Source organism: Indicator indicator, chromosome 6, assembly GCF_027791375.1.
Source record: "Indicator indicator isolate 239-I01 chromosome 6, UM_Iind_1.1, whole genome shotgun sequence".
In the NCBI taxonomy this organism is placed as follows: Eukaryota; Metazoa; Chordata; class Aves; order Piciformes; family Indicatoridae; genus Indicator; species Indicator indicator.
The window spans coordinates 8,102,904-8,174,992 of record NC_072015.1 but is presented as its reverse complement, the minus strand read 5'-3'; the positions used below and the strand labels follow the sequence as shown (position 1 = coordinate 8,174,992).

Genomic DNA, 72,089 nt, shown 5'->3' with positions numbered 1-72,089 from the left:
GTGTTGCCACATCTCATACTACCCAGCAAGAAAGGAAAGATGCCACCAAAATCTCCATTACCTTTAACAGACAGATTAGAAGTGTTTGGCTTTGCAGAATGTGAGAACTGAGAATGCTCTGCTTTTAGTGGGGTTTCAACTTTTCATCCATGCTTCAGATACTTTCTGCAACTAGTTCTCAGCATTACTGCATCACTTCACTCCAAAATAAAGTGCCTGCCCCATACTGTCTTCAACCAAGCCTGCTCTAACATTTCCTGGGCCTTCAGCAAACACAGAAGCAGCTGATACCAGCAAGGTATCCATTAATTGCCTGCTGGAGCCATGGCTCTTGTCAGACATAGCAGAGCTAACATCACATCTTTCTCTAACTTAATGAACACTGTGCATTGCAAGGGTCAGGAAAACTCTGGACAGACAGTACCTGACATTGAAAGAGAGCTTTAAAATAAAGAAGAAAAAAAAAATCAACATTCTGTTCTTATAGTTGCTCCAGAGTGGGTGAAATTGTAGAGAAAGGACAGCTTTTAAAGGCATAAAGTAGATTTTGGCTTGTTTTCCCCTTTTGTGTTCCAAGCTTTGGATTGGAAAAGGCTGCACTGAGGGTGGGATTTTTTTTTTTCCTGTTAGCTTAGTTGTGCTGCTAGACATATATTTAATCTTTTCCCTTGGTATTCCTGTTATGAGAAGTTGTAGCCAGACTTAGGGAGACATTTATCAATACAGAAATCTCACACACAATTACTACAGCATGGTCTAAAACAAAGAGAGTTCACTTTCCATGACCCTGAGGCGTTGAAAAGGCTCTGCTATTCTTCTCTTATTCCTCTCTCTTGCCCATACTAAGCTATTGGAAATTGGCACCCATCATTTCCTAATGAAGACATGGATTCCTTGCAGGCTTGCAGTGAAAACACATGAGTGTGGCTGAGATGGGAAGGGATCTGTGGAGATCATCTGGTCAAGGCACCCTTCTCGAACAGGGTCACCCAGAGGTAACTGCCCAGGACCACATCCAGAAGACCCTGGAGTATATCTAAAGATGGGGATTATGCACTTACAAGCAATTATTTTCCTCAGTAAATGCATGAAGTGCCTTATTTTACCCAAACAATCCTTCCACAAGAAATAAATCCCACAGATGATGGATAGGTCCCACTGTAAGGGAAGATAAAGCAAGCCTGCAGATATTGCATGGTAGGGAGGGGCATTAGTTTCTCCCATGGCATCAATCAATCCTTTCACAGCTTATGTGAGGAGTAAACAATCCCACTTTCCCTTTCCTCTGCCCTTTATCTTTTTGTCCCTTCACACCGCCACGCTTTGCCTGTAGCATTGAGCCTTCAAAGGGGACTACCAAGACACAGAGATGCTTCTTCTGAGATGCTCATGAATTGCCCATGAACTGCAAATTCAACTATCTAATCATCTTCTCTCATCATGAAAGGCACTAGGGGTGACAAGCATGGAAATTCTAGAGTGGTCAGCTAGGTGGTTTTGTGGACAAAGGAGCAGCTAAACAAGTTTCAGTTCATCTTGCTGCTCCCTGGGGAAATACAACTCTTGTGTATGAATTTAGAAGTAGTTAAATATAGGGTAACCAGACCAGATCTCTTACCAGTCTTCAACAGCTGGGGATTGCTTCAGCCACTGATCCATTTCTGGATTTTGATAACGTATACTTAGTGCAGCTCTGCATATTCTAGTTATCTCCATTTTGGTTTTCTTGGGTTTTTGTTTTGTTTTCGGTTTGTGGGGTTTTTTTTTGTTTGTTTGTTTTTTTTTTTTTCTGTTTGTTTTGTTTTAGTCAAAGCTTACTAACTTTTGGTCTTTGCTGACTTGTGGTGGCCACAAGCTTTGCAAACAGTTCTCCCTTATGTAGGAAACATTCTTCACCATATACACAAAAATATACATTGTGGAAGCTGTCATAGATTGCCCAGAACTTTCTCATTTTCTTGTAATATCCCTGTTCCAGCAGCAGTTGAAATGATTAGGAGCCATCTCTCTGAGCTTCAAGAAGCTAAGAATGAAAGCTCCCGATTTGCTGTGTAAATTTTTTGTAAAAGCATACAGCATCCTGAGTCTTATTCAAGAAGGTGGGTAGGGCAGCAGGAGGCTGAAATATCAAGTTTATTTTGCAGCCTCCTGTTCTCACCTCTAGCAGGAACATGCTGGATAATGGTTGGACTCAAGGATCTTAAAGGTCTTTTCCAACCAAAATGATTCTATAATTCTCATCTTGTCTTGTATTACAGGCTTGTTTATCCCAATGGTTACCATAATTCATTCTTCATTAGAAAGATGGTATGACTTCAGCAGTCCAAATAAATGGGCTAATAATAAATGTACTTCCTTAGGTTATTAACTGAAAATGCTATTAATTAATAAAAAGAAAAAGGCACAATTTGTTCTATCACAGATTGGATAATCAATTTGATTTCATTTTTACTTACAGTCAACTTTCACCAGTGGATTCAATCACAAAGGCTGAAGCAGGGAAGGGACAAAGACCTGTATGAAAACCAGCTGTTGACATCAGAATTTTCTTTAAAAATGAGAGAGATTACTGCATTTCTTTGCCTATTGCTGCCTAATTTGTGGCAAATCACACACACATTCCTACGGATGCAGATGATGGTGTCAGAAGACTCTCATTGTTCTGGAGGTCACACAAAGTCAATGGCAATGGCAGGATCCTGGGTTTCCCTCCAAAAAGATTCTGAGTGGTTTTAGGATTTGTCCTTGTTAGAAATCTAGGGTGAAATTTAATTTTACAAAACTACTTCTAATTAATGTTTTGGCAAAGGTATTGTGTATGTTATCATCCCTACTGTATACATTTGATTGCTGTGTCAGGTTGTTTTCAAGCTTTTTCCACAAACACTGATTGTGCCAAAATGGGAGAATCTCAATGAACTGTGCAGTCTATTGGGTAAAGCAATCCAAGTCCAAAATGCAGCATTACTTTTGTCCTTAACCCTGTAAAATGCTTTGGAAAGTCTGAATAACACAAGTTTCAAATCAGCTCATACCCTAGATGGGCTGGGGCTGTGACACATTGGTATCACATACAACATTTCCCTCCTGCATGATGCCACCCAGCCAAGAGGCACAAGTAAATGAGATGACAGCCATGAGTGCATGGTGAACAAGAAGGGGATGGCAATAAGGGACAGGTACAGAATTTTCCTGCCTCTACCAGGAACAAACATTATCTACAAGCATATCTCAGAGGTGTTAAGATGTTGTACTCCAAGGAAAGGCCAGGATGTCCCATGGAAGGACAATAGTCAGACTACACTAAAACACAGCTTGTCCCATTTGTGCAATGCAGTGAGAGCACTTCAACCACAAATTTAAAAATTCACCTCTTAACCCAACACACATCCATGCCCTGGGTGCAGCACCATACTGTTTGCCTCTTTTTCCTGAGGACTTGCATAAAATCATAGAATTGAAAAAGAGCTTTAAGATCATTCAGTCCAGCTGTTAACCATACACTGCCAGGTGACCACTAAACAATGGCTGTCAGCGTCAAGTCTTTTAAGTCCCTACAGGGATGGTGACTCTGCCACTTTCCTGGGCAGTCTGTCCCAGTGTCCAACCTGAACATACCTTGGAGCAACCTGAGGCTGTTTGTCCTATCACTTGTTACCTTGGAGAAGAGATAAATCCCTCCACCTCACTCTAACTTTCTTTCAGGTAATTTAGAGAGTGAAAAGGTCTCTCCTCAGCCTCAGCCTCCTGTTCTCCAGGCTAAACAATTTCAGTTCCTTCAGCCACTCCATATAAGACTTGTATTCTAGACTCTTCATCAGCTTTGTTACCCCTTTTTGGACATGCTCCAGCACTTCATTGTCCTTGTCGTGAGTAGCCCAAAAGCGAACCAAACATCTGAGGTGTGGCCTCATTGGTGCTGAGTAGAGGAGTACTGTTACTTCCCTTCTCCTCCTGGTCATACTTTTCCTGATACAGGCCAGGATGCTGTTGGGCTTCTTGGTCACCTGAGCACACTGCTGGCTCATAATCAACTGGCTGTTGATCAACACACCCTGGTCCTTTTGCACTGGGAAGCCAACCTTGTAGTGTTTTATGGGGTTATTCCGACGACCCAACTCTTTTGGGGATTTTTCAAAGCTGGGAAAGCGGCTGGCCCGTGCTTGGAGCTGGCCGCTCGTGGGTGGGCTGCTGAGGTGGCGGCACGAGCTAAACCAGGCATCAATGTGCCAACGGTCACTCCCCAAGGAGACCAGAATCACAGAAGCGAACTCCAACATCATCAAGTCCAACTGATCACCCAGCCCTAACTGATCAACCAGACCATGGCACTAAGCGCCTCGCCCAGTCTCAAACACCTCCAGGGACGTCGACCGCACCAGCTCCCTGAGCAGCCCATTCCAATGGGCAATCTCTCCTTCTGTGAAGAACTTCTAAGATCAAGCCTAGACTTGCCCCTGCACAGCTTGAGACTGGGTCTTCTTGTTCTGTTGCTGGTTGCCTGGGAGAAGAGACCAAGCCCCACCAGCTCCAGTGACAGGTAGACTCGCAGCAGAGAAGGGGTCTGGGGCAGAAGGGGCCCTCAGAACACTTGTGGGGGCTTTCTGACGCTGGGCGAGCGGCTAAACCAGGCGGCGAAGCTCCAACGGTCACTGGCCAGGAGACAAGCTCCACAGTGACAGGTGAACCCTCACTGGGGAAGGGGCTTGAGGCCAGAAGGGCGATCAGAACACTGATGGCCGACGGGATCAGCTCCAGTGGCCGGTAAGCCCACCAAAGAGGGGATTTGAGGAAAAATTGCCCGGCAAAAAGCTTTTTGAAATCGGGAAAGCGGCTGGTTTGTGCTGGGGGACCGGCAGCAGGCGGGCGGAGCCAGAGCCGCTGGCGGCAGAGCTAAACCAAGCGTCAGTGCGCCAGCGGTCACCGGCCGGGGGAGCCCAGGCCCTCCCCGTCATGAAAGAAGCCCCTAGGGAACAAACAAGCCGTGAGTGGGCGTCATTCAAGTCGACGATGTTCGTGAAGAGGGATGGGCAGGCAGGGTGCTGAGAGCTCTACCAGTGCAAGAGGTAAGTTCGTTGGTAGTAACTGGTCCCCTCTCCTGGCTTGAGAGGCGAACTCAGCTAGTGATCATGAGTGAAGAGGACCTAGCCGCAGAAAGCAACTGTCAGAAGGAATGTTGGGACCCAGCCCGAGCTCCTGCACAAACGTGTGGCAGTGCAGATCTCTGGTTGCAGGGAATGCCTGAACCTGTCACTCATACTGGAGGGCAGCAGAGACAACGTGTGGTGCATCGAGGTGAATGATCTCAGCCTGGTGGCAAAGTGGAAAGAGATATTGGAAAGGTTAAGGAGTATTGGGGAGTGAAAGAGGGAGTTAGATTGGTGGCGCTATGCCATGCCCTGACACAAAGGCAGCAGATACAGGCTCCACAAGAAGCAGAGGACCCCCTCCTGTTTTGCCACCAAGCAGATGAAACCTGAGGGACAGGGTGCAATGAAAACAGGTCTGTGCTTGGGGAGACAAGATGATGAGACTGACGAAGTACCCTATAAGCAGTCGGGAGAAGCTTTGTGATCCCTGTCTCTTGTTCTGTGGGGGACTTCTCCCAGCTGTGTGCTGGGAATATAATGCAACATAGAGGGAACAGTGCCCTATGTTCTTGGAGTGTGTGGAATATAACTCCCTGATGCAGCTGGTGAAGGATCCAGCTAGAGAAGGTGCCCTCCTGGACCAGCTGCTTGTTAATAGAGATGGACTTATAAGAGATGTAACAGTCAGAAGCTGTCTTTGGTTTAATAATCATGAAATAGTTTTAGATTCTTGGAGAAGTAAAGAAGGGGGTTAGCAGAACTGCCACCTTGGATAGGCAAACTCTGTCCTGGTCAGGACTGGACCATACATTGGCTGGATGACTGGGCCCAGAGAGTGGCAGTGAATGGTGTTAAATCCAGTTGGTGGCTGGTCACTAGTGATCCCAAGGGCTCAGTGCTGGGGCTGCTCCTGTTTAATATCTTTATCAGTCATCTAGACAAGGAGATTGAGAGCACCCTGAGTATGTTTTTAGACAACACAAAGTTCAGTTGGAGTGTTGATCTGCTGGAGGGTAGGAAGGCTCTTCAGGGGGACCTGAGCAGGCTGAATCAATGGGCTGAGGCCAGTTACATGGGCTTTGTCAAGGCTAAGTGCTGAGTCCTGCGCTTGGGCTGCAACAGCCCCGTGCAGTGCTACTGGCTTGGGGCTGAGTGGCTGGAAAACTGCTTAGGAGGAAGGGACTTTCTGGGGTGTTGACAGACAGCTGAACATGAGCCAGCAGCATGCCTGGCTGGCCAAGAAGGACAACAGCATCTGGGCTTGCATCAGGAATAGCATGACCAGGGTGATTGTCCCACTATATTCAGCACTGTTGAGGCCACACCTTGGTTACTGTGTTCAGTTTTGGCACTGCAGTATGAGAGGCATTGAGGTGCCGGAGCAGGTCCAGGAGGGCAACAAAGCTGGTGAAGGGTCTTGAGAATAAGTCTTCTGAAGAGCAGCTGAGGGAGCTGGGGGTGTTTAGTCTGAAGAAAAGGAGGCTGAGGGGAGACCTTCTTGCTCTCTACAACTACCTGAAAGGAAGCTGTAGAGAGGTGGATGTTGGTCTCTCCTCACAAGTCACAACTGATAGGACAAGAGTAAACGGCATCATGATATGCCAGGGAGGCTTAGGTTAGACATTAGGGGAAAACTTCTATACCGGAAAAGTTACCAAACACTGGAACAGGCTGCCCAAGGAAGTGGTTAAATCACCATCACTGGATATATTTAAAAGCCATCTAAATATGGTGCTAAAGGATATGGTGTAGTAGTAGTCTTGGTAGACTTCAGTAATGGTTGTACTTTAGGATCTTGAAGGTCTTTTCCAACCATAGTGATGAAATGATAGAACCTAGTACTTGGCCTTGCTGAACCTTGTGCCATTGGACTCAGCCAGTCCATTCAGCCTGTCCAGAAAATAGTGCTTTCATATTCAACCTCACTGTCATTCACTACTATAACTGACTTGGTTTCACATGCTGATCAATTTCTGCATTTCACTGATGCTCACCTACAGACTCGATGATTTCTTTAATCAGGCCATTGCTTCTTTCTGATTCAGAAAGACCATTTCTAATTGCTAGTTCCACTTGATTAACCATCAGTGTTACATAGTTAAGGCTGGGTTTTAATTCCTGTACATTCAAGATATCAGTGATATTTTTGCTGTCTGGTGAAGTTGGCAGAGCTAGTAGTCATCAGCAGCGTGACAAGGAGAGGCAAGACAAGCTGACCAAAAAAGCCACAGGGATGCAAGTTCTGTAACACAGCAGCAAATGACAGCTTCTGATGCCTTTACAATGGGAGATGGTTTCCCCATAAACATTACCCACTAAATATTCAGTCATACAGCAACAGATATTGCTGAAAAATTAAAAATTATGGGCCTTGGAAGCAAACTCAGAAAAGAACAAACTATTCCTAGGAAATTACATCCTGTGTTCCATCACACTTCTCTGTTTGCAGATTGTCCACCAGCATCTCCCTAATTCTAGACATGCGTTGTCTAACATAAATCATCAAATAGCTTAATTTACATGACAAAAATTATGCAGATAACTTGTGAGCTGACTCCACAAGCATTTAATATTCAAAATTCAAGCTGTGGTGATTAGTCTTGATTGAACACACCAATCAACCAGTGTCTTAGTGTATTTGAATGATTAACTCTGCTTTTTCGGGGGGAAAAACCTCTTAGGTTTATGATGAACTCAATCTGCTTTTTTTGAGATTACTCTGATATTTGCTTGGCTTTTTGCCCCTTTTTTATAATTCCCCAGTACTCTCACCAGTAAACCCAGAAAGTAAACAGAAAAGGTGGATATATTGGATGTATTCCAGAAGATTCTTCTAGAAATTTGGAGTTTACTCTTATGAAAGTTTTCTGCAACAACTTGCTCTGCCCCCTGATTTTTCAGGCAAATAATGAATTAATGATGATGAACAGTGGATAATTTTCTGGCACCGAGTTAGAAGTGCTTTAGACTTTTTTTTCTTCCTCCTGCTGTCTTTCTTGCTCAGGATCAGATCAATGGATGTGCAAGACCATAGACTGGGTGTCTTCCATTTGACTATTTTCAGAGTAACACCTTAAAAGTTTCCTTCTTTTCTCAAGATGAAAAGTACTTTTGAAGTCCATTGTCACTTCAGCATCATTAATGAGATCAAAATGAAGGTTTTCTTACTTCCCCTCCTCTGTGCACACCTGGAAGAATATCAGAGGTTATCTGATATTCTGAATATCTGTCATGTTTCCTCTGGTGGCAGATGTTCTCTTCATCTTTGGATACTGCTGTTATTTACCACACTTATAAGCACAGAGCCAATGAAGAGTGCTCTGGAACAAAAAAAAACTCAACTCCTAGCATACATACATCAGTATAAATATCCTATTACTAGCGGGGTTTGTAATCAACTGTGTTATATTATTACAGGAAAACAAACACACCAACTAAAAGTGAGACAACTGAAGTGGTGAGTATCCAGTAAAAGAAAACTACCCTGGGAATAGCACAAGTTTTCATGGAAAACAGCCTTCCAGCAACATCAGAGAAGCACAAAGTCATGCCAAGATGTCGAGTTTCACTGACGTTTTGATTTTGATAGAACATCAAAAAGTAAGTGCTGCTAATAACAAAAAGGAATCTGATAGTAGTATATAGAGTTTCAGTGTGTTAAAATTAAGTTCAGTAACTTAATTAATTAAAATTAAGTTCACTTAATTTTACTGAACTTTCACTTAATTTACTGAACTTAATTAAAATTAACTTAATTTTACTTAAGTAACTTAATTTTAAACCCACCCTTGCTTCAGTTTTCAGTCAGTCAGGTACATCCACTCAATAGATACAATCCCTATGTATATCAAGAAAAAGACTAGGATGGAAGTTCGCCAGTTTATCTGAAGCATGATGGGAGGGAGGGTTGGGGTCATATTTTTAATTGTGATTATTTTGGTCAAGAATAGCACAATTTCGGGATTTTATTTTGAACTGGAATGAAATTAAACCTGGAAACAACTTTGGAATTGATGTGAATGAGTATCTCCACCCTACATCCAGCTCCTGGTACACTGGCAAGATAAGAGTTGTTCAGAAGCTGCTCACATTCCAGCTCTTTTCTTTGGCTGGCAGGGGAAGTCTAAGGATCTTTTGGGTTTTGCAGCCCTGCCCAAGGGGAAAAGGAGATGCTCAATCTCCTGCTGCCAGCAGTGGAGCAACCTCTGGGCAGGGACTTTGATAATAGAAACCTCAAGAGAGTAGAAAGGGTAGCAGGAAAGTTGGTATGTGGGAGAGAGAAGGGAAAATAAGGCAGCTGCTTCTGGGGATAAGGCAAAGGTGTTCTACCAAGGTTTTTGAAAGAGGGCATTCCCCAGCAGCTATTGCCATTTCTGACTGAAAAAACCACCCAAAGACTTAGGGAAATTCAGCACATGGGTAAATGGCACCGAGAAATACCCAGCTGTCCATCTCCCATTTGTGCTTCAAATGAGGAAACTAACTGAAGCTAAGTTCTGCTCTTCAAATCAGCTGCATCACACATACTTTACATGCATCTTATATGCATCTTGTGGTGTGCCCAGGGGGGCAGGGTGAATGATTCGGTTTACAGAGATACAAAGGCTAGATTTCTTTCTGACAAGAGTAAGGCAAGGTCAGATAAGGTGCAGACTGGCAGAGCTGTGGCTGTTTGTGCTGCAGGGAGATTCAAGGGGTAATCCCAAGTTTCAAAGTAAGCCTTGTCCTACAGACAGGAGCTGTGTTATGGCAAGGAGCCCATCTCACATGCGTTTGCAGGGAAGGAAGAGTCACATCACTCCCCAGGAAAGAGGCATGCCACCAAAATGCAGGCAGGTGGGAGGAGAAGAGGGGGATTGACTGTCTTAAGGCTTCCTACCGAGCACTGTGTTTGTGCAGCACACCTGCAGGTGTGCAAGCTGTGGTCTGCCACAGAGTGCAGCTGTCTGGGAGTCACCAGTGACAAGTTACGGTGTGCAAAGTAGCCATGATTTCAGCCTTCTCTAGCCCCAAAGAAACACCCCCCCAATCACCTTACACAGAAACACACAAGCATAACCAGGACAAGCTGCCCAGCACAAGCCATCATGGATGGGAACCACAACTGCAGCATGGCAGGGATTGGAAGGGACCTATGGAGATCATCTAGTCTAACCACCCTGCTAAAGCAGGGCCACCCAGAGCAGGTTTCACAGGATCACATCCAGGCAGGTTTTAAATGTCTCATAGAAGGAGACTCCAATACCTCTTTGGGCAGTCTGTTCTAGTGTTGTCTCCCCCACAGCAAAGAAGGTTTTCCTCATGTTAGATGAAATGTCCTGTGTCCCAGTTTGTGCCTGTTGCCCCTTGTCCTATCACTGGGTAGCACTGAAAAGTCTGCCCCCATCCTCTTGACCCCCAACCTTTGGATATTGAGAACATCTTCTCTCAGTCTTCTCTTCTCCAGACTAGACAGCCTCAGCTTTCTCAGCTCCTCCTCATAAGAGAGATGCTTCAGTCCCCTCAGCATCTTTGTAGCCCACCTCAGGACTCTCTCCAGTAGTTCCTTGTCTCTCTTGAACTGGGAAGCCCAGAACTGGACCAATACTCCACATGTGGCCTCACTATGGCAAAGTAGAGGAGGAGGAGAACCTCTCTCGACCTGCTGGTCACTCTTCTTAGTGCACCCTAGGATACCATTGGCATTCTTGGCTACGAGGGTGTGTTGCTAGCTCATGGTGAACTTCTTGTGCACCAGAACTCCAAGATTTTTCTCTGCAGAGCTGTTTTTCAGCAGGTTAACCCCCTAATCTGTACTGGTGCATGGGTTACGCCTCCTCAGGTGTAGGACCCTACACATGCCCTTGTTAAACTTCATGAGGTTCTCCACCCAACTCCCCAGCCCTTCGGGGTCTCACTGAATGGCAGCACTGCCTTTTGGTGTGTCAGTTTTGGCTGTATCATCAGCCAGCTTGCTGAGGGTCCACTCTGTCCTTTTATTCAGGTGGTTAATGAAGATGTTGAGCAAGACTGAACCCAGTACTGATCTCCAGGGCACACCACTAGCTACAGACCTCAAACCAGACTCTGCACTGCTGACCACAAGCCTCTGTCATTCAGCCAGTACTCAATCCACCTCAGTGTCCACTCACTTAACTCACACTTCTAAGCTTGCCTGTGAGGATGTTATGTCAGACATGGTCATACTGTGCTAAAGGATGATGCCCAGCAGCAGATGATAAATCCTAAACTATCAATTTGCAAATCCCAGCCAGCCAGACTCTCTCCTGCAGGACAGGGTCATTTCACACACCCAGTGACCAGGTGGCAAAGCTCAGTTTGTGCTAACCTGTATCAGAAAGGAAACAGAACCCAAGACAAAACTGACAGAGCAGAGGGGATGTTCCACATGAGCACGTGCTCACCAAAATGCAGCTGGCTGGAGTTATTTTTAGAGCTGCTTTGACAGGGTCCCTTTAAATTTCACTGGCTTTTGTCAGCTTGTAGCACAGAGCTAATGTTGTTTAAACAGAGAACATTATTTTTGGCCCCTGAATCACAGGACTCACTCTGCAGCCTTTTCATGTAAAGCATTGAGAGGCCTCTATTTGCACCTGGTCATTGCAAAAACGAACAAAAACCCCACCAAAAACCAACCAACCAACAACAAACACAACCAAAAAAACCCTCACAAACACAAAAAACCCAAAGACTTAATCACCAGGTATGGAAATTGGCATCAAACATTTGCAAATTAGGAGTAAGCTATCAAATAGCTTCCTAGGGGCTGTAATCCACACAAATCCCATTGCTGTTAATGAGGGCTTACTGCACTAAATAATGTATTTTCTACACATGCACAGACACACATACAGGGTATATAGCACCTTGCAGCCAAAGGCTGAAGGAGCATCTGGATGGTTTACCCCTGCAGAAGAGCCATGTGGGATTTCCTTGGTGTAGCATTGAGCTCAACCTAACTAGCAGGCAAGCAGGGAGGTCTCCTTGGGATCCCTTGCTGGGACTGTCCTCTGGGAGCCAGTATCCTGGGAGCAGCAGCAGTAATTGCTCAGCTGTGGTTTAAAGGGAGATGCTGGCAGAGGAACTGTGGGAGTGTTACGAGGGAGGATGAAGCACCCAGGGACTCTTAAGCATTGCAGGGAGGGATCGGGGCGGGGGAAGGCAAGGCAGTTTATTTTTCAGCTGTATTCCCCAAGACTTCTGTAAACACATATGCCTTGTGCCTAACTGCCATCAGTGGTGATGGGGATCTTCTGCAGCAGGAGCAACATCCCCAGCCTCGAGCAGGATACCTATAGGAATGCGATTCCCCAGCCAGACTGGACTGTGGGCAGCCCTTCTGCTCTGGAGCATCACCACCATCCGAGTCACCCCTGCTCTCCTCCTCCTGCCCTGGAGCAGCACCGAGTCACAAGCCACCAGGTCTTGGCATCTCAGCCAGCAGACCACAACCTGTGCAACACCTGGGGGAAGCAAAACAAAACCAAGCCACACAGTCCTCTCTGCTCTGACCTGGAGTTCACTGCCCTGAGGATGGAATTATGAGATGGATCATAGTTGCCACACAAGAACACCAACCTTTGGAGGCATCAGCCTCTTCACAGCACCAAGGGTTGGACAAGGGAAAAGCAAAGTCCTAAGGAGGGCACAGCTCTGGAAAACTCAGTCTTCCTACCAAGCTATCACAGTTGTTACTGGCTTTCCTCAGCTAGTGCACATTTAAAGCCACTGCTCTAGAACAGCAGGAAGATCCAAATCTTGACATGTGAAAATGAAAGGAATGCAAATGTTTGGGCTTTTTCACTTGGGTCTGGAGATTCTCTTCTGCTCTAAATAAAAAAAAAAAGAAGGAAAAAAAAAGCACATGGCTTGCATTTCCCAGGTTGAAATCAAACAATGCATTTGCTGTTTGACACTGGGGATTTCCAACCTCTTCCTTCCTCCTGGAGGACCAGCTTCTCAACACTGCTGCTCTCCCCAGCACAGCTGGAGCCCGCGGCAGGGTCTGGGCAAAGGGCAGGGTGTGAGTGGGCTGTCTCCAAAATAGACTCTGCTGTGGCCACGTTTCCTCCTCACTGCCCTTTCTGTGACTAGTCAGGGGCCTTGCCCAGTCCTGTCTAGCCTGATTTTTCTTAAGCAAGGCAAACTGAACTGCAGCTTGTCTGAAAGAGGTAAAGAGAAGACAGTGGGGAAGGGCTGTAACAGAGCCCAAAAAGCCAAAGAGGTTGGGAGGGACAACAAGCAAGATTAAAACAGCAACAATCATTTCCAGATTAAGAATGGTAACTCCTGAGAAATGGTGGCTTGGAGAGGCTCCAGGCAGTTGCAAACTCTCAAAACTTCATATTTCTTTCTAAAAGAAAAAAAGGAAAACAGAAGGAGAAGCCCTGCCTAGCAGTGAACTCTATACCCCAGCAATGCTCCTCTCCTCATGCATTTCAGTCTGATACCATCACTGAGTCAGAAAATCCTTCTGGTAAGAATAGGCCTTGAGGATGATCAAGTCCAGTTATTAACCCAGCACTGCTAGACCTGAGTGCAGAGCCCATGGCAGCAAGTGCAGCATAGCCATGAATTCTGTGGAGTCACTGGGGTGCCACAAAAACTGTTTTTGTGGAAGAAATGAATTTTGGACTATGAGGTCCTGCACTTTAGCTGCTTTGGGGATGGATTGGGGAGTTTGTTTTCTTGTGTTGTTTTGTTTGTTTGTTTTTCATTTCATTAACTGATTACTCCCCACAGTGTTTTCAATAACCTATAGCAATGCCTTGACTTTGTTGTTGGGAAAGAAGATTCTATCTCATGAAGGTGCAAGTCATTTTTGGTGCAGATCACGTCTGCTCAGTATTCTGCATGTTAATTTCACTCTGCTCAAGAAGATCTCCTCTGCAATAGGCTTCCAGCAAAGCAATGCAAAACTGAGCCTTCTTCCAGCTTCAGGACTCAAACCTGCTAGCTGTCCTGGGCAGGAACCCTTTTGGTCCCTTGCAGGACCTCTCCCAACTGATTTCTGCTGTGCTGATGAAAACCATGTCCTGCATTATCCAGCCCTTGCTGCTTCCACAAGTCATAGAATGATAGAATTATTTGAGTTGGAAAGAACCATTAAAGGTCATGTAGTTCAACCTCCTTGCAATGGGCAAGGACATCTTCAGCTGGAACAGGCTGCTTAGAGCCCTATTCAACCCAACCTTGAATGTTTCCAGGGATGAGCATCTACCACTTCTCTGAGCAACGTGTGCTAGTGTTTCACCACCATCATGTTCTGTTTTGCCTGTGGCCAAACACCACTACCCTGTGTTTCCTGGAGGAGACTCAGGCATGTGGCAGGAGGGAAATTCAACAGCAAACCTCAGCTGGATATCTAGGAGAGCAAGGCTGTGCGGTTCTACCTCCCACACAGTCCAGATGCAGCCCAGGTGGCTCTCAAAGTCTTTATTACTGCACTAACAGAGAAGCTTGAAGGAATGCAGCTTTGGACAGTCTGGAAGTCATTATCCCATGATGCTGTCTGTAGAGTAGCTCTGCCCTCTGAAGATGTATACAGCCTACATTTATGCTTTAACAAGTGAAATGGCTCTATTGGAATGTAGCTGCCAGGATACAGGGATTGTTCTTTGGGAAGAATATGTGTTGGGTGAACTAGAACTGTTGTGAACAGCAAAGATGCTCTGGCTTGAGGTTGTATAAAAGTACCTGCAAAGAACCCCAGAGGCCTGAATATTGCTGTTCATGGTGTTGCGCAGTCAGTTCGTGGTGGTGTGCAGTCAGCAACATTCACATGTGATACTCAGTTTTAAAAAAACAGTGTTGCAGTCACATGCCACATCCAAGCTACAACTGGGAGGACTGAACCAGACATTCTGAGCAGACAGGAGACTGATCTGATCACTGGAATTCTCAGCAAAGCCCTTCTCCTAGCAAAGCATCAGCTTAAGTACAAGTACAAAACTTACAAACTTTTTTATAGTAAAATGATTTTTTTTTCTTTCACATATAAAACAAAGCTTCTTCTCCCATTAGGTGTCTTAAAATGATGTTAGTTTCTCAGCTTGGACAAGTTTTTCAGCCAGTGGAAAGGAGGGAGAGAGAAAAGTGTAAGAAAGCAAAGTAAGTGAAACTGGGAACAAGCTTCCTTTTAATGTGGCAGTCTAAGTCTCCCCTCTTTTAGTTTAAAACCATCACCCTTCATCCCATCACAACAGGCCCTGCTAAAAAGACTACCCACATCCTTCTTATAGGCCCCCTGAAGCACTGAATTATTGCAATAAGGTCTCCTGGGATCTGGCTCTTCTCCAGGCTGAACAAACCCAACTGTCTCAGCCTCTCCTCTTAGCAGAGGTGTTCCAGCCCTCTGATCATTTTTTGGGCTTCCTCTGGACCTGCTGCAACAGATTCACCTCCTCCTGTGTTGAGGACTCCAGAGCTGGATGCAGTACTCCAGGGCAGGGGCTTCACCAGAGCAGAGGGGCAGAATCCCCACCTTAACCTGCTGGCCACACTGCTTTTGATACAGCCCAGGATGCAGTTGGTTATCTGGGCTGAGCACACACTGCGGTCTCATGTCCAGCTTTTCATCCAACAGTACCCTCAAGCCCTTCTTTGCAGGGCTGCTCTCAATCCCATCATTCCCCAGCCTGTATTGATAACAAAGATTGCCCCAAGCCAGGTTCAGGACCTTGCACTTGGCCATGTTGAATCTCATGAGGTTCACACAGGCCCACTTGTGGCGTCTGGATTCACTCTTGCTGCATGAGCCCATCAGCAGACCTCAGGAAAGAAACATGGGCTGTGGTTACCCAGGTCTGTGCCAGGGAGAGCTCCTACCAGTGGAATAACACCAAGGGCACAGGCGAGATCTGGGCTCTTAGTATCGGCATGGGATCACCTACTTTTTCCCCTGTGCTTTCTGTGTACATGCTGGGCTGGACTCCAGGGATGAATTTCCCACCCACTGCATAGTTTTTGCAGAGGAGGAAGGGATCAAAGACTCGTTCAACAACATGAAGCTTTCGCTAATGACACAGAGGCTGCTATTTCCTTTTGGCAGCCTAGGGTGCACCCAGAAGTGGCACTAGCACCTCATTAGGTGGCACCAGTGTCCTCTCTGTGCCAGAGTGGCACTGCTGGAGGGCAGCACTACCCAGAACCTCTGCTGCAAGAAAAGCTTCAGGCTTGGCATACCAATGTAACTCTAGCTTTGCTTGCATGAGGCAGGTGCTGCTGGTACCAAGGAAAAACCTCATCCAGGTCCAGGGTCCTTTTGATTGTTTTTCCACTCTTGCTTCCTTTTCCACTCCCCTACCCTCCATTTATTTTCCTGCCTTGATAACCAGCACCACAGAGTCACAAGTCAAACTCCTGCTTGCAGCCACTAGCAGCAGCACCTCTCAGCATCACTGTATGTCAGCATGGGCAATACCATTATTGTGGGACAAAGTCTGGGAAGAAGTGGGACTCCTTGAGCTCATGTCTTTTCACCATGTTCTATCTAATGTACTGGAACTAGTATTATTTTTAAAGAAAGGGCAATGATACTCTCTCTTTTTAAAGTATCTTAACACACAGTAGAGAGCAGCCCTGCAGATCACATTGAGCGTTACAATTAAACAGCAGAAAGCTGCTGCTGAAAGCAAGCAGGCAGCTCTGTCCTGCATGCTGCAGATGAACCCCAGCTCTCTGCCAAACACAAGCAGTTGTTTAGCTGTGTGAGCAGTAAACAGTAGAATTAGCTGATAAGCAGCAGCTTGAATTTGGCAAGCGCAGGGGTTTTTTTTCCACCCCCACTTTTAGGAAGCAAGAAAACTCCAGGCCTTTGAGATGGGAAGCTAACAGCAAACACCAGCTCTCCCACCAGCTGATCCCAGCAACATAAAGGCATACAAACCACCTATGTTTTCACTAAGCAGCTAAAGCATGTGACCAAGAAAATTCAGATCTCTCAAACACATTTAGTATTAATGTGGCACAACTTGCTTTCAGAGAGCAGTGAGAAGGAAGGGGTCAGCACAAGAGTTTGTAGCAGATGGCCTTGTTCCAAACTCAAATTCCTCTTGGATACATCTGAATATCTGACCAATAGCCAAATAAGCATTGCAAAAGCTGGAGGCGCTTCTCCTTGGCACTGAAAACAGCTGTAAGGAAGTGAAACATGGCAGTACACACCATGTAATGGAACTGACAGTGGCAGAAGGAAAGCTAAGGTGGATATTTTCAAGAAGGATGAAAGAAACGTTGAGGATTTGTGGGTTTGCTTTGGATTCCACCCCCCCTGCTCTGAGCTTCACTTCTAAATGGGATATTTGAGGGCTAAACTTTGTTACAGGAGACAGCCTGTCTTGTAAGCAGCATGGCAAAATACGCTGTGAGAAGCCACTACTAAATCAGTCTAGTCCATAAAGAGGCTCTGGGTACAGATGATGCTGCAGGAAGCACAAGGCTTTCCCTAGCATCTCAAAGGCAGAGAGTGAGCTGAAGTCTGTGTCCTGAGGACAGCCTTCAAAGTAAGAAAGCAAAGCTGAGGAGTAGACAGAAAGGTCTCTTAATGCCACTTTCAGGGTGGAGAAGCAGGCAGAGTTTTCTTAGTGTCATGTCCATAGCCTAAGGTTCTGCTACAGCACACACAAATTTCAGGTAGTGCTGTGTGTCAGAACTGGGTACTACCTAGCACATCCATTTTGGGCAATAAGTGCTTTACCACAGCACTTTGGGGAGGTAGGAAAAGCCACCCAGATGGAAAGATCTGTGCAAGTAGAGAACTACAGTGAGCAGGCACATGTGTAAAGGCTAACAAAAAGCTGGGGCAAGTGGACTGACCCCTTCAGAGACATTGGTGTTGGGGAATATGATTATATGGTGGTCAGTTCTGATGATCAGGCTAGGGAATGGAGGGGAGGAAGTAGGCCTCTTCAGCATGAGGAAATGGGGCATCATCTGTACAGAGGTTTGCTCTGAACGTGAATCCCATCCTACCTTGGAATCACAGAATCATTTTGGTTGGAAAAGACCTTTCACATCATCAAGTTCAACTGTTAAACCAGCACTGCCAAATCCATCACTAAACCACATCTTGTCAGCACCATATCTATACCTCCAGGGATGGTGAACCCACCACTTCCATGGGCAGTCTGTTACAGGGCATTACAACCCTTTTGGGGAAAACACTTTCCCCTTATATCCAACCCAAACCCTCCCTAGTACTACTTGAGGCTGTTTCCTCTTGTCCTTTAACTTGTTACTTGGGAGAAGAAACTGACTTCCACCTTGCTATAACCTTTCAGGTAGTTGTACAGAGTGAGGTGGTCTCCTATGAACCTCCTTTTCTTCAGACTAAACAATCCAGTTCCCTGAAACTCTTATCACAAGAGTTGTGCTCTAGACCCTTCACCAGCCACATTACCTTTCTTTAGACATACTCCAGCACCTCAATGTACTTCTTGTAGTGAGTGGCCCAAAGTAGAATACAGCATTTGACAAAGAGGCAAGAAAATTCAGAGATCTTTCCAGGGTGAAGGTGCTGGGTAATAGGGAGTAATTTGCCAGCTCTTGATGGTAGCAGTACTTGGACACTACTGCTAAAACACTGAGCTACCACTGATATCCCCCACAGCTCCTGCTGCATAGTTTAGTTTTGTGTTTGAGGAGAAGAGTGCCATTCAGTTGGTAGACTGGACACTCACCTGCTGACAGTGCCCCATTAAAGCCTGATTGCCAAGGCAATACCCTACCCTGAGGGATGCAAGGCCTATGGGGACTGCAGCTGAGCCTGCATAGTCCTCCCAGTAACTTCTTTTTACAGTCAGGAACCACTGACTGTTCATTACACATCAGGGTCCAGAGCCACAAGCTGGGTCAGACCCTGCTGATATCCTTATGTAAAAGGCACTTACACCATTAACACAATGTTAGGTAGGAAATCCACTTTTGGTCCCCATTGCTAGACAGGCAGTCCAACCAACCCACTGTTGTTTGAATGATACCAAAAGAATGGTGTCAACATTACAATCTTTCTTTTACTCTTGCTTTTAACAGACTGAAACCTTTACTTTGTTCTTCTGTGTCTGGAAAGAAGAAGGATCTGAACAGGGGTTTGGTATGCAAAAAATGCTAGTGTCCTCAAGATGAGGAGATCCTTTTATTTGGCACTGGTCAACTTGCAAGGTCCCCAGGATCTAGCAGGATTTGGGAGGCTCTTAGGATTGATTGTGGCATGTGCTATAATGTGGGTCAGTCACCTGTCAAGATGATACCAGTGGAGGGAAGCAAACCAGCGCCTCTTAAATATCTTTTGCAGAATTACCTCTTTTCCTTCAACATGTTTTAGTTTTTATCTGGACTTCAGGAGAACTGTCATTAATTTGCATTTCAACAGAGACTCTCAGTGTGACCTTTGATGTATTTCACTCCTTTGGGTTTGCACTTCTCCGTGCATAGGTCTGGGATAAGCAGATTCTTCTTCTGCCCAGCATTTGTTGCAGTCTAAATGCTGAGGGTTGTAACAATAGATGTAGGTACTACACTAATATAGGCTAGAGATGGATCTTTATTGCAGTAGCTAATACCCATGTGTAACAATATCTGCTTTTTAAGGTAGATTTGCACATAAACTGCACCATTGCAGCAAGGCTGACCGGTGTGGTCAGTGTTGCCCCGTTTCTGGAATAATTAGTTATGATTATACATAGACCACAAAAATCAAGAGAAATGTACACTAGATGTGCTAATCTTCTGAGCAGCAAGTGATGTACTCTTAGAACCGTAGAGTTATTGCAGTTCAAAGACACGTTTAAGATTGAGTCCAACCATTAACCCAGCACTGCCAGGTCACCACTAAACCATGTGCCTCAGCACCACATCTACACAGCTTTTAAATCCCCTTCTAGGAATGGGAACTCTACTGCTTTCCTGGGGAGCCTGTTCTAGGGTTTGACAAGCCTGTTGGTTAAGAATTCTTTGCTGATAACTAACCTAAACTTTCCCTGCTGCAACCTAAAGCCAGTTTCTCTTGTGCTATTTCTTGTTACTTGGGAGTAAAGCCCAATGCCTACCTGGCTACAACCTGCTTTCAGGTAGTTTTAGAGTCTTAGAGTCATGAAAGAAGAATGACTTCCCTGATCTTCCTACTTTGACACTAGAGAAGGAAATTTCTATCCCATCAGTCCAGCAAGGTGCTCTTTACATCATAAATCTTTATGAAACTCTTCTGTTAAAGAATTATTGTGTTCTGGCCTAGAATTAGCTGAGTTTCAGATGAAGAAACCCCACACAAATCAAAACATTTTTAATGTATAGTATGTTATCAAACACATCTATTTGCAAGATATTCTTGGCTGCCTCTGGAAAGGTCAAAGAAAACAAAAATGCATTTCTTGGCTTGCCCACCACAATTGTCTAGTAGAAAGGAGTCTAATGAGAGCCAGTTGTACCTTGCCTGTCCAAAAGCTAACAAATTCCCTGGTGTTTCTTCCCTAGTGCACTGTGATATAAACTTTGTTTTGCTCCAAGTTTCAGGTTGCTTAGTGCATGGTTGGAGTAGATGATCTCTAGGGTCCCTTCCAACTTAAGCTATTCTATGATGTTTCTAAAGCAGAATCACAGAATGTTAGGGGTTGGAAAGGACCTTGAAAGATCATCTAGTCCAACCCCCCTGCCAGAACAGGATCACCTAGAATAGGTCACACAGGACTGCATCCAGGTAGGTTTTGAATGTCTCCAGTGAAGGAGACTGCACAACGACTCTGGGCAGCCTGTGCCAGTGTTCTGTCACCCTCACAGTGAAAAAGCTTTTCCTTATGTTTATGTGGAACCTCTTATGCAAATAGTCAAATATCAATTTTGTATCTCTGACAGAGAAAGGAAAAGGTAAAATCAAGAAGCAGCACTACATACCTCATCAAAAAGTATGCAAGTTCTTCGAAGCTGTTGAGAATCAATGAAAACCATGGCTTTTATTTCTGAGCAGAATCCACCTTGACAAGAAAAGACACTATAGGGGTTTGGTGATAAGGCAAATAATTGCTCATTTCCACTATGAGTTAGAGATAACGACTTAGGCAAGCATTTCTCCAATCAATTGTTTCCACTGTTAACATACCTACTTTTAGAACTCAAGTTGCTAGCTGAAAAGGCTTTGTTTTGATTCACGTCAGAATTTTCATTCATTTAAAAGTCAGAAATGTCAAATTATTGTTACACAGGAAGTTTTGTTTCTGCATCAGACTGACACTTCGTTTAGCAGCCTGAATAAACATCTAGTTTAAAAGTCAATGAAACACAATGTAGGGGAAGAGACTCTCAAATCTGAGCAAGTGCTTCCAACTACTGAAACCAGTTTCTGCTTGCACACAAGTCAGCACTTTGGGGACTGCAAAATACCTATGGAATTTTAGTATTTTAGAACAATTAAAAAAAAAAAAAAGGCAAACATACCAAGACGAGATAAACCACTTCCTGTCTTCTCCTTAAAAAAAAAAAAAACTTACAATTATCTTACCCAAGATGAAGAGAGAGGCCTATGCAGGAGGCTTCACAAGATCTCTTTCAACTGTATAACTCTCCTTCTTGCCATATGCAGCAGGTAGATACTGCATGACATTGCTCATTGTCAGATTTTTAGTGAAGTATCTCAAGATATTTTCATCAATGTTCATTAGCTACCACTATCACTGATGTGTTGCATTTATTAGCAATTAAAACATTTTTACACTCCTTGTTCACACAACTGTGAGGAAGAGTTGGAAAACTCAGACTCCTAAAATCTACGAAAGCCCAAGACAAAAAAGCAGGGAGAAATAAATCTTGTGAATTACACTAACCACATGATTTGGGGGAGTTTGCCTCAGGATTTGAGAATGCCTGGAGCAGACTATGCCCCAGCTTGCAATTATGTCAATTATGTTTCATTTCATACATCAGGGTTGTCACAGAGTGAATCGTTACTACAAGGATCCTCGGGGACATAGAGCTCAGGCAGCCTAGTGCTACATGCTAAAAATCTCTCTTGGCTGATGCCTATCAGAAAATGCTTGCCCACAGACTCCTGTATAACCCACAACCAAACCAGTACGTAGCAGAAACAGAGTCTGTTGGCTGTGAGCACACTCACATAACATACAGAGGGTGTTGTATGAGACGAACCCCAAGGAACGCCACCCTTAACGTGAGACAGCTTACAACAGCAGTTAATTCAAATAGATAAATTAGGAAATCCACGTGAGATAGCAGAACTGCATCGAGGATAGAAACAAATGGCAGAAAGGTAAAAGACAAATGTACTTACTTAGCTCCTTGTGTCTTCTTCACCCTACAAAGTCCCTCTGATAGAGACAACTCCCAGCTGAGCATCAGTCCCTTTTTCTTAGGCTGTACTTAGAAAAGAGAGCAAGGCACAAAGATCCAGCTTTGCTTTTCACAGCCCCTAAACCTTGCCTTGGGCTTTGCTTGGCTTTGAATTTTTCTCTCTTGCCTGGCCTTAACTGCTGTCACCTGCCAGTAATTTCCTGCTCCCACTCTGGGAGCTCCCAGTTCACCTTAGGCACAAGGTTAGCTATCCCTGCTCAAATTAGATGATCAAGTTCCCCCTGAAACAGATTGGGAGCATTGGCAGAGTGAATGGATGTGGCTCAGCTCCAGGGTAGGAGCAGACATGAGCTGGGATGTGGTACCAAGCAGGTGGAAAACAGTGTATCCTTAAACTATCCCAGTAGGTCTGCAGCAGCACATCTGCCTGTGCCTCAGTGTGTTCCTTCTTTATTCTTTCTCTCCACTTTCTGCGAAAACTTTGTGGCTTAATTTCCTGTTCCACTGAACCTTGAGTAGATGTTTGTATGGATGGAGAGAGGTCCAGCAGGTTGAGGGAGGGTATTCTGCCCCTCTGGTGAAACCCCACCAGCAATGTTGTGTCCAGCGCAGGAGTCTTCAGCACAGGAGAGACATGGATGTGGTGGAGTGGTTCCAGAGAAGACCACCAGAAAAAATGATCAGAGGGCTGGAACACCTCTGCTGTGAGGACAGGCTGAGAGTGTTGGGGTTGTTCAGCCTGGAGAAGAAAAGGTGAGACCTTATTGCAGCCTTTCAGTACTTAAAGGGTGCCTATAAGAAAGATGGGAACAGTGTTTTTAGCAGGATTTGTTGTAATAGGACAAAGAGTGATGGTTTTAAACTGAAGGGAGATTTAGACTAGATATAACGAAGACATTTTTTGTGCTGAGGGTGGTAAAATACTGGCCCAGGTTAGCCAGAGAGGTGGTAGATGCCCCATCTCTGGAAACGTTCCAGGTCAGCCAGAACATGGCTCTGAGCAACCTGATCTAGTTGAAGATGTCTCATTCTACGATTCCATGAAGGCATAGATGTGACCTTTCAAGGATATTTGCTGCTGCAGTGAAATTGCAAAGACTCCAGGAAATGTGGGGTGGTAGACTTCAGATCCTATCTGGCGCTCATCCTTTCTCTGCTATTTTTCTACATCCAAACTTTATCCCTTATCTCCACTGAAGGATATGTATCTTGCCTGTGGTACATGGGAAAACAAAGCAGATGGTCTCAGTCTGTGGGACAGGTGTCCACATCAGAAAACTGTCACCGTGCTTGACACCTTCCCAGCCGTACCGGCCAAGATCTTCCAGAAAAGAAAAAGCCATACCTTGCCATTTTGCATACATTTACATTCATTTGCACACATTGGGGCACCTACTGAATGGGAGCACATGCCTTCCCATCTTTAAAGTTGCACTACAGCAAAACCTGAAAAAGATTGGTGTGAAGATAACTGGTTAAGTGCTGACTGCTTTGTGCCTTTGATATACAGATGACTAATAAAAAGGGCCTTTCCATGCCACAGTCCCGTTCCTGCCTTTTATCACAGGGATCAGTCTTAAGGAGGAGGAGCAGAGGAAGCAGCTCAGAACAGCACTGCCCCCTAGAAAGTCTAATGGCAACTGAAAGTTCTTTTCTTCTAGGAAAAGACTGGTGACACAGCAAAGTCCAAAAACCCATATTCATATTCTTTTTTTTTCCTTTTTTTTCCTGGCAAGAGATTTTTTCTCCTGCAACCTCAACCAGCCACCACAGGATCTCCACGCTAATTTTGCCTAAGTGAGGAAGAGATATTTCATTGGGATTGTGATGGTTGGAGTGCCCAGGATAGCTGGATGTGAGTAATCTGAATTAGGGGAGAAGTTAATGAAACACAGGAGAATACTGAAGTGCCTCAGTGCAGTATTACTGTCTGAGTTCATAGGAAATCATCCCACGGGGAGCCTTACATCCAGAATTGGGGGAAAAAACCCAAACAAACAAATGAAAAAAACAAAACAAGATAAGAAACTAAAGAAACCAAACCAGCAGATTGCTCAATGCTGCCTATAGGCCAGTTGGAAGGGCAAAAAACCCAGAGATCCCTTAGTGCAGTCTGCTTGACTAAAGTCCAATGCTGCCCACAGGTCAGCATCCACAGGGTAAGAAGAGCTACCCTGTCCCTATGGGGATGGTTGGGGCACATGAGGGGGCACGGTACTTGCTCCTTAGCAAGGTCCCCCATGAAATGCTGTGATTACAGAGACTCTGGCCCACATAGGAAATGCTGTGTGTGTTTCCCAGTGCTTGGTGAGGCAGAAGGGGATGAAGATGAGTACATTCATGGGAACCTATTTGATCGCTTCATTTTAATGTCATTGCTGAGTATTGGTTGTTCTGTACCCCAGCCCTGATGGTGTGATAATGTCGCACCAGGGAAGAGGGACTGTCTAAAGGTGAATAGCAGCAAGTAGGCAAGATGCTCTGCTCCATTCTTAGGGTTTGTTACCCAAGGCCATCCCTGCCAGGGTTTCAAAGAGACTAGGTTTGTCCAGCCTGCTGTGTGTGGTTGTGGCAATGCTCACAGTGATTTTCAACCCCAAGGACCTTTGCCTATGAATCCACTCAGCTTCCTCACCACCTCTGTAGCCTATCAACAAATCAGCTTGTTTTTTTCTCTTTCACAGGCCGTTATCTTTCCTACTTGTTCCTTTAGCATGACAGAAAAACAGTCACAGAGGCTTCCCAAGATGAGGTAAAAACACAGCTGCACCCCCAGCTACAAGTGAGGAAGATGATGCTTGTCTTCACTCACGGTGACAGCCTGTTACACAAAACCAGCAGCAAAGCTCCCCCCACTTTTGGAAAACAAACAAACACACACCCCAAAAAACTTACGTAACTCTGCAGCTAATCTTCCATAATCTTTGCTAATCTTGAGGAAGGCATTTAAATCTGGGGAATAAGCCTATTCTTCATGCCCACCCCCTGGCCTCTCTGTACAGCAAGAAGAGAAACAAATAGAAGCAAATTTCACAGCCTTGTGACTATTCCTTTCAAAGAGAGTGAAGTGGCAACGGGTCCTGAGCCTGCTCGAGAGCAAACCCTCCTGCCCTGCCATTTCCCACGCACAGTCACTGAGGGCCTTAAGGGAAAAGCAGCTTTTGGACTGATTATCACTTACTCTCAGCTAAAGCATGGGAATCTCTACTGTTGCACTGTACCATTGCCTTGCCTTTGTCTGGTATTTTTTTGTTGCCTATTCAATCACACATGTAAGCACAGAAGAGCGGCCATCTGAAGTGTTCCTTTATGGTGGGCAGTGGAAATATTTGACAGTCCTCAATCTGGTAAGCAAATCGTGTTGTACAGTGATACCAATATGTCTATTTGTTTGTCTGCCATCTGTGCCTCAAGACATATGCAGCTGGTGTATTTGCTGCTGTTAAACTGCTTCCTTTAACGATTTATACCCCAAAGGAAAGTAAGTGGGGATCCATGCTTGTGCTGTGAAATGTATTGACAGGTTTTATGCAGGAAGAACACTGGCTTGGCTTTCAGAAAGTCTGCTGAAGCTGGCTGCCTCCTTCTAAGAGAGACAAGCTGTCAGTGAGGAGAGGAACAGAAAGGTGGGGTATGTCCAGGCAAACACATGCAGGTTTGCTTCATGTTATCTAACCCTGAATTCAATACATAGTATAATGCTGCTTGGAGATGTACTTTGATTTTTTTTAATAGGCTTTTATGTCCTGTGAGTTATAGAAATTGTAAAACAAAATACAGCATTGTGCTAATTTAGCTATTCAGAATACATGTTTATTTTGACAATAAGTTGAGAGCATGAGGGAAAGAAATTCCAGCCTCTGAGAGAAGTGCTTGTGAATTTATCACGTCTTAACTGCAGTTCCTAAAAGGACACAGAAGAACATAGACTGTGGTGTGTTCTGGTTCTCCTAATATACTAATGTTTTACAAGCTAGAAATCAAAACATAAGCATGTGAGTTATCCTGGAGCAGAATGTTTGTACACAGTCCAAGAGGTTCATCTGTGACTCATGGCAGTGGGGTGGAAAGACTGGATGTGTGGAGAGGGTTGCTACAAAGGACAAATTTCAGGGACACTTGCTAACCTGAAGGATGACCACAGGGATCTCCCATAGCCTTTCATCCATTCTATGTGACCATCAGAGTTAAATATCAATGGGTGGTCTGGCCCAGCATGTATATTTGTCTTGACTTTTACTCTTCAGAAGGAGACGTCTCATGGTGAAGGTGGCTCCCAGCGTGCCTCCCCAACTCCAAGCGGAGCTTTTGGAGGCACCCTGGAGGTTGGGAAATTTGGATTCCTTCCAATCTTGACCATTTAGTGACTGTTAAATATTTGCAACCAAGAGGTGATGAATGGCACCTAAGGCAGCTAACAACAGCCCAGGCTTCAGGGAGCCACAGCATTCTTCTCAGTGGCTAAGCTGACTATGGAAGGATGAGGGCACATGTATCACTGAAGTCAGGATGGCTTATGTATGGTTTGTTGTCACGTTGTCTTTATATCAGTACATCTAGGCTTTTTGTGATGCTTAAGTTTTTTCTCTGAAATGTGAGCAATCAAATAGTCAGGATTCAAGTTTCTGAAAGATACTCAATTTGTCCTGCTTGGATCTGTCAGTAAACTAAAATGCCACCAGCCAAGTCCCCAGCAAGGGACTGTTTGTCCAGCTCTTCTCCTTTGTTTTGTGCAGGAAGGCTGGACCCATTAAAATATCATCCATACTTTCATGTAAAACAGCATCTCTGCTCCCATCCCTTGGCACCATTATAAAGAGATCTCTTTACCCAGTGTATAACATGTCTCTAAAGCATGACATCAAGAGGAGAAAGCAAGTAACTCATCTTCCAGTATTTTGGGATGCAGAAATACTCACTGAAATCATCACTCAGCTTCCTGTAGTGACCAGCAGTGGATAATTGGAGAAAGGCTGCACAAGAGAAGAGCATGTTGTAAGCACAAAATGAACTTTCCATGGCTCTACCCTCATGCTGGCATATTGACTTACCCAGACAGAAAATAAATCCAAGCCAAGGTGGCTAACAGCCGCTCAAAGCCTTCCTTTCATCTGTCTACAGGAAGAACATACCTGTTTGTACTTGTGGTGCTCAGCAACAAGACCAGGGGCAACGGGCAAAACTGGAACACGGGAGGATCCATCTGAACAGGAAGAAAAAATTCTTACCTATGAAAGTGCCATAGCACTGCGCCAGGCTGTGGAGAGGGGTTGTGGAGTCTCCTTCTCTGGAGAGATTCCAAACCTGCCTGGACACAATCCTGGGGCAACCTGCTCTGGGTGACCCTGCTTCAGCAGCAGGGTTTGCTGATCTCCAGAGGGCCCTTGCAAGCCCCCCTGCTGTGAATCTGTGATTCTAGTACCTTTCCTATGCCGTGGTAACGAGTGCCTCGTGTGAAGGAGCAGTTCGCTTTGTTGGTGTAAACCTGTTTCCCGACAACTGCATCGGACGCCTCTTTATTGTTATAATTTAATCATCTGTCCCTGTTCACTTTTTCTTTGCCATTCATTAGAGACCTCTGCCAGGCTTTCCTCTCAGTTATTCTCTTCTGCAAGCTGGAAGTCTGAGCCTTTTTCATCTCTCTTCACAAAGGGCTGCTTCTTTCATTAAAGCATCCTTGTTACCCTTCGCAGTAGATTTTCTAGTTTCAGGAACAGGTAAGTAGGGCAGGCTGCAGTGGTCGAGCTGTGAGCATAGCATGGATTTGTACAGTGGCCTAAATGTGTTTCCTTGTCAGTTGTTTATTTCTTCTTAAAAAATCTTAGCTATTTGTCTTTTTTGATTATTGGAGAGCAAGAAGCTGGCAATTTGGGAGAGCTACCCACAGCAAGTCCTTCCTGGGTGGTGATGGTTCAGACAGAACCCGCTGTTGAAAAATTTATCATTGAAGTTGGTGGGGTTTTTTGGCTTTTTTTTTTTTTTCTTTCTTTTTTTTTTTTTTTTATGAACTGCATTACATTGCATTTACCAACACTGATCTTCACCTGCTATTGAATTCTCATGTGCTGAGTATCCTGAGATTCTTTGGCTATTTTGTAGTCAGGCTTCGCTTTGAGAGAAAAAAAAAAAAGATTTGCAAAGCTTTACCACTTCACTCTTTGGTCCCTTCCCCAGCTCATTTAGGGATCTAATGAACACCTCAAGTCTTATTAAATTCCCATGAGCAGGGGCTCTTGCTCTATTTCTTCAGTCCTTTGTCCCAGATCTTTTAACCACTTGTTGACCTGATCCTGATACTAAAATGGAGCTGTCAGGCAACGTCCTGATTTGGGCTGAAGCTGCTGCCTATGTGTCAATGGGGCAGGGTGTGCAAAATGACTCCTTCATGGCTGGTAGTCCTTGTTTTACAGAGATGTGGTTTTGTTCAGGAAAGACTTCCCAAAAAGGGAAAAGGGCCTGGGGAGAGAAATCACAGAGAATTACTGAGGCTGGAATAGACCTCTGAGATTATCAAGTCCAGCCTATGACCTAACCACCACATCGACCAGACCATGTCACTAAGTGCCACATCCAAGCTTTCCTTAAACACCTCCAGGGACAGTGACTCCACCACCTCCCTGGGCAGTCCATTCCGGTGTCTAATTACCCTTTCCATGAGGAAGTGCTGCCTAGCATCCAACCTAAACCTCCCCTAGTGCAGCTTCAGGCCATGCCCTCTCATCTCGTCACCAGTCGCCTTGGGGAAGAGCCTGACCCTCACCTTACTACACTTTCCCTCCAGGTAGTTGTAGAGTGTGATATGGTCCCCCCTGAGTCTCGTCCAGGCTCAACAACTCCAGCTCCCTCAGCCTCTCCTCCCCAGTCTGGTCACTCTCCTCTGGATCTGCTCCAGCACCTCAATATCTTTCTTGAAGTATGGACCCAGAACTGCACACCAGTGCCGTGTACAGGGGCAGAATTTCCTCCCTAGTCCTGCTGGCCACACTATTCCTCATCCCTTGCCAGGAACTGAGGTCAGGCTGACAGGCCTATAGTTCCCCGGACCCTCCTTTCAGCCCTTCTTGTGGATGGGCCGAAATATCCCTCTTATCCCCTTCTCACAATGATCTGGACAGCATTTGTTGGTATCTCCAGATGGCAAAAGTTTACTGAGCTGCTGTAAAAGAGGTTCAGAACATGGTCCTGGGGACCATGGAGCTCCCAGTTGAGCTTCACAGGACCTAGAAGAGTAGTCCCATGGTTTGGCATCAAAGTGCTGCTGAGTGACATCAAGAAACAAGAATACAGATATCCATCAGGTGTACACCTGAGGTATTACATGTCTGTACCTTTGGAAGTAGCCCCAGGAACAGGGAGGAATAACGCCATGCATCAGTACCGGTTAGGGGTTGATCTGCTGGAAAGCAGCCCTGCAGAGAAGCACCTGTGAGTCCTGATGGACGAGAAATTCACCACAAGCCAGCACTGTGGCCTTGTGGCCAAGAAGGCCAATGGTATCTGAGATGCATTAAGAAGAGTGTGGGCAAAAACTGAGAGAGGATCTCCTCCCTCTCTATTCTGCCCTAGTGAGGCCACAGATGGCGTATTGTGTCCACTTCTGGGCTCCCCAGCTCAAGAGGGACAGGGAGCTACCGGAGAGAGTCCTGCAGAGGGCCACAAAGATAATTAGGGGACTGGAGCACCTCTCTTACAAGGAAAGGCTGAGACCTGGGGAGCCTGGAAAAGAGAATACTGAGAGGGGATCTTATAAATGCATATAAGTATCTAAAGGGTGGAGGTGAGGAGGATGGGGCTGGGCATTTTTAGTGGTGGCCAGTGATAAGACAACGGGCAATGGGTACAGACTAGAACACAGGAGGTTTCTCTTGCACTCCATGTATGATTTCTTTACTTCAAGGATGCCAGAGCATTGGACCAGGCTGCCCAAAGAGGTTGTGGAGTCTCCTTCTCTGGAGACTTTCAAAAACTGTTTGGATGTGTTCCTGTGCAACTTGATCTAGGCATACCTGCATTGGTAGGGAGGTTGGACTAGATGATCTCCAGAGGTCCCTTCCAATTCCTACTGTCCTGTGATCCTATGAATTGTATTGGGATGCTGGGGAAGGAGAGCAATCAGAAGCTTCCCGCTGGGTTGTGCTTGTTCAGTGGAGCTGCTGTGGCGGGCAGGGCTGGGTTGTGTGGTGGAGGCTTCCCCAGAGCCAAATATGAAGAGTGCTTGTTAAGCTCTTCTGCCTGTCTCCTGACAGACTGCAGTTGCCTGGCTTCTCGCACCAGATGGCTGAAATGCTTGGAAAATTTCCCCCAAAAATTCCTTTTCAGAATTGCATTTAAATGTGGTCTTCTGTGGAAAGCTGCTGTGGCCAACTCACTCTGATCCCAAATGGAAATACTGGGAAACATGACATTTCCTGGGGATAGAAATGCCGCTTGACTCTGAGCTCTGCTAGAGGGATGCTGGAAGAATTTCCTCTAGATATGACCCTCTTTTAGCATCTCATTCAATTCCTCACTAGTCATGTGGCTCTCCCAAGAGAGCTACAGCTCTGACCTTACTTCAAATTCATTTATCTACTTAATGGTCATAGCAATCAAAATTCAGAAAGGAAATAGTTTTGTAGGGGGGGAAAAAAAAGATAAGTGGAGTTTGTATCCAAGAAGTTCATTGACTGATTATTGGACAAGCAGAAATGACAGATAAAACAGTTTTATATTCATCTGTCTGTGACACAAAACAGCACAAGCTGAATCATTCACTGCCTGAAATACCTGAGCTCATAAAAATCTACTCCCTGCTGTCAATCTATTAGTAAATCATTGCATAATGAGCACACTGCACCTTAAAATACTATTAATTGCATTCCTATCCCATTTTATTCCATTCCTGCCCTGTTTTATTCTGTTGGTACCCCATTCTTATTCCTTGTGCTTTTGTCTCAGAGGTTCAGTTCTCCTGAAAGCTATTTTTATTTATTACAAAAGAGACCTAGTATTTAACATATGTATTTTCCAGTAGCTATCATCTGTCTATGCTAAATGTTGATTGTTATGTCTAATAGCCTGCTCAAAATATTGGATTTATCCTCCCTGCCCCCCACCCAAGAGCAGAGCTCAGAGCCTGATTTATTTGTACTAGCTGGAAATTTCAATATACACATATGGCTAGATCCTATACGTGAAAGTAAATCATGTCAGGTTAGTTAAACACAAACACCTCTTTAATCACTGCAGCAGATAAAAATTCAGGTTTGTCTTTGTCACTGTGACTCTCAGTTTGGAAAATCGATCTGGCCAAATGAAGCATTTCTGCAGCACCCAGAGCCACAGAGCTCCATGGGCTCTAGGGAGAAGAAAGCAGCATTTCTCCAACAGGGATAATCATACCCACACATTCTCCTTTTCAGGCTAATTCTTAGCTTTCTGAATGCTTTCAGTCTTCTTTCTGTTCATGTGGGAATACTTTAGGGGATCCTCTTTATTTACAGCCAGTGGATTTATATTCCACTGCCATGGATTTGTAAGCGCCAGCACTGATGTTTGGGAAATTCACAGGACATCTGGAATAATTTGCAGTTTTCATGTCAAATGTTTTGTTTTGGTTGGGGTTTTTTTGTGTCAATGTTCTCCACTACTGAGGGACTGTGAGATCTGGATGCATCTCTTAGAGGATTAAGCCTGGAAGAGCACACATTTGGTCTTTTAATTTGAGTCTACTGGCAGCACACCCAGCCCAGACCAAGCATTAGTTGGAATGGTTCTAGCTAGGTTCGGCTTTCTGGCTTGAAAATTGCTTGTGTGTTCTTCCACTGCTCCTGGAGATAGAGGGTAATCACAAACTCACTGAAACCCCTTCGAAACCACAGTGATGGACAGGGGTAGATCTATGAGCAGTGCGAAAACAAGCTTCTCAGACTTCTTCAGGAGTTTTTCCTCTCCATGTTCAGACAGGGAAAGGGGTCAGGTTACACATTCAGATAAGCATTTTCCACACAGAAGATAACATCGGTTTCCCCTGCACATGACAGAATATTTACCAGGCTGAGAATGTGGCTGGTTTGGGACTGTTTCTTTTCAGAAATGTTTGTTTTAGTTAATTTTGAAGAGGGGGAAGAAGCAGCCTATCCTTCTCCCATGATTAATGTAAGGCTGACCATGAACAAGATAATAATATCCCCATCCTCTGGGAACCAGGCCTCTCCGTAATTGCTTTATTGGCAATTAGTCACCATGTGTCACTAGACTGTCACCACCCTCATGTTCATTTTTCATGCTTCTTACAGAAAGTTACTGCTGGCTTTACAGGGTGTAACAAGAGCTTCTGTTTATTACTGGGCTTTTCTTAGCTCTTCAGGGACTTAATTTTAGTGTCCTGGTGGGGCTGAGGACCTGGGCAGACATTTGGGTGGAACATGGGCTTGAGTCTAAGTACACTGTGCCCTAGTATAGACTTTTCTGAGCTAGAACTATGACTTGGAGGGCTGAATCCCAAATGACTGAAATTATCCCTGCAGTTACAGAAGCTAATTGTGATTATGGGGAGAGAGCAAGCAAGTCACAGTTAAAAGAGCTGGTTTGAGTGCCTCAGAACTGAACCAAAGCATATGTGGGTTTTGATGAAACTGCTTGAGTTGTTTTATGTAAAAATGTGGCACTTCACCCCATGCTCTTGAGAGGAAACATGGGGCTTTGTGGCTGAGCTGCATGGTGCATGAACTCCACAAACTTCATCCTGGGTGACCCTGGGCCCATCACCATTAGCACCTCTCTACCTCCACAACTGTGGGTGTGTGCAGGGAGCAGGGACACTCCACCAGTGACACCTGGCTGCAGTCTACTGTGGTGACCATCTGTGCTGCAGGAAGAATATGAAAGGAAGGAGGTTCCTTTTGTCCCTTTGCTGGGAAGCCATAGAATGGATGGGGCTGGATGCAGATAACTAAGGACACTGTCTGTGGAAACTATGGTCATTTTGCGTCCTAGGAAGACTCAGTCTCTGCAAACTACAGCTTGCAGAAACTCTGGCTTGGTGAAATCATAGCTCCCTTTGTCCCTCAGATATTTTGATAATACAGGAATTTCTGATGGAAAAGTATTGCACTAATTCTGTCCCCTCCCAAGCACCACCCTTCTCGGCTCCTTCAGAAACTGATGAAGTAACTGGCCACCACTTTAGATTGTTTGCTCCAAATAAATATCTGATTCACAGTAAGATCATGGCAAAAGAGATCTCATCCTGAAAGCTGTAACAGCCTTTTTCCGTTTAAACATCACTAGTTTGCACTGGGCTGTATTTCCCATATTGTACCACTCTGGGATGACCTAGCCTTGAAAAGAAGAGGCCACCCTGTCAGTTAACAGATCTGAACTAGACTCAGCGTTGAATGCAAGGGAGAAATATTATTCTGCAATGCTTTGCCTTTATGTGTCTGACAAATCTGGTTCAGCTTCACCTGCTGTGTAGCATTAGTGAGGAAAAAAAAAGTAATCAGAAAACAGATGCTGACTTAAACCACAATATTGGACAGTTTGATAGGCAATTTGTGGATTTCTGTTTTGTTACTGCGCACTTACCTAATTCTTTACCAAATCGTCCTGGCACCCTCTCCAAACATGCTCACCCTCATTATTTAGGATTATTTAAAGGATTTAAAGAAATTAAAAAACAAAACAAACCACACACCCTCCCCCAGCTCCAAAATTCCTTAGTTGTAAATGGTTTCATTTACTCAGTTGAACTTAAGGAAGTCTGGATCTTTACTAAGCATTTGATATCCTTTCCTGAATCCCTCCAAGTTCAGCAAAAGAGGTTTTGGGTTTGATAATTTTTGCACTTTTTTCTCATGGTAGAACATTTTGAGCTGCTTGACACTGAGATCAGTGATTGCCTGGAAAGCAGGCCCTGTGTTGGCTAAATGGTGGGAGAACTCCCTAGCAACTACTTTACAGGAAACTTTTCCTAGTATATCTTCTTCTGTCCTGCTTCTGCTCAGATACATTGAGCATAACCATTAATATAGGGAGCGTGAAGGAGCTGGCTTTCAAAATGTCCTTCTACCTCCCCCATCTGAATCACATCACACATCATTGTTTAGTCTGTTAAATGAGATGCTGTTAAAGATATCTCCCCGACAACATTATTTAATCAGTTTCAGTTAGTAAAAAAGATTTAGCCAACAGCTATTTCCCCTCATGCAGGCTTCCAGCTCTTGAACAAACCAGCTCCCTGAAGAGCAAGAACAGAGTTCAGTGAGGAACATGCTAATTAAAGCTGGATGAGTTTCCCTCATTAGGTGTAATTACTTTAGGTTTTGCAGGCTGTCTTCTATGGGGTGTCCTTCCTGGCTGATGTGTTGAGACTAATTAAGAAACTGCGATGTGCTAAGTGCGTAATTTCCAGCAGAGACCTTCTTTTCAGTGTCCTGGCTTTCCCAGTGTCCACAGTAAGTAACCTCTGTACCTAAAAATAATGTTTGCATAAGTGATTAGGAGTATATAGCATAAGACATGCATAGATAAGAACTGAAAGCTTTCTTCTACCATTTGAAAATGGGTTTGGACTGTTTAGAAGAAGAAACAGTGCTGAGCCTGTTATGGCTGTAAGCAAAGACTCTTGCACAAACTTTAGGGTTGCTGTCCCCAAGCAATCAGAGATTGACCCCAGAGGGTGCATGAGGTGTAACCTCTCTGTTAATCTCACAGTCCAAATAGCCATGGATTTATCCACTTAATGTATTTCTCTAAAGGGCAGCACGGGCCAGGAGGACATGAGAGGGTACCTAAGAGGCAGAAAAATCTCTTGAGGTTGTTCAGCCTAAGGAAGAGAAGGCTTCAAGGGAGACCTTACTGCAACATTTCAGTACTTACATGGGGCCTATAGGAAAGATAAGGACAGACCTTTTAGCAGGGTCTGTTTTGACAGGACAAGGGGTGATGAGTTTAGACCATTTAGAAGGAAGATTTTTTTTTTTTTATGCTGGGGATGGTGAAACAGTGGCACAGGTTGGCCAGAGAGGTATTAGATGCTCCACCCCCAAAAACATGCCAGGTCAGGTTGGACAGGGCTCTGAGCAACCTAAGCACATTGTCCCTGCTCAGTGCAAGGGGGTTGGACTAGATAACCTTTAACAGTCCCTTCCAACCCAACCCATTCTAGGATTCTATGATCTCCTCTAATTCCAGCATGGCTTTAAGTAAGCACTGGAGAGAAACAGATTCACAGGACAATAATTGGAGTCATACCCAAATCAGAATCACCATGGGTCACCTACTCCCTCACAGACAATGATGTTTATCAAAATGCTGTTTATCTGGTGCTGTGGGTTAGACAGGAACCAGTGGGTTACTTACACATGTAGGAACCACTTTGTGTCGGTGAAACCTGCAGCCACCTCTGCATCTCAAAGGGCTGAGAAGTGCTGCTTAAATCTGGTCCACAATCAGCTCAGCCAGCTGGCTCACTAAAAAAGTCCTGCCAGGGACTGAGACAGAGAGACTGGCTAATTTACCTTCCCTGCACAGCAGTGTTCACAATGCTGCTGTCATATCCCCCTCAGGCATCCTCACTGTGCCCGCAGGACAGAGGCACAGGTAGTGTCATTCTTCCAGCATCTCACACTCCTGATTTCCAATGCTGAGCACAAAGTGTACTCAAATATAAAGCTAGGCCAAAAAATGCTAATCAGTTTCCAGATAACTGATATCAAACATTTCCTCCAGTTAAGTTCTCCCAGTGTAAATGCTCCTCTGCTGGGAAAAAAAAAAAAATGGATCCCCACAGTGCAGCTTGCATCTGCAGTTTAAGAATTATCTTAGGAATTGTGAAGAGAAGGGTAAGTTGTATGTGAACTGTCTTGCCAGGATTTGGGGTTACCTTGTTACTGAGCAGAACAACTACTGGGTCTTTACAGCCAGTCCTTGAGGAAAACTCCTGGACCTTTGAGAGATCTCATCTGCAAGGGAAAAACCAAAACGAAGTACTCAAAAAAAGTTTTAATTTAATCTAGTGTTCCTCAGAAAATATCAGTGTTGGCAGGTTATAAAGGAGGTTTTACTCACAGTGTCAACACATAAGGCTGAACCTCAGAGTAGATTCCTTTAGATTCCTTTATGTTGTAATACGTGAGATCCATGAGTTTATCTGGCAATGTTATCGTTTTTGATGTAGGAGATGTTTTGCTTTCTGAGGAATGAAAGCACTAGCCAAATTCTGTCCCATATGTTTGTCTTCAGATTTGAGATGTCTTTGATTCTGAAATGTCTTTGGTTTTGTGTTTTGGTTCCAGTTTGTGTGTATATCCTTTTGGACACTGTATACCTACAACCGAGAATTGGTTTACCCCAAAAGCCTTGATGGAGTCATCCCACTCTGGTTAAATCACGCTATGGTGAGTAAGAAACACCTCTGCCTCTTGCAGAAGAAAGAGATATTGCAACACATGTTCCACCATTGCATCGTGTCCCTTTCCAGAAGAGTGTTTTCTTCCTCACCTCCTCCTTCCTACCTATCTGAATCTGATGTTGAGCTGTAAGCAGCAAACAGATGCATGTGCTTGAAGCAGCACATCTCAAGAAGCCTTTTAGCACACAGTGAATTGGTGCTTGTCAAACCTCTGGAGTCAATGAAATGTTCTATAATTGTAAGGGGAAAAAATAAAACAACTCAGTGATTGTAGTTCGAAAAAGAAACTGTTTTTGCAAACAGAAGCCTATGAACTACAAAATGGCTGGGGGTATTATAACAAAGCATTTCTTAACGTTTAAAAGAGGTAGAAGAACCAAAGAACATCTGACAGCTCCACAGCTAATAAGCTGAATTGCAATGATTGTTTACAGATTTTCTATAAATACTTTCCAGATTTCTCCCTCATTTGCTCTGGCTGTTTTTATGACGTGTGGAATAATCACATATTTCTCATCAGTCAAGTGTAAAGAGGCTGACAGTAACATGGAAACCGTGGGTGGATTGTAAGGTCAAGGAGGCCTCGTGAGAGTAATGGGAAGGGGGAGAGAAGGGAGAGGTTCAGTGCTACACTGAATCAGAGAAGCCAAAAAGTATGAAATAATTGCACAGAAGACTCATTTCTCTCCAGGCTGCATTTCTTAAGTACAATGCTTTGCAACCCACTGCAGCAGTTCCTGATGTGTGTTGAAGGCAAACACGGAGAGCTTTGGGCTGGCTGAGGATGCTCGTTGAAGGTTTGGAGCAGCCACTTGCTTTAGACAGGAGTATTCAGATGTGTGTGCCTGGAATCCAAACACACAGATGCAAGTCAGCATTAATGATACCTGGAGTGATAAACTGCAGCCTTCATGCACTTCTAGCCTCATCACCTGCCCACCAATCCATCTCCACACGTTTGCACAGATGCAAAAGGGCACCATCCTTTCTCAAAACCATTGTCCACCAAAAAGAAAGATACCTTGTGCCCTCAGCATCATACTGCTTTGAGGTGTGCTGTTTGGTAGGGACAACTCATTGGAGTTGTCACAATAGTGGACGTTCTGGGGGGAAGGGGAGGGCAGAGGGTGGAGCTGAGAGGAGATGGGCTTCACTGATGGCTTTAATCCTGGTGCATAGCTGAGAATTTGCCCTCTGCATTTTCACATTTGTTTATGACATGAGAAGGTTGAGAGGTACTAGAACACACATTTTTATTTCACGTGCAAGAACTCTTTTCAGGAATCCCTCAAACATATTAGTTATAACTTTCTTACCGTGCCTACATCTACATTTCATAACAGAGTCATTCTGACAACAACAAAAAGCTTTTCCATTTTAGAAATGTCAAAAACAGGTGTTAAAAAAAGGAAAACAATCCTTCCTCAAACTTATTTTGACGAGAGAGAAAATTCACATAAAGCAAGCCGCTATCACAACCTAGTATTTCATTTCTAAAGCTCTTAATACACTGCAGACATCTTCTGCTTGACAGTTTCTGGGTGGGAAATTTTTGTTACAGTCACTATCGAGCGTAAAACACCTGCCAGCAGTGCAGACTGCTCCTCACTAATGACAATCCCCATGTTTTGGGACACCTTCCAACAGGTGCCTTCAGACTCAGCTGAGGCATTTCATCCTTCCAAGTCAAAATATCTCCTGAGAACACTAGGAAGATCCAGGGAGCTACTGACACTTTAAGGGACAGTCTCCAAGTGATGATTGCCAAGCAGATGCTCTTTCTTTGGGATCATTTCCTTGCACGTTGCTATACTTTATGGCTCTGAGATTACAGACATTTGATGGCAGATCGAGGCAGCATCTATCTGGCTTTGGTGAAAAAAGACTTTGGTGTATCAGTGGTAGACGTCAGTCCCATATCATTCACAGTGGGAGTGTATTTTTTTTTTATCTTAGACTATTTTAATGTTGTAAATAGGGAAAGCATATGTTGTTATGTAACTGAAGAGTGAACCTAAAACATAATCCTGCAAAAACACTTCAGGAATACCGAGCTGCTTGAGTTTGTACTGATGCTGCAGTGCCTTCCTTGCAAGAATGAGTTAGCCTTTTATTTTTCTCACGTTTACTGCTCTTAGAGTGGGAAGTGTCATTGCCCACCTGGTAGCCCAGAGTCATACAGAGAGCATTACATTTTAGGCATGTTTTTCCACTCAGCAGAAACATTTTCTGTTTTACAGAAAGGATGTCTAATGCAGAAAGGAATCTTGCTGATATTTGAAGGATGCTAAATACGTTAGACTACTTGGGTTTCATTCTTTGCCTTTCTACTGAGTTTAACTGAAGGGCTATACCTCCTTTTCCACTTGTTTGCCTGGGATAATTATGCTCTACTATCCTCGTAGAATCATTTTGGTTAGAAAAGACCTTTAAGATCATCAAGTCCAATTGTTAACCCAGCACTTCCAGGTTACCACTAAACCATGTCCCTCAGCACCACATCTACACGGCTTTTAAATCCCTCCAAGGATGACGACTCCATCACTTCCTTTGGCAGCCTGTTCCAGGATTTAACAACCTTTCAGGGAAACAGTTTTTTCTTAATATCTAACAAAACCTCCCTGGTGCAACTTGAGCCTGTTTCCATTTATCCTATAATTTGTTCCTTGAGTGGAGAGATCAACCCTTGTCTCGCTACCATCACTTTTCAAGGTAGTTGTAGAGAGCAAGAAGGTCTTCCCTCAGTCCTGCTTTCTTCAGACTAAACAACCCCAAATTTCCTCAGCTACTCTACATTAGGCTTGTTCTCTAAAGCCTTCAGCAGCTTTGTTGCCCTTCTCTGTACGTGCTCCAGCACCTCTCTATCCTCCTTGTGGTGAGAGGCCCAGTATTTGGGGTCTGGCCCCACCAGTGCCAAGTAAAGGGGGATGATCACTGCCCTAGTCCTGCTGCCCACACTGTTTCGTGTACAAACCAGGGTGCTGTGGCAGTCTTGGCCACCTGGGCACACTGCTGCCTTGTATTTAGCCGACTGTTGACCAACAGCCCCAGGTCCTTTTCTGCTGGGGAACATTCCAGCCACTCATCCTTAAGCCTCTAAGCACTGCATGAAGATGTTGTGACCAAAGTGTAGAACCTGGAACTTGGCTTTGTTGAGCCTTATACAAAGCTTTGAGCTTCATGGACAAAAATACCCCAAAACCCTTACTTACATCTCAAGCACAACTATTTTACGTGTACAAGACTTTTGAAGTGGAAGATATCCAAGACAAAAGATGCACTGGCCATTTTGACAAGTGACATTTTTTATTTCTTTCCTACCCATCTCTTTTCAAACAACACCTGGATACTCTCAGAAGGTGACTAACTGGAGGCAGCTTGGATTAAATCCTATGCATGTTTTACTCAAATTAATGGCAGGACAGGGCAACACAACATTTTGAATGGGTTGACAGAATTGAATGCTAAAACAAAGAGGGGTCTTGGTGGGTCAGAAGAGATCACTCAAACATTTAATCTACAACAAAAGCAAAGATGCACATCGACATTGATCACATGTTCACAAAAACAGTAATGCTACTACTGCCTTTTTTTGTAAAGGAGGTTTATATTTGCAAGTCAGCAAGGCACAGTTCTTATAAAACAAAATTTCTTGTAAAAAGCACAATTTTCTTTGTTTTCAACCTGCAGCTATGCTTAATTTAACCATCTCTTTTCCTCATTTATTCTGTAGCCATGCTACCATTTTATCTTGATAAAAAACCAGCATTTTAGTGTCTTGGGTAATTTACTGACACATAGTTATAAACTCAGCATGTTCTGAAGACCTTGTAAGCTCAATACTAACAATAAAAGAAGAATGGTAAATGGAGGCACAGAAGTAAAATTACTTACCTGGCAGACTTTCAGCAAAAATGAAAACAGACCCCACATGGCCTGAGCCTCTCAAGCATTTATGGATTTGCCTCTAGGTAGCAGTATCTGAATATAAAAAGAAAATGCAGGTGAGACAATGAGGATGCCAGAGCACTGAGACAGGCTGCCTAGAAAGGCTGCAGAGTCTTGTTCTGGAGAGTCAAAACCCACTTGGACATGACCCTGGACAACCTGCTCTAGGTGACCCTGCTTTAGCAGGCAGCTTGGACTAGATAATCTCCAGAGGTTCCTTCCAACTCCTACCCTGCTGCGAATCTGTGAACCCTGTGAAAAGAAATGTCATTTTGGATCAGCATGATTTACCTCCATCTGGAAGAGAAAATAAGTTACATGAAAACACATTGCCACTACTACTATATGAGGGCATCTGTGTGAAGGATTATATATTTCTGCATCTATTTTAGAATGCTGCTGCAACACTAGCCAACAAAAACGTGCGTATGGAACAGAACCCACTTAGCCAAGCCCCTATAACTGGCTTCCTTCTCCAGATGTGTACATAAGAACCACCTCAGGTTCATCTTTGACAATCTTAAATGATTTTCCTTGAAACTGATATTTGATGCTTAATAATTCTTGCATGCTTACACAAAAAAGAAACATTTCCATTTGTCTGCATTTCACAGCATCTCAATTTTAAGCTATCTGGCAACTATGGACAGCCATAGGCTTACAATTACATTCAGCTTTTGGCCAAGAAGGAGAATGTGTGCATGAGGGATATGGCACATGAAATTAATCACCTTACACATTTAAGAGCAAGGACGTTTTGCTTTTCCCAGCACTACATATGGTGGCCTTTTTTAAGTTTCCACTTTTGTTGACATAAGCCCATTTCCTCAGGGAGAAAGTATGTGTTTCACAGACAAATGTTATGGCAGGGGATCCTCCCTGGCTGCTGCTACCCTGGCGTGCACAGGTGCAGGCTCCATAACCTACCCTGCAAAGGAACAGCTGGAGACAAATATTCCACAGCGAAGGATGTGTCACTTCAGGCTCATGTCAGCTTTCAGCTGCAGCACAACATCAGTTTCTTAGACCATGTATCCAATGTCAGGGGAAAAAGGCAATTAAAATTCTGGCATCGACACAGACACAAAACATGTGCTAGTGAGCAATGGGATATGCAACCTGGGCCTTGCTTCCAAAAACCTGTGTGTACATGCAGGAAATCCTATCTTTGAAGCTGTTTTACTTTTGATCATACAAGGTCTGATGTTTTCATCCATTTTTCACAATAATGCTCCTGAACTATCTACATGCCTTAGAAAAAGTGGGGGGGAAATTAATGTTGCTTTTTAGGTGAGGCATGGACCAACCTGAAAAGTGCAGGAACAGAGAGTAGATGACAGTTTGGAGAACAGGATCCTCGTGTTCAACTGAGCCACAGCTTCCTGACCTGCACAGTAAAAGTGACAGGTCAGGGAGTGATGGTCTTAAAGTACAAGAGGGGAGATTCAAACTAGATATAAGGGAGAAATTTTTTACACTGAAGGTGATGAGATGCTGGCATGTCTCACCAGAGAGGTGGGAGATGACCCATCCCTGGATTGTCAGGTTCCATGTCAAGCCGGACAGGGCTCTGAGCAACCTGCTGTAGTTGAAGTTCTTGCTCAGTGCAGGGAGCTTGGAACTAGATGATCCTTAAAGGTCCCTTCCAACCCAGACCATTCTGTCATTCTATGATACCTTGTGCATCATGCTCCATCCATGACATAAATCTGTAGTTCCCTGAAAATGCACTGATAGCCAAGAATGTAAAAGACCACTGGTAACTCTAAGAGAGAATTATTTCTCGAAGTAAAAATGGCAGTCTAGTTAAAGAAATAAAACGAACAATAATGCTTTAGGCACTTCCCACCCTGAAAAATAGAGGTTAAGAGAAGAAGAAAAATGCATAAGGACAGACTACAAAAGAAAACTTCAAAGAAGGCATTTGAATGAAGGCACTATCATAGCAAACCCAAACAACAACAAAAAATCAGAAGAAATTTCTTCCAAAATGAAGCCAAGAAAGAAGAGAGCATACAGAGGTTCAGAAAATCATGAGAAGCATAAAACTAGAGGTTATGGTGACAGGAAACTGCTTAGTTTTATTATGCTCAGATAACACAGGCTGAAAATGTTTTTGAAAGCGTCCAGCCCAAGGAAATTTCCATAGACAAGAGGATGTTTCCCAACAAAGAGATGAATAACAGTAAATACCTCAAGGGTCAACCAGTGAATACTGGTTTCACGAGCTCCCTAAGACAGCACCAAAGTTGGGTTTTACTTTTCCTTTGCAGTAACATACTGATGAAGGAGATGCAAGCTTGAGTGGCAGCCATGAGTGATCGTCAGCACTTGAGCTCTGCAGGGAATTTGTCTGAAAGGAGAAACACAGGCAGTTTTTCAAAAATACTTGATGGTGTCCAGCCGTGCCCAGTGGAGTTTAGTTTGGCCAGTGGTAACTGTGAAAAAAATCCCCTGCTAACGTCTACTATGTTAATGGAAAGCAGACACGGAGGGTAAAGACAAATCAGAAACAAACAGCTATGGTCAATCATTTCCTTCACTCTGGAGTCAAACAGGGTCAAACTGAGTCAAGCTGCAACACATACAAGTGATCTCAGCAGCTCTAGGGAGATTATTCATGGTCTTAAAACTCAGACTAGGCTGGAGGCTGCAGCTGAGCACAAACTCTACCCAACCCTGTACTCCAGCCCTAGGAAATTTGTTTTAACTTACATTCTGTATATATGCTTTTACTCAAGTCGCTGTATATACTTAAATACAGCAAAATGAGAATACACCATTGAACAAATAAACTAATTACTCAGAATAACATGCATGAGAAGTATGTGGTCTATGTGGTCTCAGCAAACAATGGAAATGATATGCAGAGACTATTTATCTGTTTAAAACTCATGAACCTGAAATGTGTCCTGGGAAACATACAACATGGGGTAAAGAACAAAAAATAAAGAAGCAGAGGAATGTTACAATGTTATCTCCACAGGAGATGAGTTAACATGCCAATATTTCTTAAACGTAGGCTGAACTTTATCTGAAACTTTTCTCCTCCTGTATTCACATGCTAGAGTTTATGAGCAACACCAAGAATGCAGCAATTATATAACTAATTCAGATTCACCTGAATTTCTCAGGGAAAAAAAATTGAAAGAAACCAATCCCAAGGTAAAAATCACTGTAAGTGCAAAGAAGAGCTACAGAGGATTTTTAAACCAAATGCTTAGAAACAGAATTCAGATTGTAAGTGTGATTAGTTAACAAAACATCTAGGATGATCTTGAAAGCCTCACAACTTTTATATTTCCACTGCATAAACAAACAAACAAAAGCCATTTAAAGACTTCTGACCTTACAAAAACCTGTGATCTGAAAGCTTTCCTCAGCAAGCAGAAGTTATTAGACAAGTAAATATATTAATATCTCAAAGAACACAAGAATAAGTACTGAGAGGATTCCTGCCAAGAGAAGATAAAAGCTCTTTGGTTCAGCTGGGTTCATTGATAGCCTGATCAGTGCAAACACAGCTATTGTTTCAGCCGTTTTTCCTTACCTTGGAGTGAAATAGGTTGGGTTTTTTTCCTCCTTCTGTGATAATTATTTTTGACGGTTTCACTGTTTATATGTGAAACTGAGAAACTGTTAATTGAAATAAAAAGATGAGTCACTGTTTCCAGCAATTTTTACCAATGTTTTGATCTGTGTCGATCTGAGCTTTATTATTAAGTTTCCTTTAAGGCAGAGGCAAAACTGAATGTTTGAATTTGGCCCTATACAAATACAACACTCTTCAGATAAATGTCACTTTAAGGCTATAAAGAACAGCTAAATAGGGTTGAAAGTCTATTTAATGACTATGCACTAGATACCTATGGTAAAAATAATTTAAATGAGAAAATACTTGCCTTTTTTTCTCTTTGAGGATATGAGTCTTTAAAGCCTTTCAGCAGATCACCCACGATACATCGTCGATCGTTAACAATGCTGCCAAAGTCAACATCTATCGGCTGTAAGAAGGAAATTGTCTGGAAAGCCAACTGTGTGTCGTGGGCATTCCTGTTAATACCATCCCAGAATATCATAGAGTCATAGAATTGTTGGGGTTAGAAGAGATCTCAGGGATCATCTAGTTCCAGCCGCCCTGCAATGGGCAGGGACACCTCACACTAGAGCAGGTTGCTCAGAGCCACATCCAGCCTGCCCTTAAAAACTTCCAGGGATGAGGCTTCTACCACCTCCCTGGGCAAGCTGTTCCAGTGTCTCACCACCCTCATGGTGAAGAATTTCTTCCTAACATCCAATCTGAATCTACCCATTTCTATTTTTGTTCCATTCCCCCTAGTCCTATCATTACCTGATACCCTAAAAAGTCCCTTTCTTGTAGGCCCTCTTAAGATACTAGAGGCCACAATAAGGTCTCCTTGGAGCCTTCTTTTCTCCAGACTGAATAGCCCCAACTCTTGCAATCTATCTTCATAGGAGAGGAGCTCCAGCCCTCTGATCATCCTCATGGCCTTTTTTAATTTTTCTATTAAAGCAGCATCACACTGCTGACTTGTACTTATTTAACATTCACTCTGAGAGCAAAGAGCCCCAAGCTAAGGAAATAAGGAAATAAGTATGCATAAAATAAACCTCGCCTAAAAACTACTTACTGCAACACAGGATTATTTCACCAGGTCACTCCTACTAAATCCCTCTTAGGCCAGCAGTAACACAGCTGGAACAACCAGCTTATAGTTGTTAAAAGCGTTTAAATTAATTAAAAGACTTGCAAGAACATTTCATGTAGCCCAAAGGAATTGTGTAGCCCACTGGATGTCAGATGATAATCATGACTCACATCTACTTCACACAATGGACAAATCCACTGCGAAAGGCTGAAGCCTTAAAGTGAGGACAAAGGGCGAGTTTCCCATCATTGCCGCTTTGCATAGGCGTTTTGGTTTTGTTCAAAGACAGACTGTTCACCATCTATGGAAAAATAAACATTTTAAATCATTCTAAAAGCGGCCTAACACAGAGATTTCTGACTAAAAGACAGTTACAGGGATCATGTATGAAAATTGGTGCACCAAAGACATTTTTCTACTTGAATGAATCCCTGAATCACTTGTAGTGAGACAATGACCCCACTGCTATCAACCGAGTGGGTTGTAGAGCTGAAAAATATATCCTTGTGAAGCAGAACAGAGGAAAATCTCAGTGCCAATGAGTGAGAGAACTGGAACATCAAATAAATCTGTCTGTTTTCTCTGGAAAATGATAACTGAGGTGGAAGCAGTTTTTTGGCAGCAGCACAGCCAGGTATGAAGTACAATTCCTGGGGGCCTGAGAGAGGACCTTCAGCTTCTATTGAGCTGTCACATAGCAGCAGCAAAGGAAAATGGATGTCTGCCTCTTAAACAAATAGGTAAAAAATGTTTTCATGCATACTGTATGTAGCTCAGGAAGCGTTTAAAGAATTTAATGTGTATTTGTGCTAACTTTTACTATAAATATACATATATATAAGTAATAAAATTTTGACAGTGTACTTCTTACCAGATACACAGCACACCTTCTGACTGTGACAGCACAGGAGGAAATGGCTTCAATTTGCACCAGGGGTGGTTTTGGTTGGAATTTAAGGGAAATTCTTCACCAAATGAGTTGTCAAGACCTGGAACAGGCTAACCAAGGAGGTGATGCAGTCGCTATCATAGAATGGTCTGGATTGGAAGGGACCTCCAAAAGTCATCTAGTCCAACCCCCTGTGCCGTAAGCAGAGGCATCCTCAACTAGATCAGGTTGTCCAGAGCCCTGTCAAGCCTCAACCTTGAACATCTCCAGGGATGGGGCCTCAACTACCTCCCTGGACAACCTCTTCCAGTGTTCTACTACCCTCATGGTAAAGAACTTATTCCTTACATCCAAGATAAATCTACTCTTCTCTAGTTTGAAGCCATTGCCCCTCATGCTATCACTACAGACCCTCGTAAACAGTCTCTCTCCATCCTTCTTGTAGGCCCCTTTCAGGTACTGGAGGAAGGTCATTATTATTACCTCTGTTAGCCTGGAAGGGCCATGTAGATGTGGTGCTTAGGGACATGGCCTAGTGGTGAACTGACTTTGCTGCATTAATGGTTGGACTTGATGACCTTGATGGTCTCTTCCAACCAAAACAATTAATTGATTCTGTGACTGAAGGTAGCAGAACCACTTCCTTGCATCAAGAGAAAACTTTGTATCATACATCCAACAGCTTGTGCCTTCAAGGAAGAAAAAGAAAACCAAAAAACCCCAAAACAACCCACCCACCCAAATCATTAGTTTGGTGGTGTTTTTTGTTTAAAAGTGTATCTATCCTTCTCAGCTGCCTTCCTCTTCTTTCCTCACATGAAAACTCTTTGCTTAATTAATAGCTAATAACTAGCCAGCTGCAGTTGTTGCTATAGTTTTGTCCTGTTGCACCTCACTGTTTTGGCTGTGGTCTAGGTCTTCTTTCCCAGGAACTGCAACTTAAAACTATGATTTGCTTCAACAGGGAATATCATAAAACTTTTAATGGGGAAATCTCACCCCAACAAATTATTTTCCGAAGTTGCTACAAATAAGACATCAAGTTGAGACTTTACCATCTCAAGAGCCCCAAATTGTCTGTTTAACATCTGAGCCCCAAAGGACTCCCACTGTTCCCCACCTCCACACAGTGAAGAGCATCCCTCTTGGAGGCAGACCTCCACTACAAAGTAGTCAGTGCCACCAAGCTGTTTGCTGAAAATCCTCCATGCTCAGACATTTACCATCATGAAAGGCCTTGAAACTGAAGCTACTTAAAACAATTTGAACTCTTTGACAAAACAAAAAACAAAAACAAACAAACAAAAATAAAAAACACCAAAAAAACCCCCAACAAAACCATAACAAAACACCAAGAAAAAAAAGTTTCTCCAGGAAGCTCTTGACTGCCTCTTCATCAAGCTTGTTGGAAGTTCCTTCATCATCTTGAATCACATGTCCTCTGTACATTTACTACCATGTTTTTGATCTTACAAAGAGAAGCACCACACACTGCAATTGTAAATAATAAATGACAACACAATTGCAATTTGAAAAGAACATGAAAGCAACCCAGCAAATGCCTAATGAGTTCAAGGAGGAGGCTTTTTGACACCTTCAAGCATGCATAACAATAGACTTCAATATCTTTTGTAGTCCAGTGGGAATTACCAAAACCAATACTGCATTATAAAACGTAAAAGGAAAGCTCACCTATTCTAAAGTAACATGGATTGTTCTGCAGGCAGATCTCAGTACAATGCTTTTTACAGCACAACAGGAACATTTCCATGATTGTTACTGCAGGGGTACTTCCTCACTATAAAAAAAATGAAAGATGCTCATTTGTATACAATTAGATTGAGTATCGATACGTCGTTCTTTACTCATGGGCAGGCTCTCGAGCTTTATGATCATCAGTGACCAATGGTGAGGCACTGTGACCTGTCAGTGATGGACTCTCTTTCTTGTCCTCAGCACACAGCTGTATTGCCATTTGCTGTCCTGGAAATCCTTGCTATACCTCACCGCTACCCAGCGAAGAAGAAGGGATTGATCCTATTAGGATTCGTCGCTTTCCTGTATATCAGTTGGTAAGATTTACGTGCTTTAAAACAGTTTTCTTCAAGGGTCCTACTGAAACAAGGCCAAAACACTCTGCTTAGGTTTAAGTTCCCACCCAGGCACATGGGAGGCAGCAGTCTGTTCTGCGGAGAAGTCATTTGAATTTCAGCTGTGACCCATGAAAACTATTTCCAGTCACAGGCACAATACAGGTCCTGAGACCATACATATCATCTCCTGCTCTTCTAAGGCCTCTTATAGAAAAGCAACTAAATTGCCATAACTTTCAGGGTATTTTGAGTTATTTCTGACAGGCTGAAGTTTTTGTTTCTATCAATACCATGAAATTTATCTCCACTTGCTGTCTTGCTCACTGCAAGCCCACTAAATCTCAAAGGTCTGGGGGTCATGAGACAGAAGAGGGGTAAAACTCAGTTTGGTATTTGGCAGGGACACATGGCTGGGTTTAGAAGCTTGAGCTAGAAAATGATACTCAGAGCCAGGTGCAAACTTGTGGGTAGCAAAGCGGCATCTGCCTCAATGCTACCTCCCACTCCACCAGTGGACACTGCCTACGCTTCTAGCAATGTACCACCTGTTGGAGGGTGATCCTGAGAGAATAAACTACATCTAACCAGTCCACCCCAGGCCATAGCCACCCAGCCACCTTCTCAGCGTGTGTCATGCACTCCTGGAGCTGGGTTTGCATCTGCTCCTGCTCATTGCATCTTGGCTGCAGTGCAAGGATCTGGAGACATTGCCTGCTCCATCCAACTATGGGCAGCAGTCAGCACTTGACTCTGAGGATACCTTACATTGAGACTCTGCTCAGGAATGGGTCCATACAGTTTCAGGGCATGGTGTGATACCACGTTCCAGAGCTCAGGAAACACCCTGGCCCTAGGGTGAAGGATGTAGAACAACTGGTCAGCAGAGAGGTCACTTATCCCCATGCAAAGATTTCTGAGGAGTCACAGGGACTGTGCAGGAAGCCATTCTTCCCATACCTACTCACCAGTTCTCACTCTCAGCTAAAGACTACTTTTGGCCCATCAAATGAAAATCTGGAAGGAAAAATAAACTGCACAGATGAAATGCCTTGTGACTTGAAGCCCCTTAGAGTAGCTTTGGAAGCAGTGGACTTCACTGCTACATTAGGTAACCAAGTTAGGAGCCATTTATACTAATCCAGCCCAGAGCCTAAGAGGATTACAACCACGACTTCCTAAATTCCTTTTCTATGTTCACCCAGTTGCTTAACACCAGCTTTGTTCTGCTTGTCTTTTGACAGCATTTGGGTTTTACTGTCTTTGAGACCAGACAGTTCTGAGGCAACTGTTGCAGTCATGTGTTCCATGCTTTTGCCTTAAGCCCCTATCAGCTGAGCAGTTTCACCCTACAGGAGACACAGCTCATGCTAGGACCTGAATCCTCATCAAAGGATGAGGATCAACAGAAACATCAACAAATTTGAACTCTCCCAGTATCTTCTCTAACATCGCATGGTGCTGACTAGGTCCTGAGTGGAAGACAGTCCCTTAAAGTGCTTATGTACTGTGTCTTAGACCCTGATAATGGGATAAAAGATACTAGGATTTCAGTACTGTGGCTTTCTCTCTTCCTGAGGCAGCAAGGAACCACCAGTCTGCTTTCTTTTTGCCTCTTTGTCATGGTTCCCTGCAACCACAGCCAACACCTTTCAACTAACAGAAACATTTTATAGCCTATGCCCTGAAATCTTGACAAGTGTACACAGTTTACTGGTGGTGCTGCAGCCTGGAGACTTGTCCTAGTTTAGAGCAGGACAGATTGCTCCAAAAGGGGCAAAAGAATAATGCTCACACAAATGGATTGGATAGTAATGGAAAGTTTAAATGGAAAAGCAATTCATATACTACAAAGCATAGTGGTGGGCATAGTGAAGCATATGAACACACCCAAGTCTCTCAGCCTGTCTTCGTGTGAGAGGTGCTCCAAACCTCTGATCATCCTCATGGGCTGCTCTGGAGCTGCTGCTGTTCATGTCCTGGTTATACTCAGGACTGTTGTCTCAGTCTACCCTCTCCATAATTCTGGCCATTATCTGCTTGTCAATGATTGATATTCAAGGTAAAATCTTGGTAAAAATGGAAATTTGGTGAAATGAAATCTTCAAAATAATGAGTTCCTGCATCCTGAGTGTATATTTACAGGTGATTTCTCATAAGTAATGAGTGCTGTGAATTTGGAAGTTGTGAGGTTCATTTGATGAATTCTCTAGCAAAAAAAGGAAGAAAAAAACCCAAACAAACAAACACACAAACCCCCCCCCCCCCCAAAACAAACAAAAAAAATAAACCCCAAAACGGCCAACCATTCTGCAACCAGAATGAGTAAGTTGAGGAATCTGGAGGTATTGCCCCAGGATAAAAACCTGGCAACACACAGCTCCCACCAAATCAAGAACTAAAAGTGCCTTATTACTCCAACATAGTCATTTGTGTAGGTTTGACAACAGGTTGGAGTGTTTCCTATGAGGCAGGCCAGCTGGCCACACTGCACCAGGATAATCTAGTTCCACATTATGTAAGATAAAAGCGGTTGCCTCTCTCTGTTTTACTGTGTGAAACACACTAAGGGATTAGTAGCCCTGTGCAGTGCAGGACACACGCTGCTAATATATGCATGGGTTCCAGTTAGCACCTGGTCTTAGCATTCCTGCTTGGCCTTGCTGTGGCCTTTTCTGCAGGCTTCTAAAAAAAAAAAATTACTTGGTGGTTTCACAGCCCTGTTTGTTTGATGAAAGAACCTGAAATCAGTTAGTCTCTCTGCTTAACATTTCCATGCTCAGCCCTAAAACTCCACTATCAGCCTCTTCCATTTCTCCACTCCACCTGTTAGGTGGGCATTGGTGAACCTCTTTTTATAGGCCATGCTTTTTACACCTATCCCTTCCTTCTCTAATTAGAGAAAGGAGAAATAATCTTTTCAGACTTTTTTTTCCTTTGTCACTCTCCTATTGCTCAGTTTCATAACACAGTTGTAGCCTGTTTGTCTCTTTGAGGCATGATGCTCGGAGTAAGGTGGCAGGCTGGTTGCCATCAGAGAGACTGGGATTGCATTCCCATGTTAGCAGTGGGCATGCCCCTCACATGGGATGGAATTTAACCCTTAGGTAGAAAGTGCTAACAAGTGCTGGAGACATGCCCCATTTTTTATATTGTTTACCTATCCAATACATACATACCCGTGTATACACACACATATCTAATCCATTAAAATGTCATTTTTTCCTATATGTAATATATTTTTACCTTCTTCAGTCCAGGCATTTGCTACCACCTATTCTTGTGAGATGTACATTGAAAAAGCTATCAGCTCACACTGACACAATAAGACTGTGGAATCATAGAATTGTTTGGGTTGGAAGGGACATTTAAAGGTTATTTAGTCCAACCTCCCTGCACTGAGCAGGGACATCTTCAACTAGATCAGGTTGCTCAGAGCCATGTTCAACCTCACCTGGAATGTTTCCAGGGATGGAGCATCTACCAGCTCTCTGGGCAACCTGTGCCAGTGCTTTTTGAGATGAAGCTGGGTTTTGAGAGAAGAAAAAAGGCAGAAAGACAGGGCTCAAGTGTAAAAAAAAAAAAAAAAAGAAACCTTATAAGCTAGCCATGTTCATTCTCTTGCTTTTCCTTCTCTTTTCCAAATAAAGTTTTTCAAATGGTTCTGACACAAAGGAGCAAAGCAGCTACATCTGTTTGCCACCTACCTCTTCCCCTCCTCTTTTTTAGACCTCCTATACAGCAGAATTTCCCTTGCCCTCTTGCTTCCTGAAAACTCCTTTCCACTCTCCAAAACAGCAGTCAACAGTGGCAGAACAGAGATAGGGAGAAAGAGCACTTAGTCTCCACAGGCCCTCAATATCTGGATAGGGGCTGAGAAGGTGTTTTAACTGAAGAGCAAACATATATGTGAGAGCTCATTTGAATAAGCTTCACTTAGAAGAGCCAAGTGCACATCCTTATTTCTGAGCATTTTGCTATTTTGCTGTGATTGTACTGCTGTTAATAGGCCAGTGCCACCAGGGTGAGAACAGAACATTGTGTGCCTTTCAACCTGCACTGTAACCCATCTAATTCAGCAGTGGCTCAAGTGTGCCACTTGAGTGTGCCTCAGCAAATAGCCCAAATGCTGCGGAGATATATCCAACAGCTGAACTAATTTTCTCTGTACCAAGATTATTTTGATAGCATGGCCCTTCAGGAGTTAGAAACCATGAAGTGGGTTCTTCTCACTGAATAGTCCTAACCAAAGGTCGTTTCTTCTCCTTGCCCAGGGTGCTGTGGATTTATTCTGTAACAGGAGAGTGGGTGTATCCTCTCTTTGCTCTCTTCACCCCAGCTGGGCTAGCAGCCTTTTTCGCCGGTAGCCTTGCTGTCATCGTCTCTTTCTACAACTTCGGGGAGTTCCTCAACCGTATGATATGGGGTCAGTCCAACTTTGGTTTTTTCATTTCTATACATTTGAAAAATAATTTAAAATTAATTTCTGTAATTGCCTGGAGAGGTGGGGAAAGTAAACAGGCCCTTGGACACTGCAGGGTGGCATTTGAGTGTCTGATAAAGATTGCCAGGTCCTAACCAGTTTACTAAACAAACAGAATAAATTGGAACAAGAATTCCAACCCTACCTGATAAAAGTCTGGGCCAAGTTTCTCTAATATGGCTCAAGATGCACCTCTTCACAGAACAATCATGCTCAAACAAGGGTCCAGAAAAGCCAAATCTCTCTAGCTAAAACTTTTACTCCTCCATTGTGGTATTTTGTCAGATGTTTACTGACAATATATAGGAAGACATTAGGGTGTTTGGGTGAAAGCAGCACAGCAGCTCTGTGAGTCAAACAGCACTTCAGAAAATCCTACAAACCACTAAGTGTACTTAGATGGAGTGGACCCCCAGCAAGCTTGGTGATGATACAAAACTGGGAGGAGTGGCTGGCACACCATAAGGCTGTGCTGCCATTCAGAAGGACCTGGACAAGCTGCAGTGTTGGGTAGAGGGGAACCTAACAAAGTTCAGCAAGGGCAAGTATAGAGTCCTGAACCTGGGGAGGAATAATTCCCTGCACCGGTACCGGTTAGGGGCTGACCTGTAAAGCAACTCCAAGGACAAGGACCTGGGAGTCCTGGTGGACAAGTTCACCAGCCAGCAATGTGCCCTTGTGTCCAAGAAGGCCAGAGGTATCCTGGAGTGCATTAAGAAGAGTGTGACCAGCAGGTCAAGGGAGGCTCACCTCCCTCTCTACTCTGCCCTAGCGAGGCCATGTGTTGAGTGTTCTGTCCAGTTCTGGGCTCCCCACTTTAAGAGAGAGAATTCCATGGAGGCTACAAAGATGATTAGAGGACTGGAACGGTTCTCAGGAGGAGAGGTGGGGATGTTTAGTCTGGAGCAGACTGAGAGGGGATCTTATCAATATCAAAAGGGCACAAACTGGAACACAGGAAGTTTCACCTTAATACAATGTAAAATGTCATTACTTTGAGGGTGATGGAGCACTGAAAGAAGCTGCCCAGAGAGGTTATGGACTCGCCTTCTCTGGAGAGATTCCAAACCCACCTGCATGCAATCATCTGGAAAACCTGCTCTGCGTGACCCTGCAGATGTAGTAGTGGGGTTGGACTGGATCATCTCAAGAGGCCTCTTCTAACCTCCACCATTCTGTGATACTTGCAGAACATCTCCCTTCTGCTTTGGCAGCAGTAGAATCAGTAGTGATTGAAAGAAAATTAAAAGCAGTTTTCTTAGACAAATGGGTAGTCAGGGAAAAAAAAAAGGCATTTAGGAGAACACAGTCCACAGGTAGAAGAAAGAGCAAATTGATGAAGCACTTTTGGGGGTTTGGCATGGGATATTATTATAATAATAATTATTAATATTATTATTATCATCATCATCATCCTTTCACCTTGTGATTTCCTCTCTTTTTCACTCAAGATTAAGTTTTTGATGAAAGTGTTTCTGTCAGGAAAACGTGTATATTATTTAGGACAAATATGTGAACATCTGCAATTTCTTAAACTAGCTTTTTGATGAAAGAAAAAACTCTGCAAAAACACCTCTGAAAGAAAGAAGACAACCTCCCTCTGTTCTCAGGGAACATTTGATGCCTGATGCTTTTTGTGAAGTCTCACATGCCTGTCAAGCCAGAGTAGGGAGTCTGTAGCTAGTCTCTCACCATCCATACTCAGCTACCTCAAAGCAGAAGACTGACTTTCAAATGTGCTGAATAACCAACTTCACTGCTTGGTACTTTTGCAAATAAGATGCTCACACTACGTGTCCATGTTTGGAACATTTGGATGAACTCTCTTCTTGCATAAACATGATATGAGATGAGGATTGCTGGTAAATGAAAACAGATCTGCAGCCTTATTGCAGTAGCTCTGTTTTGAGAGACATTATATAAATATAAATAGTGGTTACCATTAGTAACTATTACTAATCAAAGGCCACCTTACTATAAGACAGTAGAGGTCTTTAGAAGAGATCTGATTTCTGAAACACCTAGGTATCAGATTTTTCCATCACTGATTACACATTAGTCATTTCAGGCTTCGAGTATGCCTGATGCATAATTGGAGATAATCAGAATTGAAGTAATTTGATTTCCAAGGTGATAATTAATGGGACAAAAGGTCATGCCAAGCAGAGATCAAATTAACAGCAAAAAGTATGTGTTTTGAACAGCTATAAGCACTAAATAAATTAACATCTCTTAAGTGAGTGTAAAAGATTTCTAAAGAAACTGCTGCAAGCACTCCACTTTGTTTTCTGTGCACACAGAAAGGCTGACAATCACCCCCAGCTGTGATAGCATGAATCATAGAATAGCATAGGTTGGAAGGGAGCTCAGAGATCATCTACTCCAACTCCCCTGCTATGGGCAGAGACACATCTCAACTTGGTTGCCCAAGGCTTCATACAATCTGGCCTTAAACACCACCAGGGAGGGATATCCACAACCACTCTGCGCAACCTGTTCCAGAGTCTTACCACACTTGTACTGAAGAACAGATGCTAAGACCCAGTCCAAACTTACTTTCCCTCAGCTTAAAACCATTTTCCCTAGTTCTGTCACTAGCCACCCTTATAAAAAGTCCTTCTCCAGCCTTCCCACAGGCTCTCTGCCTGTATTGGAAGGCAGTTGTAATGCCCTCCCAGAGTCTTCTCAAGGTTGAACTCCATCTGACTCCAGCTCCCTCAGCCTGTGCTCATAGCAGAGGTGTTCCGGCTCTTCAATCATCCTTGTGGCCCTGCTTTGGACTCACTCCAACAGTTCTATGTCCTTCTTATGAGGTTAAACTCAGACAGGAACTATAAACACAGCATACACAATATCCTCCATTGATATCTGGTGTTCTTTTGCAATCCATGAATGTCTCCTATGTGTGGTGGGCCTGCCTCTCCATATACTTGATATTTTTCAAAGGGGCCATAAAATCCTGGCCTTCATTGCATGGTGGTTTCATCCACATGCAGGACACTCTCCTTGTGTTACAGTTCCCTGTATTTGTGCAAACTCTTGCTACTTCATGTACATCCTCAGCTCATCACCCCCAGGGCTGGCAGCATTCCCTGGACACACTGATAAAAGAAGCTGCAAGCTGCACTCCCATAGCTGCAGCTCTGTGGTATCTGAGGCTCCAGTTTGATAATGTGGGGGCTTTGGCAGCAACAACTTCTCAATAAGCTCTTGCTCACCACCCCTCACTCCTTCCTACCACACCCAAGAGAAGGATGGGACTTCCTTAAGCTGATACTGATAACAAGGTCCCAATAAGCATTGAAACACAGCCAAAAGGAAGCTATTCCAAAATTACAGCATGGCAGAGTCTTAAAGTGTTCCTGACTGAGACAAATCTTTGGGTAAGTATTGCCAGAGTGAAATGAGCTGCAAACGGAATGAAGATTCAATTCCAACTTACCTTTATTCATGCAGCAAAAATGCCTCCACATACCTTTTGTCATCCTACTCTTTCTTGTCTCACTTTCCCATTACAATGAGGAAGAAGATGCAGTTAAAATAACCCTGCAGGAAAAAAAAAAAGAAAATATCACCAAACAAAACCAACCACCACCACCACCAAAAACTACACACAAACTGAAACAATCAGGGGTGAAAGAGGACGGACCTCTTCATCATTCCATATCTTCCACTCTGCCCATTTCCTTCTTCCCCCAAAAGAGAATGAACATGGAAGGATAATTCTGCCCTCATTCTCGTTTCCTCCTCAATGCCCTAAAGGCATAGCTTGAGTTTTAGAGTAATGCAGTTGTCCACTGAGTTCCTATAGGCACATCTGGAAACACCTTCTACAATAACACCTGTAGCAACCAAACAATTAGACTGATGGTCCTGATGCTGGTGGCATCTGCCAAGGCAGCCCTGCCTGGGCTGCTGCACCCCAAAGGGAAAGGCGCCAGGGGAACTTTTTCCAGTTGCTCAGTTTGTGCCCAGAGAACTTGTGTTTATTCAAAGGCACAAGAAGTGATCAACAAATAGCTCCACATGAGAAGCAAGGCTGGTTTCTTTCTGGTCTTACAGCCTGCAGACTCTAAACTGCAAATGAAGCTTGTCCTACAGCATACCTTGCTTCATAGGAGCTTTCTTCCATGTCCTTTTATAGCTTCACTTTTCCTAAAACCAGCCACATAAAATCACTGAATCATAGCACATTTTGGGATGGAAGGGACCTTTAGAGATCATCTAGTCTAACTCCTCTGCAGTCAGCAGGGACATCTTCAACCAGATCAAGTTGCTTAGAGCCCCAGCCAACCTGACCTTCAATGTTCCCAGGAATGGGGCACCCACCATCTCTCTGGTCAACCCGTGCCAATGTTTTCTTACCCTTACTGTAAAAAATGTCTCTCTTATCTAACCTAATATCCACTCTTAGTTTAAAAGAGTCGCCCCTCACCCTGGTGCAACAGAGTCTGCAACAAAGTCTGTCATTCATCTCGGCCCCTTTTAAGGCTGCAATAAGTTCTCTCTGGAGCCTTCTCTTCTCCAGGCTGAATAACACCAACTCTCTCAGCCTTTCTTCACAGCAGAGGTGTTCCAGACTTCTGATAATTTTTGTGGCCCTTCTCTGGACCCACTCCAACAAGTCCATGATTTTCCTATGCTGAGGAGTCCAGAGACAGAGAAACATTTACTTTTCACTCTTACAGGTATACTCAGTTACAACACCTTCCAAAGTGTCTGGATGGCAGAGACCAAAAAGATGCAGGATTGTTTCTGAGAGCTGGAAAATCCAGGTTGTCAAATAATACAACCCTGTTTTCCCTTTTCAGAAGAACCAAAGGATGCCAGACCCTAAATTTGTTTTATTATTTATAGACAAACTGTTTCATACAGTATTGGGGCCTTTAAAAATGTATTATCTCTCCTGTGCCTCTCCTTCGCCTTGCACAGTTGGATTGGTGGTAACTAAGGCAACCCAGCTGCACAGCCACAGAGGCACAGAAAATCGTACCAGTAATGGCTTTTTTTCTGTGTGTTTGTTTTAAATCCCAGAGTTTCTAGAGTACTAGACAACGTTGAGCAATACCAAAACTCCAAAGAGGCTAATTGGAAACAATGGGCTGATTCTTTCACTGCCATAAATTTACCTCAGCCAAGAATTTGGCTGCAGTGTCCCAGTACCAAAAATGAACCCTGCGATCGTGTCTCCTGTTCCCAATGGGTAGCAAACATCATGCAGGCAACTGATCTCATGTTACTTTGACCAGTAGAACTAGAACCCTCAAAAATAAAGCAAAGCAGATTTTCCTCAGGTTTTGCTCCTGGTGAGACATTCAGATCCTCAGAAGAAATTCAGATCAGAGTTCTCCACATCAGACATTTCAGGTGACGTCTCTTCTCTGGCATCAGTATTTGAAAATAGATTGAGCAGATTCATTTGTCTTCCATCTAAGACACCTGAAAAAAAAAGAAAAAAAAACAAACCAACATTTATCAGCTGCTTAATTTCAAAACTTTGAAATGCAGGTGAATAGGAGCTAGAGCTAGCAACAGCTACCTGCTCCACCAGTGATTGAAAAGCCTGATGAGGGATAACCAGCAAACCACTTGCAAGACTTTACATTCAAAAGGCCTCTGCCAAGTCCAGAGAAGCATTCATCACCAGCTGATGGAACTGTCCTTTGGGAGAGAAATGGGGCAGAAAGCAAGGCTGGCTGCTTCCAACAGGTCCATGCCTGAATGCTTGCTCTCCTCCAGAAGGGAAAGCTTTGGTCAGCAGCCAGCTAAGGAATACCAGGGAATTAAACCCAGAATTAGAGGTACTCTAAGGCAAGGAATAAGGTAGTACAACAAGAATAAGAGCTGTTGCACTCAAGAACAATGGGAAACTTATGGTGGAGCAACTTCCTCGTGCATACACGGGTGCGCTCCTCCAGATCTTCCACAAGCTCTTGGATGTCTTTTGAAGATGTTGCTGAAATGTATTCACCTAAGGCTGAGCTGAAGTTAGGCAGCAATCTTTAACATTTTTCCTCTTTATCAAGTACTATTGCATTAAACATTTTCCAGAAATGTGTTTTAGAAACATGGTTTTCCCTGGGTTTCATTTTGGTCTTTACATGCTTGTGAAATTAAGCAAGCTCCCTTAATATCGTGAAGTCAGCTAGAGGGGAACCCAGCCTGTGTGACAGCACAGGCATCTGTGTGATAAAAACCATCCTAGAATACGATCAAATTCTCAGTGCTCTCATTCTTCTGAACAGCTGTTGGAGAGCACAGAAACCTGAGTGGCAAATAAAGGGATTCAGAGGGCAACTGTGTGGGGTACTAAGTTATTCTACCATTGAACTGGTTCAGGCTTATGAATGTTAAAATGTTTGTTCTGGAAGTAACTTAATCCACACACAGGTTTCACCCTTTGTTATTACTACATCCAGAAGAGGCTTTTAAACTAAGCCTCCATTCCAGAAAATATTCTTCATTTAAAATCATAGAATTGTTTAGGTTGTAAAAGACTTTTAAGATCACTGAGCCCAAACACTGTCTAACTCTACCAAGTCTGGTGCTAAACCACGTCACTCAGCACTGCATCTCTGCATCTCTTAAAACCCTCCAGGGATGCTGATTCAACAGCCTCCCTGGGGAAACTGTTCCAGTGGTTCAGAACCTTTTCAGAAAAAAAAAAAAACAAAAACTTCTTCTAATACCCAATCTAAACCTCCCCTGGTGCAACCTGAGGCTATCTTGCCTTCAAAAACAAAGAGTAGTCCAGGGTCTGTCTATTTCTTTCAGTGGACAAATATTTATAGCTACAATTTCACTATATTGCCACTGACAAATGGGGCTCAAATTTAAGAGGATTTACTACCCAGTTTGCAAACTAAATAGGATATTTACTTTTATCTCATCCATTCATCCTAGTTGTGCCACAAACCTGTGATGGCATATTTATATCCTTCATATTTGTCTCTCCCCCAAGCTGCAGTCTACCCCTCAAGTAGAGGAGTTCAGCTATTCAAAAGACACCTAGACCATCTGTCAGATGCCCTGCTCTTGCTGACAAATTTATCTGATGATCCATTGGAGACAGACCAGATCGGAAGCTCTGGCAACCCAGGGATTACGATCTTGTTACTGGAGGCCATGCACAACAGGTGTTTGGTAATATACTGTCTCTGGTCTAATAGGTTAGGAGGGGGTTGGTGGAATTCTTCTGCCCCCATCATTAAAATATCTGTTTGATCAGTACAGAATATTTACAGGATCATTTGAGAAGGAAGAAACGAGAGAATTTTGTTCCATATTAGGTCAGTTGCAAGATGGAGATAAATAAAATACAGCAATTAGAGTTTCAGGGCTTTGGAAGTCTACGGGAAAGGAAAGCACCTTGGGTTCTCTGTGAGCAAATGATCATCAGTAGGGAAAAAGAGAGGCTGAGACAAGGTACCCAAATATATTCGGTTACTGACACATTTGGTGTGTCCATGGTCTCTAGCTCATGCTTCAGAAAGCTGTGGGTCTTCAGTAGGTTCTGTGCTGTCCTGGCCAGCCATGTGATGCTCCAAGTATTTTAGCTGTGGGGATTCATCTTCTGCTTCCCTTCTAGACAAGCTTTATTTTAAAAGCTTTTCACACATTCTTACACCAGACCAGGTTTGCTTGGTGGTGGATACTTCTTCCCACTAGCAAAGTACCATTACTCTCAAAGGATGTGGCCCATGGTAGGTTTCAGATCATTCCTCAGTAGTTGTGTAAACTTCTACTTGCTTGGGACATCCCAGACTCATCTGACTTCTGCAGCGCTTCAGCACTAGCAGATGGCCCAAACCATACACTCAGAGCTTACTCCTGCTCCCAGATGGGTTTGGTTCCTCAAGGAATCAGGAGGGAGGAGCCAGCTTCATATCTTCTTCCCAACAGCATGCTTGATCTATGAGAGGATTTCTCTGTTGTGCCTTTTTATCCAATAATCCTTCCTTCTTTGCCTCCAAACAGGTGATTCAATAGTAATACTGGACTACAGGCAGAAAGGCAAGTGAATCTTCTTCTTCAAGCCAAACAATCTCTCCACAGATGCTGAAGCCATGAAGTAGAAGAAAATAAATGCAGCTGTGATAAAATCCTTCCTCCAATGCATTGCAGCTTCTGGTGAAGCCATTATGTCATGAGACATATGGAAAACTGATGGAGAATATAAAATGTTCGCCTCCTACATGATAACTCAGCAACTGCTATAAATAAGAAAATTGTCTTCATCTGTTTACACAGATTTCTCATCTCTTGCACAATGTACGTGAGGATGTGCCCATGGTTAAAACTCATCACTGGTAAATGAACTCCCCCATGAGCTTGGCACCACTTTGCAGAAGACTGGTGAGTGCAAGCCAGCTCGTGTTTGGATTGCCCTTCGTCAAGTCTGGGAAAAATTAAGAGGAGGGGTAATTTTAACAGTGCTGTGACTTCCAAGCTAGCTAGATAACAAATTGGGCTAACAAGGATTGTGATTAGGAATGTCTGCTCGGAGAGTTCACCATGAAGCCAAGTGCTTCTAACGAGAAACATGCTCGAATATTAATATGCATCATATCTCCCCTCCATTCTAACAGGAAATGTAAATGCAATGCTTTCTTCCTTTTTCTTGGTTTCAGTTAATCTTGCAGCAAAAGTAACCTAATTATACTGACTGTATGATTGCTTTGACAGAAAGCATGTTAATTTAAAGCACTGTTTAACATAAAGCTGCCTGCCATATAATTACATTCCATTCACATGTTTACTAATCTTGCTCAATATAGCTGATTTCTGTTATTAGCCTCAACATCTCGTTAACATCTAAAACACCAGAGATCTGCTTTTCAAACTGCAATAAACAGGCAAAACCAACAACAGCCTAAGTGTTCCTTAATGGTCAGTGCGAAAAAGAAAGATCTCTGTTATTAGCCTTGCATTTAAATGAGGATTTGAAACTAGTTGCAGTACATAAATGTCTTCATTGCCAAAACCCCTGGCTTAGAGCTGCTGTGCAGGCAGTTCACCGAGGTGTTATTTTCATCTTTCGAATGCTGCTGGAGCTGAGTGAAAACGAAACACATTTTGTTAGCTGCCTGTGGGCAATAAAAAAAATTAAAAGTGTATACGTAAGGTGGTTCTTCTCACATGTTATAAGCACCTGATAAAATTCTAGTCTGGAAAGTTAACACACTAGGGCTAGACTACAAACTAAGTTAACTCCATGAAAGACGTGTGCATATTCAATAATTCCCAGTTTATCTACATAACACGCTCCAGCTAACTTCAGAAGGGCAACAGAAGCAGCCACACCACCCCCACCCTCCCTATTCTCTTGAATCTAAAGGAGAACATGGAAAGAATTTAGCTGAAAAATACTGGCCAAAGGAAATTTTTCAGAAAGGCAGATAGAAGGAAAAAGAGGAAGTGAATTAGGGAAGAGGAGAATGTTCAGGAGACTCCCTGGGCAGGTTTTTTTAGGTATTTTTCTCTATTTTTTTATAGTTTTATTTTGTACTGATAGTCCAGTGCAAATGGTTTAGATGTCAAACTCCAAACAAAGCCTGGCCCTGACACATCCAACCAGAGGCACAGATTGGCATGTCTTGCCTTTGGATCCTGCCAACACCTTCAGCATTACCTTCAGGATCTGGCATGGTGAGTGTGCTGCTGGAACCCAGGGGTCTGAGAAGAACCATGGCTGGGGATGTTTCTTTCTTTGAAAAGGGCTCAGAGGAGGCACTGCTCTTTGCTGCATCCTACATGGAGAGGCTGGCTCCCAGTCACATGCAGTGGGAAAGCAATGAGGAGCCCCTGCCCCTAAAACACAGCAGCTGGGATCCTGGGTTTGCTTTGCTCCTTTCTCTGATGCACATAAAGACCTGTGAGGAAGAATGCATTCACCACCACTTACAAACCAACACGTTCCTGGTGATTTCAAGAAAGCCTTACTGAGGTATTCTGAGCGAGGATCTGGCCTTTACAACATTTACATCAGATTTCTCTCTCCAGCCTATTTCTCTCACTCGTTTTATTTCGAGTAAGTATACAAAGTCAGTCAGAACTGTTTATTTATAGCTGTAGATTTCCATGGCTGTATAAATTAGATGTTATTACTGAATGAGATGACCGCCCACTCACCCAGTGCAGCTGCACAGGAATCCTTTCATGCTGCCTGACCGTACGCAGTCTCAATCTGGAGGAAAACAACATGCTTCCAGTCAGACCAAGGGACTGCTGCTTAAACCCTCGGGTGAAAAAACAGCAATTCATTTTTTCCACACAGCAGTGGAGTATGACAACCACAATTACCTAATACTATTTAGACCTGCCACTTTTGTTTGGCAGAGAGAAAGATAAAATGAAGGCTTAAATTCACCAGAGGAAACAAAAACCAAAAAACCCTACCCAAACTAGATCCAATTCCTGCACTTCCTTTTTACGAGATTAAGCAATTTTCTTTGGAGGGAGCAAGGGGGATGGAGACAGTCAGGGGAAGTAAAAGAAAAATTGGTTGTTATTAGAGACAGAATGCCATCAGAAAATAAGGATTCATCCCATACACACAGAGAGAGCTATTTCCAGCAGAAACAGCTGGAAAATTATATCCATCACTTTTAGAAGCTTTCATCTTAGCTCACACCTTTGTCACAGTTCACTCTCATGAAAAGCATAGGCAAATGCTCCTTCATTTCCTCCTCCAATTCCCACACAAATTTCTTGGTTTGTATCTCTGCCAGAACTTCGGGGTCACAATTTGACCTCAATATCATAATTTAGGATTGTTCCAAGCCTTCGGTAGAACTACTGAAGATTTACTTTGATGGATATGGGGCCAGGATCTGGCACACAGAAAATATGCATTTGCATTTTACCAAAGTGTCTAAAATACTTGCCCATGAAGGCTGAAATTCAATTTGAGACCTTGCATTCACTTGGCAGAGGAGAAAATTTAAATATTTTGTGCCACAGAATCAGCCAGAGAGTCTCAGGAGTATTTGTAAGGGAAGGCTTAGTATCAACCATGAAACCATGAGAGCCAAACTAAGACCTATTTCCCAGGCATGTTACATTCAGTAAACACTGAGGGGGGGGGGAGGGGGGGGAGAGGGAAATCATTGTATTCATTTATGGCTTCATAATAATTTTTGCTAGCAGTTAACCTTACTGGTTATCTGGCTACCTCGGAGGAAGAGGTTATTGGCTGCATGGATTCACATGAATAACCCAGATATCAAGTTCTGCTCTTGAACCAAGGCTACAGCTAAGAACTGTTTGTGATTGAATTAATGGTTTGGAAAAACAGCAAGAGAACCCCCAAATACAATGACAATAGGCCAGACATTGTAACAAGTGGCCTTTTTAAAGTCCCTAGAGACCTTACCCTGCAAGGAATCCAATGCTTCTGAAAAGCAAACCTGAAGGTGTTTGGTGTCGATACACTTCAGTTTAACTTCCAGGCACTGGTGTGTAAAAACATGGGTTTTAGTAAAAACCTGGAGGATATGGCCCAATAATAGTTCTGAGCTATCAAATTTAATAACAATAGCTGGTATTTCAAATGTCACTTTCGATCAAATGCTCTCAAAACATTTAAGCTTTAAGTTCCTTTCACCTTCAGAGGGTAATTTCCCTCACTAACCAGAGAGCAGCACACATAAGAAAATAACATCTTTTGCTACACCTGAGGCAAACATAGCTACCTCCTCTGACTAAGGAGGACAATTTGGTTTCACTGTTGCTGAGGACTATGTTCCTCAAGGAGAAGAGGTAAAAACCTACAAATATGTATCCACACATACCTGCTTTTCATTTTGTTACGTTTGCTCAGGTTTGTCTCAAGGAACTACCTAGCAACCATTCCATCACCAATTGTCAGATGAAAGGCATGTTTGCCACCTAGAGTTCACCTGTGACAAAAAATCACAGCTTCTGTGTTTGGAAACAGAAGGCTTTCTTCTGCTGCTTTCTGGGCTTTTTGGCCTAGAAAATAGAATCTGAGAGGGAATCTTATAAATGCATAAAAATATCTAAAGGGTGGAGTTCATGAGGATGGGGCTGGTTTCTTTTCAATGGCAGACAGTGATAGGACAAGGGGCAAAGGGTACAAACTAGACCACAGAAGGTTTCACTTGAACTTAAGGAGAAACTTACTTTAAGGGTGCCCAGAGAAGTTGTAGAGTCTCCTTCTCTGGAAACTTTCAAAACCTGCTTGGATGCATTCCTGTGCAACCTGACCTAGGGAGTTTGACTCGACGATCTCCAGAGGTCCCTTCCAATGCCTACCATTCTATGACTGAGATCAAAAACTCTGGTAGCAGCATCCCCTGGCTCTGACACAGCACACAGGAAAAGGGTCCATCTGTGAAGAGTTCAGACCCCCAGCCTACAAACAGTGTTACAGAGACAGGTGACTATCTCCAAGCTCCTGCCTTACCCAGTCAGAGGTCACTGTTTCCATGGCAGAGGCAGCAGAACGGGCAGCACATGCCCTTGCCTTGCCAAAGGATCTTGCACCTTTGCAAGGACATGATGGGTGGTTACAGCGTGCCAACCTAAGTATCAGCACCAAAGCAGGAAATGAGGACACATATAGACAAGAAGAGGAGCTCCACACTTAAGCTGGGGGTTGGTCTTTTCTTCCAGGCAACCACTGACAGACCGAGAGGGCGCAGTCTCAAGCTGTGCCAGGGGAGGTTTAGGCTGGATGTTAGGAAGAAATTCTTCATAGAAAGAGTGATTGGCCATTGGAATGGGCTGCCTGGGGAGGTGGATAGTGTTGGGTGATAGGTTGGACTAGATAATCTGGAAGGTCATTTCCAACCTGGTTAATTCTGGAATTTGTTTCTGTCAGGCTTTTCTATACTCTGACAGAACAGTTTTGCTTTGTTGGATCGAGTGCACTCTCAGCAAGTCTGCTGATGACACCAAGCTGAGTGGTGCTGTTGACACACCTGCAGGAAGGCATCCATCTAGAGAAACCTAGAGAGGCTTGAGAAGTGGACTTATATGGACCTCAGGAGGTTCATCAATGCCAAGTGCAAGTTCCCAGCACCCGGGTCAAGGCAAATCCCTGGTATTGATACAGTCTAGGGGATGTTGGGATTGAGAGCAGTCCTGAGGAGACAGACTTAGGGGTACTGGTGGGTTAAAAGGTAGACATGAGCCAGCAATGTGCACTCACAGCCCATAAGCCAACTATATCCTGGACTGTGTCCAGAGCAGCATGACCAGCAGGTCAACAGAGGGGATTCTGCCTCTCTGTTCTGCTGTGGTGAGACCCCATCTGCAGTAGTGTGGCCAGCTCTGAAGTCTGCAGCACAAGGACGTGAACCTCTTGGAGAGGGTCCAGAGGAGGCCACAAAAATGATCCGAGGGCTACAACAACTCTGCTATGAGAGTAGGCTTGAGAGAGTTGTGGTTGTTCAGCCTGGAGAAGAGAAGGCTCCAGGAAGACCTTAGTGCAACCTTTCAGTATTTAAAGGGCCCTAGAAGAAAGATGGGGATAGAGATTTTAGCAAGGCCTGTTGAAACAGGACAAGGGGTGGTGGTTTTAAACTAAATGAGGGGAGATTCAGCCTTAGATACAGGGAAGACATTTTTTACACTGAGGGTGGTGAGACACTGGCCCAAGTTTTCCACAGAGGTGGTAGATGCCCCATTCCTGGAAACATTCCAGGTCGGGTTGTTTGGGGCTCTGAGCAACACGATCTAGTTGATGTCCCTGCTCAGTGCAGGGGGGTTGGACTAGGTGACCTTCAAAGTCCCTTGCAACCAAAGCCATTCTCTGATGCAGCGAATTTCGGAAGTCCGCCTTTGAAAGGGAAGAAATACACTTTAAGGAGGGACACTTTAGGGAGGGTCTCTAATACCCCATAAAAAAATGGGCTAAACCTCAGGGCTTTCGCTGCACCGCAATTAGGTTAATTACCAGAGGGCGGTGAGGTGGGGGGGAGGGGGCGGGGTTTAGGCTGCCTGGCGCTCCCGAGGCTCCACAGCGCCACCTGGCGGTACGCGGTGGGGGGGGACGGACCCACTGCTGCCTCCTGCCCGCGCGGGCGCGGAACCTCCCAGGCAAACTCTTGGGGCTGCTCTGCCGCCCTTAAGCGCAGAGAGCGGCTGTGGCCCAGCACAGGAAGCTGCTCCCTCCCCACATCTTTGCGGCTTGTTGCAGCGTTATATGGAGCCAGGGAAAAGCCGCTGCTGGGAGTTATTTCACAGTTATTATTCCACTGTTACTATTCCACTGTTATTATTCCACTGTTATTATTTCAGCTGTGATGCTGCAACTGGGGGTCGCTGCAACATTATGAACAGCGCTAATTAATATTTCATTACAGGATGCAGCCATTGACTTTGCCACAGATGCACTAGTGTTTACTCTTCAAGCATCAGTGGAGACTCTGGACACAAAGTGAAATAATTTTCACTCACCCCTCTGTGAATCCAAACCAGCCCAAAGGAAAACCCACGCTTTGTCCTGCTATGTCACCTCACTGTCAATCAACATCATTTTGTTAAGTCAAAATCATAGGGAGAATAAACAGAAAGTTGGTCTTTTTGGTCAAGATGTGCAAAGGAAAGAAACAAAAGTCAGAGCCCATTATTTTTATCCACAGTCTCAGTTTTGAGGATATTCTTTTCTTTCTTTTTAAAAAAAAATTTTAAAAATTCTTTTCTTTCCTTTAAAACAGATGTTGCCAAATAGTTTTGACCTTGAATCACACATACTTCAACCTTCTGAGGAACAACCCCCAGGCTCTAAAGCACTGCATCGCTAAAGCAGCCTCCTTGTCCCTAGCTGCCAAACAATAGCATTGTTTCTGTAGGATCCAGCCAAAAATATGATGTGCAACTGCCTTCCTGCTGTTGTCTTTGCAAAAGTACTTAGAAGTTCCAGAGATGACTATATGGATGGGGTTAAGCTCAAATAAACAGCACTAAAGGAGCAGAACAACTTGAGAAGCATGTAGAAAGTCCTATTCCACCTATTCCCAGCATAAGAAAGTGGTAAGGGATGGAGGGAAAAAAAAAAAAAAAAACAAACCAAAAAACAACCAAACAAAACCCCAGCAACTTAGTGAAATGCTTAAGTTAAGCAGCTGGTTTTATGTTGATGTGTAAATCAAAAAAAAAACCCCAAACATTAGAGTATTCTGTCCATGTGCTCATGTCAACTAAATCTTACACACTGTTGAACAGGTGGTTGAAAGATAATGAGTGTCAAAGAGGGAAGAAGCTACTTCATACATCTGCATTTTTCTCTTTTAGCATTTTTTTCCCTCTCTTTCTTCCACTTCTGCTACAAACTTGCCAGTGTACATTCTCAAGACAAACATCAGTTTGAATGAATGACTCTTTGGGAAAGAACACAAAATGGCTACTCCTCCTGGCTGGGGAAAGAACTGATTTCAAGATGAAATAGCTGGAAAGCACAGGGAACACAGACACAGCTAAAGAGACAGAGCCTGGAGGCTATAGGTGGCCTGCAATGAACTCAAAACTCTGCAGAAAAATATATGGGGAGGATGGAGGGGGAGGAAGAAAATGAAAAATTGGAGTTATATCAAAGTGCCTCCTTAATAACTGGATTTATTTCCTACCTGTAGATCAAAATATACTAGTGAAGGATCATCTTAGCTTTTCTGCTCTCAATAGTCCAGGTGACAACAGAAGGCATCTTTGTCTACCAGTGGAACTTTATATTGTTGTGTGTGCTGTACAGCTCCTAATATAAAGAACATTCATTTTCCATCAGCAACGCATTTATCTGACCGACAAAGCAAGCCATGGACAAGCTGGCAGAGAGGAATCTAATGAAGTTCAACAAGGGCTAGTATAGGACCCTACACCTAGGGAGGAACAATCCCAGTACCAGTACAGATTAGGGGTTGACCTGCTGCAAAACAGCTGGAAAAAAGCTCTGCGTCGAGGACCTGGGAGTCCTGGTGGACAAATTAACCATGGACCCAAAAGGACAGTGGTACCCTGGGGTGCATTAAGAGGAGTATGCCCAGCAGATAATGGGATGTTCTTCTACTTCTCCCACTCTGTCCTAGTAAGGCCACATCTGGAGTATTGTGTTCAGTTTTGGGCTCCTCACTTCAGAAAAGACAGCCAACTACTGGAGAGTCCAGTGGAGGACTACATAGATGATGACTAACTGGAGCATCTCATTTACAAAGAAGTGCTGAGAGACCTGGTCCTGTTTAGCCTGGAGAAGACTGAGGGGGAATCTTCTCAATGTTTATCAATATCTAAAGGGTGGAGATCAAGAGGATAGGGCCAGGCTCTTTTCAGTGGTGCCCAGTAACAGGTCAAGGGGCAATAGGCATAAACTAGAACACAAGTAGTTCTACCTAAACATAAGGAGAAAACTTCTTTCCTGTGAGGATGTCAGAACACTGAAACATGCTGCTCAAAGAGCTTGTGGAGTCTCCCTCTCTAAAATGATTCCAAACCTGCCTGGATGTAGTCCTGGGCAACCTGCTCTGGCTGGCTGGACTGGATGATCCTCACGTTCCTTCCGAACTCTGCCATTCTGTGATTCTACAAAAGAAAAGACCAATACACAGCACATTGTACATTGTGTTGGAATTTGACTTCCAAATTTTCTTTCACATTTCTGCTTCTAGTCAGTCTACTTAGGCATCCTAAGTGACAGCTCTAACACTGACACAAATTTAAAGATGAACTTTGACTTAAGTGTCAATTCAAAGGTGTAGAAACAAATCCCAAACAAACAAACAATCAAAACAAGGCAAGCTGAGAAAAGTTATCTCAACTATTTCAGATGAAAGATAGTTTTTGAAAAAAATGTTAAAGTACAGTTTGAATTTCTGGCCAAGACTAGAGCTGATACTTCTGTGTAACACTAACCAATTACAATATATTTACTAACTACAGCATATTTGTTGCTAACAAAATGTGGCAAGTATCTGCTAAAATGGGCTTCTGTTAGGCCATTACTGGCTATTTGATAAGTGACCTCCAGTGTTCCCCAGTCAGAGAATAGCAGAGAAACACTGGGTAAAAGGGAAAGAAACCAAAAATCCCAAAGTGGCCAGCAAGGCCAGACTGTGGGAAAGACTCAGTTTGGCTTGCTTTACATATGACTACACCTTATAAGGGAAAAAAGAATGACCCAATGGTCCTGTAGTGATGTGTAGTGACAATGCCCGCGCCGTTCAGCTGCACCCCCTAGTGATCTGTCTCTATACTCATTGCAGAAGTACCACTGAACATACAGCTGCAGTGACTTCCTCCTCGGGGAAGCCCTCATCTAAACATCGAGAGAAATAGGGACATGGGTCTATGTATGACCACTTGACTCTACACAGTGCAAGCTCCCTCCAAGAGTTGAAGGAAAGGAAACAGTGCAGGACATCGTTCCATGAGTGTGCTGTTGTCACCAGCTGGGAAAAAAACCCCAACCCAAACAAACCAGTCGCAAGGGAAATGAGGCTGATCTGGTCATTAAGCTGACAGAAAAATGCACTTCCTTCTAGAGGCAGTGGTGCCTCTTAGGAGTTTCTGGTTTGTTTTGCTTAATCACCGGGGTTTGGAGTTTCCCAGTTCACTCCAAAAGCACTCCTACATTCCCTGCCTGTGCCTCTGAGTGCTGTCTCCTATTCTCCGGTGAGAAAGACATTTTTAACAAATTGATAAGGTGGAATTTTCCCATGCAGTCACTATCAGGCAATCAGAGCCTTCTGTGGCATGCTACAAGTGAAAAAATGTGCTTATGCTCTTTTCTAACTTGGACTAGTCCTCCAGTCCCTCCTCCCTCCTTGTCTCAGGGTCATAGCCAAACAGAGAAACATCTCCCAGGCTGCAGCACTTACACTGCTGTAGCAAATTCCAGATGCAATCTTGTGCCTTGGATTCAGTCCATTTGCACACCTACTTTAACTGATAGGAAGGTTTCAACAAAGCAGGAAAAAACAGTATCTGAAGAAATAAAAATGAAGCCATTGTACCAAACCTCAATAACAAGCTGACAAAACTCATGCACTGTACCTTATATGCCTTAAGGAGCAATCAGCAGAGCATAATTTCCCCCCAGACTGAAAATGTCTGAGACCTGGACTTGTAATGCAAAGCATGCTCAAGCTGGGATTCGTGTGGGAGCATTTTCCTGTGGGAAAGCAAGGGGCAGCAGGAATTTACCAATTGCTAACATACCATCCTGTGAAACACCTAAAGCGTGTTTCATGGGACAGTATGTTAGCAGTTGATGAATTTGGCCTCATTGGTAAATTTTAGCCCCAAAGAAGATTTGGAATCATAGAATTGTTTTGGTTGGAATCATAGAATTGTTTTGGTTGGAAAGGACCTTTAAATCATCAGGTCCAACCATTTACCCACCACTGCCAGATTACCACTTAACCATGTCTCAGCACACCTTTTAAATCTCTCCACCATTTCCCGGGGAAGCCTGTTCCAGGGTTTGACAATCGTTTCAGTAAAGACATTTTTCCTAATGTCCAGTCTAGACCTTCTCTGGTGCAACTTCAGGCCATTTCCTCTCGTCCTATTGCTTGTTACTCAGAAGAGACTGACCCCCACCTCACTACAGCCTCCTATCAAGTAGATGTAGAGACCAAGAAAGTTTTCTTTCAGTCTCCTTTTTCTCCAGGCTAAACACAATCCCAGTTCTGTCAGCTGCTTATCATAAGACTTGTTCTCTAGACCCTTCACCAACTTGCCCTTCTTTGGACATGCTCTGGCACCCCAGTGACCTCTTGTGGTGAGGGCCCCAAAACCGAACCCAATATTTAGGGTGCAGCCTCACCAGTGCTGAGTACAGGGGGACAATCACTGCCCTAGTCCTGCTGGCCACACTACTGCTGATACAGGCCAGGATGTTGTTGGCTTTCCTGGTCACCTGAGCACATTGCTGCCTCATATTCAGCTGCTGCCAGCCCTCAGCCCCAGGTCCTTTTCTGTCAGGCAGCTTTCCAGGGATGAAAGGGCAAGCAGTATGGCCATAGAATAAGCTCATAGTTAAAAGAGAGGTTCTTTCATTTTACTCCACTTGCAGGGAGCTTCTAGTTCTCTGTGGTGTCAGAAGCACCTGGGGCTTTCCAAGGGCAGGCAGCATTGGACAGCAGGACACATCTGCCACCAAGAAGCTGCTACAGGTGGGTAGCATGGGCCAGCTCAAGGACCTATCTTCCTGACATTGTTATTCCTGCAGCCCTGGAATTTCATCCAAATGGATTTGACCCCTTGTT

The 72,089-nt window shown here is 43.8% G+C and overlaps 1 protein-coding gene across 1 annotated transcript; it reads left to right on the top strand.

The window, feature by feature from the left end:
- Positions 1-25,582: 25,582 nt before the first annotated feature.
- On the top strand, positions 25,583-60,884 carry ADTRP (androgen dependent TFPI regulating protein). Its single transcript, XM_054381935.1, has 6 exons — positions 25,583-25,735; positions 34,691-34,825; positions 36,668-36,769; positions 48,247-48,362; positions 52,655-52,806; positions 60,841-60,884. The coding sequence occupies exons 1-6, from the start codon at positions 25,583-25,585 to the stop codon at positions 60,882-60,884; spliced, it is 702 nt and encodes a 233-aa protein (XP_054237910.1).
- Positions 60,885-72,089: the final 11,205 nt, after the last annotated feature.

What these genes read in the sequence shown, in the direction of transcription:
- ADTRP (XM_054381935.1), top strand. Translation starts at nt 25,583, where the DNA reads ATGGGAATCTCTACTGTTGCACTGTACCATTGCCTTGCCTTTGTCTGG. An exon ending in ATTTGACAGTCCTCAATCTG is followed by an intron (nt 25,736 to 34,690) that starts GTAAGCAAATCG and finishes TAATTACTTTAG; the next exon opens with GTTTTGCAGGCTGTCTTCTA. An exon ending in TCTGGTTAAATCACGCTATG is followed by an intron (nt 36,770 to 48,246) that starts GTGAGTAAGAAA and finishes TCTTGTCCTCAG; the next exon opens with CACACAGCTGTATTGCCATT.